Source organism: Melitaea cinxia, chromosome 13 (assembly GCF_905220565.1).
Source record: "Melitaea cinxia chromosome 13, ilMelCinx1.1, whole genome shotgun sequence".
Lineage (NCBI taxonomy): Eukaryota > Metazoa > Arthropoda > Insecta > Lepidoptera > Nymphalidae > Melitaea > Melitaea cinxia.
In genome coordinates, this window is record NC_059406.1 from 8,282,638 (window position 1) to 8,354,726 (window position 72,089).

The following is a 72,089-nucleotide window of genomic DNA, read 5'->3' on the forward strand; positions in this document are numbered from 1 at the left end:
ATGAGAGAGGGGGCCGCCGACGAGGCCTCCGTCCGCAGGCGACGAACGGGGGTGCGTAGGAGGCGCTACTTAATGCGTTTCCAGTAACGCCCCTGTGCCCGTGTCGGGCCGGGATGGGAACCCGGTCCTGCTAGACATGGCGTCGTCGGGATTGTTCAGAGGTGAGCCGGACAGTCCCATGGAGGAGAAGTCTGGTCTTTTCGCCGAGGCCAGCCTGTCGCTGGAGGGATCCTGTTGCCTGCAGATCCGGGACCCTCCAATTAAAGCGGCTGAAGGCTCCCACAGGGGTTTTGGTCGGTAGTGCACCCCCAAGTGCTAAGCCGACATACGGTCTAGGAATGCCTACCCGGGCATTCTGGATATCACCCGTAAATGGGTTACCCTGCGATATCAAAAAAAAAAAAAAAAAAAAATTCTCTTTGATTTTGAATAGTATTAAATACAAAACTTTATATCATTTTGAGATAACTAAGAGTATCGCTTGCGTTAGCTGTGGTTTACACACGTATTAGAGAGATGTTAGTGTTTTTGTTTATACATTTTTTTTTTCATTGTGAACAGTTGGTATTTAGTTATATTTGTGTATATCAATATTATTATTATGAGAAAATTGATTAATTACAGATGTTCTCAGATAGATACGCAAGCGAAGAGCTAGAACTGAATAGGATAACACGTTTTTTATTTTCTACTTTACTGTTCTTTAAAACTACTTTGTCTTAAAGTTATATACGTCCCTTTTTAATCACATCAATAATGAGAGGTTAGGTAATTTTGAGTATGTGTGTTGTTTTCCCGGACTTCAATATTGAATATGAATCTTATGCAAAGCACTTGAGAGTAGCATATTTATTTGTTAATATTTCGATTGAATTCATTTGCATCAGCAACTCGTCAAATGACATTATCATTGCTAGCACACAGTCTACATATGCCTCTTCTTTTGTTTTACTTAACAGCGATCCAGATAAGGCTATCTCTTTGAAGTTTGAGTCTGAATTCAGATTATGCTACGGTACATAATACCATTCCTGTAACATTAATTAAAGGATCTATATATTTTTTTACCCATCAATAACAACCTCGGTAAGTAATTGTTTTCGTACACGTTATTCCTAAAATACTTAAGCGATCGGTAATGGCCTCTTACTTTTGCTATAATTTGTAATTTTATTCTGCATCTCATCTGATTTCATTATCATTTTGCATCTTCATGCTAGAGTCACATCGTGTAACTGAAAAGGTTGCTTAAATTCATTCGGTTTTGTGACATCAGTTCTTAAACACACTTTGCTATTTCAATTAGATTTTCTAGTTTCTAAATCTTTTTATAATTGTCACTTGTCTTTTGTAATTAATCACTCGTTTCTATAATACCTATTTTCGAATTTTCACCTCAGAGGGCTCATACATTTCAGTTAATATTTTAAGGCACTTTTTAAATGATGTGTGTTATTGTTGTAAATCAGCTGACTTTGCTTTAACTATACAATATAATCAAATTAATCCTCAAACAGAAATAATCTTGTCATCATTTATTTACTTATTATTTCTATAATAAATATCTTTGATTATTAACTATAATGGAAATAATCAACGAAAACATAGTAATTAAGATTTCATGAACAGATAGAAATAAGGTAATGTTATATATATTCAGGTTTATAGTGAAAGAAGTACAAAAGTCAAGGGCATCAACCAAACTAAAAGTTACTATAAGGTTTAGCTTTTATCATTGAACTAGATACATACATAGATAGACTAATTGTTGTTGAATATAGATTGGGAGAGAAGACAAACGTAATGTTTGTGACCTCATCATTCAACTCAATCGATAAACTTTTACGACTGATTTAATTTTGTACAAAAAGAGTGTATTACGACTGTTTTATTACGCCATTAACATCAAAAAAAGCGAGTAAAGGAATGATAAAACTAAAATTTGTGCCCATAAATTTTTTTTTTTTTTTTTTTTATTTCTAACTGGCTGACCTACAATTCTTGTGTTAACAATTTTCTCAGAACTGTATCAAATATTTTTTGAAATTTTGATTTAAACACTTTACATAATTATTTGTGTCGAGTATATATGATCCCACCAAAAACATTTTCATGTAAAATGTTGCCAAGACGAGATCATATGGCTCGCACTGTCAAAAAGTTATCAGATCTCATGTAGAGCCAAGCTTCTAACTCTACACGTCCTAACTCTACAAGCTCTAACTTCACAAACTCTACACCTTAGTCAAAATATGTGGCTTGGCCGTTTCGCTACCGTCACGTGGGCGTAAGGTGAAAAATTTATTCACTGTTTATTACTTTTCTGTTATACAATAGTTCTATTAAAGAAAAAAATAAAAAGAAGAAGAATTATTGATATACATATAATACAAATAAAAATAAAAAGAGAAAATATATATATATATATATATATAAATGAGACAGGAAAGTCGTCATCTACAACATCGGCAGCCGGTAGTAACGAAACGGCCAAGCCACATATTTTGACTAAGGTGTAGAGTTTGTGAAGTTAGGGCTTGTAGAGTTTGGACGTGTAGAGTTAGAAGCTTGGCTCTACATGAGATCTGATAACTTTTTGACAGTGCGAGCCATATGATCTCGTCTTGGCAACATTTTACATGAAAATGTTTTTGGTGGGATTTCACTTATTTTTGTAAGTTGCTTACGAGAATATTATAGCTGCATTTTACCTCCGACACATTTTATACCATAAATATCATCCAATCTTCACCATATTCGGTTTAAGCACGCTGTTTTTGATTTTATGTTGAACTGATATGCAAACGGACCTCCGCCAAAACTTAAATACCAAAATTACACAATGTAAATTTTCGACCTAAACTAATAACCGATTTTTATTTTGTATGTATTTTATTATTATTATTTATATCAAGGAGTAACTAGGAGTCCCTATATCAATTTTCAGACCTCTAGCATCAAAATTTGCGAAAGTCTCATACAAACTTCCATCCCCTAGTTTAAGGGGTTGGGGGGTAAAAGTTCCAAGTTTTAGAATTTTTTTCTTGTTTGTGTACTAATACTAGCTTACATACCAAATTTCAGCTTTCTGGGACTTCAGCAAGTACTCTAAGAATTTTGATGATCATCAGTGAGTGACGAAATCGGGGTTTTTTAGATATCAATAAAATCTAAAGTATAAGAGCTATGTAATTGAAACTTTATATGTTTAATAAGTTCACTATTGACATTGTATTCCGAGAATTTTGTTTATCTAGTATAATCCAAACCCAAGTTATGGGGGTTCAAAAAAACGATGAAGCACTTCGAGAAAAGATAGGTAGTGCTTTTCGTTTTTTTTTTTTTTTTTTTTTTGGCTCGTCTTGGCGGGGGCACTACCGTGCCCCCAGATATGTCGTATAAAGGTAGTGTGATCCTTCTCCTACATGGGGAAAGAGGGCTATGCTCAGTAGTGGGATATTACAGGCTGAAGCGATGAAAGGTATGTGTGTATAAAGGCGACTTAAAATTTTAAAGATTTAATAAGTTAAAAGGCCGTAATAAATTAAGAAAGTTTTATAATTTACTAACTATACTAAAATTAATAAAGAACTTGTAAAGACAATTACTAAAAACCTAAATTTACACGCTAGCTATTTTTTATGAATCGTGATAATTTGTTAGTGTTTTGATCATTGTTCTTTAACAGTGATTGATTGAACAAACTCAAAAATTTTCGTATAAACTGTATATTTGTTATATAATAATTATAAACACGATGAAAGTAAGGATCGTCGTAAGATTACCGGTGTAAGCGGATAAGGCTTGCGGAAAACCAGTATGTCTTGGTGCGAACTTGGGGAGACCTATGTCCAGTAGTGGACTGCAATAGCCTGAACTGACTGACTGACTGACAATGAAAAAATAATTCAACTTTGAGCTATAGAGTTGCTTAACAACTGTTTTATTTATGGATTAAAATTAATACCAATAATCAGTTGAAATAATTTAAAATACTTTTAAAATTCCGATAACTGCCACGAATAACACATTTGACTATCATTTAAATATTTAACTGGATAACTAGCTTTATTATAGTCAATTAAAATATGTATATGAAATTTAAATAAATAAATGATGTTGATATTATTTTTTTGACTTTTTTGTATATTTTGTTTTGTGTTTCTTATGCGTATCGAGAAATTACAATAAATTATCATAATTATTGAAATGTAAGCAAATTGTTTCTAATTTATTTGTATACGCAGAATTTTTCTAATGTTCCTGATATTTACATTAGGTTAATTTAAGATTACATTTTTTTTTAACTGACTGACCACGCTGGGACCGAAGACGCTGTTGCCCGTCTTCGGCCTGTGTCTTTCAAAACCAGTAGTTGGATGGTTATCCCGCTATCGGTCGGCTTTTTAAGTTATGACACCCACGGGAAGAGAGGGGGTGGCTATATTCTTTAATGCCGTAACCACACAGCAAGTTTAAATTTGGAATAACTTATTTTTATACTGTAACGTTATTTCCCCTTAATTATGAAATACTCAAAAACACGCCAACACGCCAACACGCCAATGCGCCAACGCGCCAACATACCAACACGCCAACACGCCAACACGCCAACATTCCAACACTCCAACATACCAATGCGCCAACAATCCAACAATCCAACACTCCAACACTCCAACAAGCCAACAATCCAACACTCCAACACTCCAACACGCCAACACGCCAACACGCCAACACGCCAACACGCCAATGCGCCAAGGCGCCAATACGCCAACACACCAATAATCCAACACACCAATACACCAATGCGCCAACGCGCCAACATGCCAAAACGCCAACAATCCAACACTCCAACACGCCAACACGCCAACACGCCAACACGCCAACACGCCAACACGCCAACACGCCAATACGCCAACACGCCAACACGCCAACACGCCAACACGCCAACACGCCAACACGCCAACACACGAATACGCCAACACACCAATAATCCAACACACCAATACGCCACTGCGCCAACGCGCCAACATGCCAACACGCCAACAATCCAACAATCCAACACTCCAACACTCCAACACTCCAACACTCCAACACGCCAACACGCCAACACGCCAACACGCCAACACGCAAAACACGCCAACACGCCAATGCACCAACGCGCCAACATGCCAAAACGCCAACATTCCAACACTCCCATATACCAATACGCCAACAATCCAACAATCCAACACTCCAATACTCCAACACGCCAACACGCCAATACGCCAACACGCCCTCACGCCAACACGCCAACACGCCAACACGCCAACACGCCAACACGCCAATACGCCAACACACCAATACGCCAACACACCAATACGCCAACACACCAATAATCCAACATACCAACACGCCAATGCGCCAACGCGTCAACATGCCAACACGCCAACAATCCAACAATCCAACACTCCAATACTCCAACACCCCAACACGCCAATACGCCAAGACGCCCTCACGCCAACACGCCAACACGCCAACACGCCAACACGCCAACACGCCAACACGCCAACACGCCAACACGCCAACACGCCAACACGCCAACACGCCAACACGCCAACACGCCAACACGCCAACACGCCAACACGCCAACACGCCAACACGCCAACACGCCAACACGCCAACACGCCAACACGCCAACACGCCAACACGCCAACACGCCAACACGCCAACACGCCAACACGCCAAAACGCCAACACGCCAACACGCCAACACGCCAACACGCCAACACGCCAACACGCCAACACGCCAACACGCCAACACGCCAACACGCCAACACGCCAACACACCAACACGCCAACACGCCAGCACGCCAATACGCCAACACACCAATACACCAATACGCCAACACATCAATAATCCAACACACCAACACGCCAATGCGCCAACGCGCCGCCAACATGCCAAAACGCCAACAATCCAACACTCCAACACTCCGACTCTCCGACACAACGACACGCCAACACGCCAACGCGCCGACGCGCCAACATTTATTATTTATTAGCCGTTATTTAGAATACACGCAAAAAAAATATTTATTAGTCGGACGACAAAGGATCCATAATTCTTAGCCCTACTGTATGTGTAGGTATGTCTACATAGTAATCAATTTAAATTATAGGTAAGGTTAAAAGTCTTGTCGTATTTTCTATTAAAGAGTTGCCTTAATATTTTTTTGCTTGTATTGTTTTAACCGGAGGTCGTTGAAAAAAACATAATAAACTTTAAATATGATTATATACGTTAAATTAAATTAAGTGTGCTTCCACTATCGAGTTGGAATGGAAATTTAAAATGTATGCTCTATAGATAATGAAAAGGTGTCCAAATAATGTATCTTTAGAAATCAACTCCCTTTTGGGGTTAAAACGGGGGATGGTAGGTTGACTCACTCATCACGAAATCTCCGAAACTATAACACCAAAAACTTGAAATTTGGCAAGTAGGTTCCGTATAGGTCGTAGACATCCACTAAGAACGGATTTTACGAAATTCGACCCCTAAGGTAATAAAACGGGGGTTGGAAGTTTGTATGAAAGTCCAGTATTTTTGAAGTAAGAGACTTGAAATTTAAAATGTATGCTCTATAGATTGTGAGGAGGTGTCCAAATAATGCATCGTAATCTATATATATAAAAGAGAAAGTTCACTGACTCACTCATCACGAGAACTTAAAAACCGCTAGATGGTCTATCCATCCAGGATGGACAAAGATGAAAATTGGCAGGGAGGTAGATAGATCATAGTATACGTTCGCTAAGAACGGATTCGGTCGGTTTAAAGGAAAATAACTAAAAATTTATATTGATCACTTATAAGTAGTACAAAAAAATAAAGTTTTTACAATACCTAACCTGTACGTTACTAGAATACTTTTTTATTCACCCCTGTCGTCACGCAGTCACGGAGGAGCGTGCGTTACGCTATTCCGTTGCATATATTTACGTAGAACCATATGAAAAACTAAATTGCATGCAGTATATTTTAAACATATTTATACTACAATACATTATTACTACATTATTTCATACCACAATTCTAAGGAATTCAACGAACCACTTTGTTCGACGCGACGCGCGCCTCACGCGGACGTCGTCGCGGGCAACAGGTAGTGTATTATAAAACAAAGTCCCCCAAAAATGTATGTGATCGTTTCCCTCAAAATGTACTGAACGGATTTTCACGCGATTTCACTAATGGAAAGAGGGCTTCAAGAGGAAGGTTTACGGAACGGCAAAGCCGATTTTGATGAGAGTTTCACTGGAACACACTGGAAGTTTGCCGGGAAAACTTTGTGACATACTGACTTCAATGCGGGCGAAGCCGCGGGCACAGCTAGTATATTTATATATCTATTTAAGTATAAGTACTCTTGATTCGAGGCGCAATATCTTGATTGATTGAAATTTACCTAGTCACAAACTACTGCGGAATCACTGAGCCAAAAAACAATCTCGATAAAGATGACGTAACAAAAGGCAGTAAAACGGCGTTATCTCCTTTCCTTGGTTTCTTAACCCGCGTCAAAGTACCTGCCAGAGAAATAAACTGAAATCTTTTATTAACGTTCGCTTTAGTAACCTTTTTTATATTTAAGTAAATTATATTATTTTATATCTTTAAATACGAGTAACTTATTCAAAACAAACACGACGTAAACATTAATATTAACACTAAATATTTTTCTTTAAAAAGATTTATGTCTTATTTGCCTCTTAAGGTCGATTAATAAGACTTTTGTTTAAACAATCATATATATTGATACACAGATTTAAGATGTTTGCCTCCCTTTTTAGAAAAAGCATCACAACTATTCCATATAAATTATAATTATATCATTTTGTAGATAATAATTGCTTGCTCTACCAGTGACAACAACAAAAAAAATTGTTATTGCTTTTTTTTAGTAAATTAATTAATTTATTATAAAATTATATATATGTGTATATGACGGTTTTAATTTTGAAACAATGTCAAAATGATTGACGGTCGGTAATTTTTTGGTTCAATTTAAAATCAACTCACGTATAGATACTTTTTTAAAATTTTGTAAAGTAATAATTATTATAAAGAAATAAATAATTATATCTATTTAATGCGAATTATTTGCACGGTAGCTAGTAATTACATAGTTAGCTGGTAATTTACATAATTTGTTACTTGTGAAGTATTACAAAAAAAGTATAATTGTAATAAGGAAACACTATTGCTATGGTTTATCATCTGTATAAACCTTACATACGTAGTTATATTATACTATAAATAAGAAAAAAAAATACATTATTATGTGTTGTTTTCACCTATCTACGTTGTATTATTGGTCCATATAGTTGAAGTCATTTTTTTTTCTTTTGCAAGCAAACATAATTATTTATTTTATTGAAAGCTGGTACTTGCTATGTGGTTCCATTTAAATTTGATCGAGATCTGACAAGCGCTTTTCGATTTATACCTAATAAAGCGTATTTAATTGACGGTTTTGCCGCCTACCGACCTCGTATGACTTGTCGATGTAATTGAAGTCGGTTTTTTTTCATTTGTGAGTAACACAATTATTTATTTATTTTTATGTGTGTTACCTCAAACATTTTACTGATTGTACCGATCTTATTATATTTTTTTCGATTCGCAGGATGTTGCTTGTTATGTGGCCCCTTTAAAATTTGATAGAGATCTGGCAAGTTGTTTTTGGGTGATCTCTGATGATGCGTATTTAACTTGTTCATTTGTTTTTTTATTTTTTTAAGATCAAACACAAATATATTATTGATGGGCAACATTAGACACGGGATAGTGATAGATTTATACAAAAAATGTTGTGAATGTATATTATGATTTAGTAGTAACTGGCACCCGCAAAAAAGTCCTGTCAGAAACCCTTATTACTCGTATTACCTAATTAAGAAATATAATTATACTCTAGTGATATTTTAATAAGATTAATGATATACAGGCATCAATTAAAGAGAAATTTCGGGATTTATCCGACCACAGTAACTTGAAGGCTTAGGGATTTAATTGCGTAATATTTGCGTAATATAATATACAAGTAAGTACTCAAGAGTATTTTCTAAGATAAAGGATATTGAGTTTATTTACGTAATATTCAACCGTTAAATTTCTCTAAAATCAGATTCATTATATGTAATCGTTGAAAGTTATGAGTACGTATACATTTTTAAGTTACAAATAATAAAATTACAAATTGCGAGCGACTGACGGGGGCAGATAACTCAATGAGGATACGGAGGGGTATTTTCCAGGGTAATTGCCTAAGCCCACTACGGTTTTCCTTGTCTTGGAACCCTCTAAGCACTGCTGGAGCGTTCAGGAACAGGTTTTCAGTTTCAGAGAGGAGATACTAAAGTCTCTCACCTTTTCTACATGAATGACCTCAAATTATTGGCACCTAACACTGCACGCTTGGACGAACTGCTGAAAATCACCACGAAGTTCAGCGGTTCCAACAGGATGTAGCTTGGAAAAGTATGCAGTCACGCATGTACAAAATAAGGCTTCCGTGCAGTGCTCTTTAGGGAAACCAAACGTTTTGACTGTGCAATACAAAATTAGGTGTGCAATTAAAATATAGACATGTACAAAAGGCAGTCTTATCGCTAAAAGAGCGATCTCTTTCAGACAACCTCTAGCATGAAAAGGACATGACAAAAGAATTATGCGGGGTGGAGGTGTACATACATAATATATACATATAATACGTAAATATTACACATTACACACACACATACACATATATATATACATATATATATCAAATATATATAAACATAATACATAAATTTATTATAATTATTTATATAAGTATTTATTATATTATATCTATCTATTATTTATATATTAAACGGGCGGAGTGACATCCAGAATAATGATTAAGATTACTAATAACTTATAGATCGGATATGCTGTGCCAAGGCCAGACTGTGCCTGGTATTGGTCATGTCACGGACCGAGTATGATAAAATCTATATTATATTTTTTTACATATTTACCATAGATTGGACATTGGAATCTTGGTAGGTATTTCTTATGTAGTCCTTTCTCACCAATATAAATAGAGATGTACAAATTCCAATAACTTCAATAAACGAGTGTAAACAACTATTAGTTAAATGACAAAGAATATATAAATAACTTTGCTTTCAAGTTAGTCATGCTTATAATATACTCGTAGTTTGTAAATTGTTAGAAAAAATAATTAGTTAATAACAAATTTATCACTACATATATTAGGATATGTATTCCAGTTTAGAAATTATCTGCTTGTACCTAATAACATATTGGAGTGTAAATTCTGCTGAAAATTGTTCAGTAAATAAAATTTTATTGAAACGTATTAATAATATATAGAGTATTTGTATGTGTATTCTTATATTCATCTAACAACGTCGTTAACAACAATGGATTATAAAACAATTTTTAACAAATACCTTTAGTTTGATATACTCTTTGATATATTTATCATATCAAAAGAAGGATCAAACATGATAATAATCAATCATAAAGTAAGTTTGAAAACCTCCTCAAAAATAATCTATCACTAAACATACAATTAAATATGTGCTGTGTGGTTACGGCAGTACAGAATATAGCCACACCCTCTCTTCCCGTAGATGTCGTAAGAGGCGACGAAGGGATAACACAGTTCCACTATAATCTTGGAACTTAAAAGCCAATCGGTGGCGGGATAGCCATCCAACTGCTGGCTTTGAAATACACAGGTCGAAGACGGGCAGCAGCGTCTTCGGTGCGACAAAGCCCTGCGGTTACCAAATCGTCTGCCCAGTGTGACTATGGGCAACACATATGAGTTCACACCATTTTTGGCGCAAACTTGTGGAGGTCTTGACAGTCTAAGGTAGTGATAATAAATATGTAGAGAAAACAAAGAAAAAGATATCCTAAATTAAAAAGAGACCAATAAAGGTAAAAGAATAATGAAAGGTATTAACTACAAACAAACATAAATCTGGAATAATTCCTCGGACCAAATTTAGGAGAGTAAAACGGTCATTCCTAATCCATAACGGTCATTCGATACTCATTTGAAGACAGTTATTTTTAAATTACCTTTTTTCTATGCATACATTGATATCGTTCAATTTATACAGAATAAATTGAATTCACGTCGTCGTTTTATAATTTCTAACTAAAAAAGTTAGTGATATTGGCAGACGTCAAGATGATGAACGACGTCCCCTAGACTGGATTGGTGAATTCACCCTTGGGCTGATCAAAAACCTATTTGGAAACGGTCAATGTCAGGAATTTATAAGGGCTATTGATACGGCAAATTGCTTTTCGAAAATTAGGACGATTGTTTTTAAAATAATGGATAAATAAATTAACGTTTAATTTGAATGATTTTATTTTTGTGTTACTCACACATTAGGAAATTATAAACATTCATTTACATTTTTGATGATATTAAAAAATGTTTAGGATTTCCTAATGCGTGGGCAACACAAAAATAAAATCGTAAAAATTAAAAAATAGCATGGTGTCGTCTTCTGTCAAAGATTTTCATTGTAATATGAAACTTTGAATAGTTACGGGCTTCTGTAAAGAACTCACTATAGACGGCGTCACAGTCGCTTAGACCGAATATAAATCATCATATCATCTAAAAATTCGATCTAGTGAGTACATCGTTCCATAGCATAATTGACTAGAGCACCGACACGGTCAGTCGGAGATACAGGTTCGATCCCCGCTGGAACGGTCGATTTTGGATATGATATGTAAAAATGTTTAAATTAAATTTCTTTTATTTTAACTTGCAGGGTAGTCAAAATCAACTTTTTATAACTAAAACTTAACGGTATATAAATTTGAATAAGTGTTATTATGCTTTAAGACCAATGAAAGTTATTATTTCCTGAAATTAATTTAAAAAATTGATTTGTAAGAATAACGTTTAAATGTACTTTGTAACATATTTTTGCAGACTAATTGTAAATATTAATCCCCAAACAATGTTTTTTATAAAAACGAACTATGAACGAATTCATAGTAATAACGTTTTTAATAAAAATTTGAATATTTCTTCGTACCCTATCTACGAGAAATTATTGCTTCATTTTATTAGTATGAATAGATGAAATTAAAGTCGACAGCTATAATATTCTATAATTTAATATTATAAATTATATTATATCTGATTTTCGTCAGAACTAAGTGAACTCTTGTAAGCAAGTTTCAACTAGTAGATACAATATCTTAATGAACCTCAATTCAAACAGAAAAATAAATACTGTTTATTTTGTTGAGAAGAAATAAAAGCAAAACACAATAAACGTCTACACTGTAAAATTTTTTTGTAAAATTATCATTTTTTTACTCAACATGAGATGGCTAAATTACTAATCAGTGTGTATGAATTCAAATTATAACACATTTTGAGTAATTTTCCAAGACATATGAGAAAATTTGCTAAGATGCGCTTTAATTTTACAATCTTAGAGTATAAATCTTACTTGTATTGTAATTTCACGGAACAGTTTATTAAATTTTAATAACAAACTTTGAAGATTTACCAAAATTTTTAGTAATTTGAGATACTATATTTTTTTGTAAAATTACCAAATATTTTATAATTCGAATTACTGTGAAGTGTTTAGAAATTTACAAATTTTGTTATTATTTTTACAATTTGAACTGTAAAATTACACAATACATTGTAAAATTACTAAAAAATACTATTTGTCTGTTGCCATGTATAATTTTACTAAACAGGTTATCAATTTTCGATACCAAGCTCCTTAAATTTACTAACATTGTTTGTGTTTTGAATTACTAATTTTGTTGTAAATTTACAAAACAATATTGTAATTTAAACTACAATCAAAGTATTGAAAATTCAAAAAATTTTTTTGGTATTTTTACTATTCTTATTGTAAAATTACACAATGTATTGTAAAATTACTAAAAAATTCTACTTGTCTGTAGCCATGTGTAATTTTACTAAACAGGTTATCAATTTTCGATACCAAGCACCTTAAATTTACGAACATTATTTGTGTTTTGAATTCCTACTTTTGTTGTAAATTTACAAAACAATATTGTAATTGAAACTACAGTGGAATTATTGAAAATTCAAAAAAATTTTTTGGTATTTTTACTATTCTTATTGTAAAATTACACAATTTATTGTAAAATTACTAAAAAATACTATTTTTCTTTAGCCTTGTTTAATTTTACTAAACACGCTGTCGACTTTCGTTTCCAAGCTTCGTAAATTTACAAACATTGTGCGTATTTTAATTTAATCTGTGGTCTAGTAAGATTGTGAAACAATAGTTAAATTCGAATTCTAATGAATTCATTGGAAATTCAATAATCTTCTCATTAATTTTATTATTTTGACTGTAAAATTATACAGTGGTTTGTATAATTAACAGTATAATAGGGTAACTACTTTTTTAGATGAACCAAAATTGTTAGTATTTCGGTTTACCATAGTTTCTTGAAAGATTACAAAAAAAAATGTTTATTTACATATTATTGAAATTATTAAAAATTTATCAATATTTTTATATCATATTTATATGTAAAATTTTGATTTGAAAATTATATATAGTAAAGTTATGATTAATAAAGCATTTTTAACTTCCCTCTAAAAAAATTAAAAATTTTTTTAAAAATCGGGAAGTTATTGGTTTTACCCCGTTTTTCGAAAGTCGAGTTTTCATCATATCTCTACGTTTAAAGGCCCTAGAAAGCTTCCCTGACTATTTTTACGAGGGTGTCTGTATGTCTGTGTGGATGTGTGTGTGTACGCATGTAAACCTCTTATAACTTTTGAACGGCTTGACCGATCGAAACGAGACTCGTGGCATTCGAAAGGGTTCCACTCAACTTAGACTTCCTGAAAATTTGAAGTGAATCGATTCGGTAGATTTTGAGAAATTTAAAAAAAATACTCGAGTCTCCAATTTTATCCATAACTTGTTACTTTTTAATTAGATGATATAGGATAACTTTATTCTAAAATTAGTTTAGTTTATATTGTTCCATTACTATTATTTATAACTATATCGTTCAGCTTATTTTTGTCATTTTGGCGTAAATTGTTTATGATACTTTGTAAAGTATCAATATTATTTTATGCTGCTATTAGTATTACTATTTTATTTCCTCAATAAATGGTTTTATTAACGTAAACAATAAGTAATAATTTTTATTTATATTTTAATTTTAAATTAATCAATTAAGTCCTATATTTTTAACGTTTAAATTATTTAAATTAACGACTTCCAGGATATTAGGAAGTATCAAAAATAAAATAACAGCAACAATAATAAGTTGGTAAAATAACATCAGATGTCTCTAGTTTTAAAAATCTCAATTGAAATCAATTGTACAGTACAATAAGAAAGCTACATAGTAAATTTACTAAACATTTTTATGATCAATTATTGATTAAAATTACAAAACTGTATAGTAAAATTACCAATCAAATTTTCTGTAACTGCTTGGTAAATTTCCGAAAATATTTTGTAATTTTATCAAACCCAATTCAAATGAATTGGTTGGTATAGTTACGAAACTGCGTAGTAAATTTACTAAACATTTTTATGATCAATTATTGATTAAAATTACAAAATTGTATAGTAAAATTACTAATCAAATTTTCTGTAACTGCTTGGCAAATTTCCAAAAATATTTTGTAATTTTATCAAACCCAATTCAAATGAATTGGTTGGTGTAGTTACGAAACTGCGTAGTAAATTTACTAAACATTTTTATGATCAATTATTGAATAAAATTACAAAACTGTATAGTAAAATTACTAATCAAATTTTCTGTAACCGCTTGGTAAATCTCCAAAAATATTTTGCAATTTTATCAAACTCAATTCAAGTGAATTAAGTAGTATAGTTACAAAACAGCATAGTAAATTTACTAAGCATTTTCATGATACATTCTTGAGTAAAATTACAAAACTGTATGATAAAATTACTATTTAAATCTTCTGGAACTGCTTGGTAAATTTCCAAAAACATTTTGTAATTTTCTCAAATTGAGTTGAAGCATTCTGTTTAGTAAATTTACTAAATTGTTTTGCGTTAAAACTTCCCACACATTTTTAGTAAGTTTACCAAAGAAATTTTTAACAGTGTAAGATTGATCAAAATAGGACCAATTAATCCTGTGTTATTTTGTTTTACTCAATAATATTTTTGAATTTAATGGCTGTTTTAACTTTTTCATTTCGTTTTGATAAATCACGTGTTTATTATTTGTAATTACGATTTCATTATTTAAAGAAAATGTTTTAAATATAATTAATTCAAATAGTATTTAATACAGAAATTAATTAATTTTTTTTTTTTCAAAAAATTAATAAATAAAACTGCAAATAGTTGCAATTTCTTAACAAAAATAAATAAATATTAAAGCTATTTTAACTGTTATTTTTAAATAAACCGTTGAAGCTTTAACTAAATGCGAATTCTTCCTTCGTTTCGTTATTTCTTATTTGATTTTTTTTTTCTTTGTTATTCAATCATAAACCCTTTAACTTTTGATGTTTACTTTCCGCTTATACTTAATGAATTCCGCTACAGTATTAGCGAATTAAAATTTTGTGAGCTACATCCATATCATCATCATCATCATCTAACAAACTTGATTTGCGCTGGACTTCATTAATTTTCGAGACCTATACTATTGTAAATGTAGCCTTTAGTAAGCGAACATTATCAAAATATTCTAAGATAAACTCTAATCAGCATAAGGACCGCCGGTTATAGATTTAGTAAATGTTTGTACTTCTCATCCTAATAATGATATAGACATTATATATATATATATGAGACTGATGCTTAGTTGACAATTCCTATATTTCGTTTAAGTATAATACTAATGCTCACCATATGCACTTAAGTGCGCCGTGTATGAAGAAAATGAAACAACATCAAAACAGTAAGACAAACAGAAATTTTAAAAATACGTCTTTCAATTCTTACCGGTTCAGTGGGTACGCGAAATCTAATTGGATTAGAAAGAAGTTGATTCCACTGCCAGTTTCACCTATCAATGAAAAAATACGATATTACAGGCTGAAGCGAATATGGAGATGAGCTATTTTTATATTGCAATTACAAGACTTGCATCTATTTTAAGACATTGCGAAAATAAAATAGAATGAGAGAAAGTAAGCAACATAAAGCACTGCTTGATATAAATCTAGACTTATCTGAAATAATCTACGTCTTTTAATACATATTCCTTTTTTTGTCACAATTAAACGGCTAATTATAGCACCCTAAAGAAGAATCAATATGTACTTTTAATTTAGTATACCAATTTGTATACTGACATCAAATAAGCAGGTTGATGACGTAAACCTGATATCACAACAAAAAGGAACTTGACATCTACAAACGAATGCCCGTATAGAGGCTTGTTCCTTCTGTCGCGAATATTGTATACGCGATGAAAATCTATTGTCGTCTCTTCCACGCCGTCCTGGGCTGCAATATTTTACAAATGCAATTTAAAATTTCTTTTGTGGCGTGTTGACACTGTTTTTAAGTGTTCTATGCTTTGAATCTTTAAACGGTATTTACAGTTGTTTGTTGTTAGAAGTAGTAGTACTCGAGAGTATCATAAAAAATGAAGTTATAAATTATAAGTACGGTTAAAGTTACGTAGAATTCTCTACTTTTAGAAGTAAAAACTAAAACTCTAACTTTTGACTCATAGTTTTTTATATTCGTATATAAAACGACTCGATTACAAATTGTACTATTGTACATGACTGATATGCAAGTTATTAAATTTTTAATATATTAAAATACATTTCGCATCCTGGCCGTCTCGTGAGAACCATCATGCGTGAAAAATTTCAACAAAATGAGTTTGCAGATTTTTCATTTCATATTTCCCCTCACATAATATTATTTCTGTATAGATCAATCTTCGATAAGATCATAATAACCGATCTTATTTACAAAGTAAATTTAACAATAATGATATATGAATAATACGGTGATGAAATGATATTTCGAGGGGACTCAGAATAGAATAAACTTTATTGCACACCACTCAGAAAAAAAATCACATAAAACAGTTAGTTACATATAGAGATAGTAATGTACAAGGGCGGTCTTATCGCTTAGTAGCGATATATACGAATATACTAATGTATATTTAGGAACGTATGTATATCTTATGTTCACACTAGTTAAGAAACTATGGGAAACGTTGAATAATTAAATGAAATCACATTAGTAAGTAGTAACAGTCTCGGATAACTTATAAAATTATTTTTTTGACAGGCCTGTCCGCAGGCGGCAGCGATACTACATATCCTGATGCGATCTTTGCGGTGAACAACGGTACCGCAGCCACCGACACTATGGTGCAGCCAACCTTCGATAACACGACAAAACGAGAATATACTGCGGCGGTCGGTCAGCCTGCCTACTTACACTGCAGAGTGAAAAATCTTGGCGACAGATCGGTAAGTCTATATAGCGCTCTATTGATTGTGTTGGATGGTGATGAATAATTTATATTTTTATAAGGGACATAGCATTCGATTCTAGAACACAGTTTTTAAGATCCAATTTACATCGTACAATTAGTCCAATTTTTCTCGTTATCAATCCATTAAATATGGTTTGACAGATAAATGACCGTATATCTTATATACATATATAACATTTTTTTTATTACATCTTAATTTTTTTATGCTGACTAATAATTAACAATATTATTGCTTACTTTATGAATTTTTAAAAGCAACATGACACAAAAAACTTCCAAAACACATTTTGTCACAAGGAAAAAAATACATACAGAGATAGGCGCGAGATGACCAAAATGCCGCGTTAGTCAACCCTGCTGCATTACCACAACCCTAATACCGTGACAGTTTAACTGAGTAGCACGTTACCAAAAGCATGGTAAAGGGGAGAAATATTCAGGAAGTTACTGAGAATCTAGATAACGATATAGTCCGATTACAACAAAAATAATCGAAATCAAATTTCGTGTGAGCAAAATGCTCATAGCGCTCTGTTAAGTAAGCGCATATCTGAGATAAAAAAGCTATCAAACATCCTTAAATCTGATTTTTCTGATCAATACAAAATATATAGGTATTTTTTTGATTCTTTTAGTAAATTCTCAAAGGCCATGACCTCTTTTAATTTTTAAAGCTTTTAAAATGTAATACGTTTTACCTTTTTTTGGATAATTATCACTTTTATTTCTACTAAGAGTTTTTATTACTTTAATTTGTATAAATAAACAAGAGTTTGCTTTTAATGCTCATATTTATTTAAAGTATAAAAACTAAGCTCATATTATTTACAAATAAATAATAAAATAAAGAAACATTATTTACATATACATTATTACAATATATTTCTTTCAGTCAAAGTTATATAATCTAGATCTTGGAGATATTCAATGAATGCTTTAATATTCCTACTTCATTATTTATTCGTTTAAGGTTCGCTTAAAAATTCAATGACCTTTTCATCAGGGCTTCGAATTTTATAAGAGGCGCTCCATGAACATAATCTTAACTTTTTGTTGGAGAAATTCAGATAAGGCCGATTTAGTATCTATTATACATTATTATTGATAATCCCTGCGAATAAAATTTACACATTTAGCAGTTGAGTGCTTGATGGGACTTATAAGCGACTGAGTTCCTTTTAAGTAAAAGATAAACTGTAAAATTAAAAAACAAAAATATTTAAGATTATTCAATATTTTATCTTTTAGGTAGCTTCATCTACAAGATTTGAGGATTATTTGTGTGTGAGTTTTAGATTTAAATCCGACACAAAATTATAAACTTCCTTATTTATAATTTATTCACTGCCTACACTTTTATATCAATTAAAAAAAAAGAAACGAAATAATAGAAGAACAGAAACGTGGTCTTTTTCAAAAACATCTTCGTAAAAAGTAATTTGCGTTATTCTCATTAAGCTACCTATCGCTTAATCTAGATTTAACAGGTGTAAACCGTAAGAAAGAGTATTACATGTTCTGGTAGTATCATTTATACATCGCTCTCTATACCTGTCTGTATACCTTCTAAACTTAACGTCATTTTTCACGTTCTTGTCGTGAAAGAATTTTGATATGTATACATACAAAAATTTCATAACTTGGTAAGTCACTATTTTCATATAAACTTAGACTTGTAATTTTTTATCAAACGAAAATATTCGACCGCTTTGATCTTTAGTCAATGCTTCATCTTGTAAAACTTAGATGAAAAAAAAACAACCAATTACTCGCTTAGTGACAAAGTAAATTTTTGATAAGTTTATGTTTTAAAGGCTAACTTTCTGTATTTTAATATTTAATTTATCGCTGGCAATACGATCTCTCACACTGAATCGTTAAATTTTGGTATATTTTCAAAATATATAATGGAACTGTTCTTTGAGTGAAAAGTTCGCTGTGAAATAAGCTTAATCCACCATTTTAATGTCGAAAATGAAATGTTTTTGTCAAAAATAACTTTGTAAAATCTCACTCATCATTTTAGCCTTTTGCAATCTGCTGCCGGACATAAGCCTCCACAAGTCCGTGCCAAAAATGTCTCGAACTCATGTGTGTTGCCCATAGTCACCACGCTGGCAGGTGGGTTGGTGACCGCAGGGCTGGATTTGTCGCACCGAAGACGCTGCTGCCCGTCTTCGGCATGTGTGCATGGCATTTCAAAGCTAGCAGTTGGATGGTTATCGGTCAGCTTTATAAGTTCCAAGTTGGTAGTGGAACTGTATTATCCCTTAGTCGCCTCTTACGACACCCGGGAAGAGAGGGGTGACTATATTTTTTAATGCCGTAGCCACACAGCTTAAACCTAGCAGTAAAATCTCACTAGTATTATGCTACATTTAGATCCGTGGATATTGTTTTGGGAGTCACAATATTTTTTATTTATTCATCATTTTTCTACTTAAATATTAATGTTTTAAATATTTCATATTTTTAACTGACTGAAAATTGACGAAGTCTTATGTTCGTTTATATGTTTGTATCCTTGACATAACCTTTTAAAAAGTCCTATATCTTTCTACATTCTTCAATTATGAACGTAAGTGAAAAATTAATAATGTATACTACTAGTCTTGCGTAACCAATTTTTTTTATCTTTTTTTTTAATTCCTACTAAAACGCAAATTTGGTATAGGCAATTAAAAAAAGCATATTTATTTTTAAGACTATTTAAGGAGTTTTTTCAGATTTTTTTATCAGATTCTGAAAGAAAAAGAAAACCGTAAATCGGCCCAAAAATCGAGCTGCGAAAACATGACCTCTTTTCTTTACACAACATTAATTTTAAAAGATCCGTATCTTTGCCTAATTTTGATATACTTGTTTAATTGTTTTGTAAATCGTTATGATCGTTTGATATATGAGTTTTCATTACTAAAAAGACGTTGTAAGAATAAGCTATTTGTTTTGCCTGTGACGATTTTTATTATTTCTAAGAAACTTACCCATATTGGTAATTTTAATAATTTTAGCGTGTTTTATATTAAGTCAAATTCAGTGAAACCAAATAAATAATCAAGTAGGTGAACCGTGAAAATGGATCAAACAGATATTTAACAAGCGAATGAGTGCTGACAGCAATTAATATTATTAGTAAATATTGTTAAAGGTTTTTGAAACAGTTTTATTTGTGAACTAAAAAGGTAACGAACAAACTTTACTGAAACTAATATAATACCTTTTAAAAAAATTCCATCCGATGCAATAGCAAATGTCAGCTTGTTTACATATCAAAATATTGAATCTGTAGCAGCCAAAGCGAGGCTTAGTGTAAACAGTGTTACCACACGTATTCGTCACTTTACGCCAATGTTATAACAAATATTTAAATGGAACTGGAGTATTTGGAAAGCCTTTCAGTTTTTTTTTTCACAACGATTTTAAGTGTTGTAGAACATAATTGTGTTTGCTTGCAACCGAAAAAAAACTGACTTCAATTACATCGACAAATAATACAACGTAAGTATATCTAATATAACGTATTAATATAAGTACCTGGATGACCGAGCTTAGCTCGGTATTTTTAGTACATCGTGTTTTTTGGAAATCACATTTAAATACAAAATTATAAAATAATTTATAAAATAACAATATATAAATAATAATTGCATTTACTCGCAAACAAAAAACAACCGACTTCAATTACATCGACAAGTAATACAAAGTAGGTAGACGAAAAAATAGTCAACTAAATACCTACGCGTTTTCAAAGATTTCTTAAAAAGTTCTTATCAGGTCTCGATGAAATTTAAATGTGACCACATGATAAACAGCTTCCGATTAAATTAAAAATCATCAAAATCGGTTCACCTAGTAATAAATTATACTTTATAATACAACGTAGATCGACGAAAAAATTGTCAAGTAAAAACGCATTATCTTTTACTATTAAACGAGCAATTCTTGTATATATGTATATGTGTATATATATATATATATATATACAAGAAATAAGAACAGGGATAGAACAATAGACAGAAAAGGGGATAAAACGATATTTTCTTAAAATGAATCCTAGCTAGATCGATATATCTCCTCCAAAATCCCCTACATACTAAATTTCATGAAAATCGCCGAAAAAATTGTTAAGTAAATATCCATTATTAGATTAACTCGAAAAGTACTTGTGAGATCTTAAATTTAAATGAAACTACATGACATGCACCACCTTTCGATTAATTTTTTTTTGTCAGAATCATTCCACCTAATCAAATTTTCTGACATAACATACATTAAAAAAATACAATCGAATTTAGGACCTACTCCTTTTTTGGAAGGGGGTTAATAAGAATTATTATTATTTTTGTAATAGTTACTATAAAATTTGTACCTACTTTACAATCAAATTTGTAAAACTAGTTGATTTAATACATAATTACAGTACGACTTTTTTAAACGTGATATTGTATTTTTACATACGGGGACAAGAGTCTTTTATCATGTGGAATATATGGATTTAACGCAAAACCCCAACAACAAATACTTTAAAAGAAATTCATTCAACGCTCGAACGTTTTCCGTTATTGTTAAACAGATGAAAGCTCGTAGTCTTAATTTGTTTTAAGTGTTGAGAATGGCAAACTTCTAAAAGATATAATTAAAAAAACTCTTAAGAATCTTCAAAATATATTTTTTCTTTTAACAACTCGAAATTTTTTTAATAATAAATTATTATTGGACATATCTTTCATTGATAATTGATGGCACTTTTTGGTTTATATAGTGGTTTAATTTGGTTTAGCTATAGTAGCTAGACCAAAGTAGCTAGTTTTATTTCATGGCGAATGAAATAATTAAAAATGAATTTAATTTACTATTATTTTGTATTTTTAAGTGCTTTTGAGTTAAATTTAACAATACATCTTCGAACTAACAGGTAGTAAACAAAAGTTGAAAATAATAATCAAAAAAAGTTTTTTTTTTTTGTTAATTACAAACCCTGATTAAACTTGTGGTCCATGTTCTTTTTAACATGTAAAAAGCATTCGCTTCAGCCTGTACCCATGTAGGAGAAGGAAGTTAACGGATAATGATGATGTAACATAATAGCTCAAAGTGGTTACCGCCAGAACACTGAACTTGCTGTGCTTTGCAAGTTTTTAACATAATCGCATATAAAACGTGGTAACACACAGGTAACAAATCACAAACTCCCCCCCCCCAGACTTTGATCCCGTCTTAATTGAGTTTCGGTTTGACCTACATTTGACATTTCCGATCTCGTTGAGCTTGCGGTTGTAATGACTAGTTCATTAAATATTGCACATTCCACATCCGTTGATGTAGCATTGTCGATAATATTGATTACAAAATTCATTTACTAATTCATAAGTTGTCGTGTAACGATTTGGTGCTTTAATCTGGAAAATTAATAAAAATTTTAACATTAATAGCAAAATGTCACCATTAAATATTGTTTACACTTCGGACTTATCAATATTTATATCACGAGTTTATAATACAAGTATTTGAAGTTTAATAACGATGTCATAAACCACGGCTTAATAATAAGTCAAGCCTTCTATCCTTGTGACCGATTTCGAATTCAACTGAGAGTTGATCTCAATAGTCATACTTTCGTTTTCTGAAGAGTACGTTCTAACGTGACATACATAATGAATTTTCTTAATCAAGTTGTGAAAGCTTTTCAACATGCCAAAATTTCGCTAACGTACGAACATCGAACATGACTGCTGGTGGTAATATGGTCTTTTTAATGAGAACAAGATAATGTTCTTTTTATACTCGTTAATTAAGAACGATGAAAGGAACCACCGAGCTCATAATTAATCGCAATCTGCGACAAAAACGCTTAATCTGCTATTTATTTTATCATTTAGGTCATATTTTTACGTGATTGTCTTGCCTCTAATTTGAATTTATCAAAATAATATTTAAAAATGTCTACGTTAATACGTACGTTGTTAATAACATTTTTAGTACATATAGTCCTGACATAGAATAATCCAATTTAGCGCAGTAATTTGGAAGTTATGCTAATATATACATTTCTGAGGATTTGTTTATGTCTTGAAAATTATACATGAGTGGAGTTACGGATAGAAATTAAAAGCTATGACTAAAATTTTCTATTACCAGAAAGTTCCTTTTATAATATAACTAATTGTTGTGCGTGTGTTCCGACTCGACATCAATAGTTACGAGATATTTAATTAATTATATGCTTCTTAAAAGTAAAAGTATTTGGTTTCACTTATCAGATAATATTCTTAGATTAATAAAGTATGAATATTAAATAATTTGCTTTTTTTATTATTTACATTTTTCTTTCTTTTTCTTAACACACGCATTGCTACGCTTTTTTATTTTTTTTATTTTTAGTGGTACCAACTCAAAAACCTTTGTAGGCTCATGTACAAAACTTTTCTGAAGATCATGGCATGATCAAATGCACATTTAATGAGTCTAGAAAAGACATACAGACAAATATTTATTTTTATTATATAGATAATAAGTAAGTATTTAACAAGGTACTCTGATAATTACTTCTCCTTATACTTCAATTAAGTGAATTGAAATAAAACCTTAATTTCAATATTAAATTCAATTTCAAAATAACCATACAACTGCTGGCTTTGAAATACACAGGCCGAAGACGGGCAGCAGCGTCTTCGGTGCGAGAAAGCCAGCTCTGCGATCACCAACTCGCCTCCCCAGCGTGGTGACTAGGGGCAAAATGCATAAGTTCATGCCATTTTTGGCGCGAACTTGTAGAGGCCTATGTCCAGCAGTTGACAGCGATAGGCTGAAATGATGATGATGATGATAATGATGATGACAGCCTGACATGACTGTACTTTTTGCTTTTTTTGTATTAAATATTAAAATGATGTTAAATGATGATAAACTCTAATTAACATTTTATTTATAACCTTTAAAAATAACTAAATTAAAATGAACTATCTGTAGATAAAAACAACATTATTATTGCTCTTGAAACACAAATACTAATCTTGAAGAGAAAGAAGAAACTTAGTTAATTAGTAGTTACTTCGTGTAAAGTTATCTGGTATTCAAACAAGTAGTTTGAAACGGACACGTGCAAGCAATTTTCTTTAAGGTTAAATTCAAAAACAAAGTTTAGTCAACGTTGTTCTGTTCCATTCAATATTTTGATTACCAACGAAAGCTTTTATTTAGGCACGCCTGTATGTGTGTGTGAATGTATCAATTTATTTAAAAAAAAAAACTTATTTAACAGTAAAACTTAATCTACTGGTAGATCTGATCAAGAACCTTAATTTAACATTAAAAAATATTTATTCTATTCTTAAAATAAAATCATCAAGTCAGTATATATATACATATGTATGTTTGTGTGTATATCAACTTTCCGGCCATGTACCTGGATACGATGAGTTGCCAAAAATAAATCTAAAAAATTTATAATGCAATAACAGTAGGCCGTAGACATTGTTATATTGAATTTACTATTACAAAAATAAGATTCAATAATTTAATTTTGCTCTTTGTCTCCAGTCCAATTTTTTCAAGCCCAAAACGAAAAAATAAAATGCCATCGCACGCTAGCTCGATTACACTCACATTTTACTTTTACTTTGTTTCAACATCCATCGAAAACAAATTTGATGGACTTACGATTGTAACCTTAACCTGATATGATTATGTCATCATTAATTCATGCCAAGCAGACAACCATCGTTATCATAGATATGATAGTATCATTGTTGACAAAGATTGTAAACCTAATTTAGTTTACGTACTATGGAATTCGTAGTATTAAACTTTATATCAAGTCCGAGTGTTTTTAGGTAGGTACGTCAACTTACACAACAAGCTTACGTTTTTCTTAATTCACGTACCATCGCTTATTATAAAGTCGTGCCCGCTTAGAGCATGGTTTTATGTGTATAATAAATTATTAAAGAACTCTTTTACTGACTTATTTAACTTATATTTGTAGATGCCTTATTCAAAGTTTCTGTTTATCTTTTTCCACGTCTTCAATAACTATAAATATCTTTAAATATTAAAGGTTATATAACGGTTTTTCGTGTCTTTATTAATGGTTAAAAATAATTGTGAAAACTTCTGTTGACGATAACCAATTATTAAAATTAAAACACTCTAAGCCAGTGAAAACCACTTTTATCAATTCATAAACTGCTAATTCCTAATTTTTATGCAGTAATTGTAACTTTATTAATTTTTTATTGTACCAATAACTCCCTAGTGAGATGATAATTAAATGTTTCAAATAAAAAATGTGTAGCCAAGGTAGGTAAAAATAAATCAGTTTTCATATTATTATACATATTAAATGAACGAATGGGGTAACAGCCAAAATCACATGATATTTTTGGCAACTTAATCAAAACGAAATACAAATAAACAAACTTCGTCTGTACGACTGACTATTGTTTGAATAACGGAAATTATGAAATTAACTTAACCATTTTAAAGCTAGGGAAATAAAATTGGAATCTAAATGTTGAATGCACAGGAAATAAAAACAATGACACTAAAACAATTCGGTATGAAAGTTGGCCACAAACACAGTCGTAACTTTCATACACAGTCACCGTAATAATCGGGTAAAGGCAGCAAAGTCTCTATTTGTTTCTTATCACACGACATTAAACATTGTTGCTATAAGAACTTATTCAAAAGAATAGGTATCGTCGATATCTATTTATCATTTGATGTATACGAGTATATATCTATACAAATAAATAATATTGGAATGTCTGTTTGTAATATAAAAATAACGTGCTCCAGGGTTCGACCCTGGAACACGCCATCCGAATACAATTATAAGCGGCCCAGTACATTTTGCGAACATCCCCGGGCACTACGTTATAAAAGAAGCACCTAAATTGTAGTAGTAGTGCCGTGGATTCATGAAAATCAGAAACGGAGATTAACATTTTTGAGAAATCGGTTATTTATAATGAAATTTACAATTATTTAAAAAAAATTAAAAACTGAGGGTAGAATTGAATAATGATGAAATCTTTCAACATGACTATGTAAAAATCAGTTTTAGAGCTGATAAATATTACTATTAACCATTATTGTTGAATACATTGGGTTTTATAATGATTACTTGCACCAATAACTACTTTAATTGCCTGCAACATTAAAAATACCACTTACCCAGTTTGGGGGCGATAAACACTCACACAATTTTTTTTTTTTTCGAGGGAACGCTATGCAGGGATCACGATATAAAAGATTACGGTTAAGGATGCTTAAATATTAAATTATTCTTCTCCGTATCAAAGACCGTAATTAATAAAGTGATGTGCGTTAACTTAACTGTCTCGAGAGAAAATTCAACAATGAATGACGTGGCGACCAGAACTGCAGCTTTTACCGACTTTTACCGATGCGCGAGTATACAAAATGCCGCTTGATTATGGTGTTTTATACTTTAATATATATTTTAATGGAAGATTTAATTTAATATTGTTTTTTTAATTAATTTTAGGTATTTTAAATATTAAATTTAAGTATATTTAATGTAATAATATAAATAACGTACGTATAACGTTACAATGACAAGAAAGATATAAATAAAGATTAAAAGTTAAAGGGATAAGTAAGATAGTAAGTATAGTTTGGATTGTATTTTTTCTTTCTTTCTTGAATATGGATTTGTTGTTAGCCAGTCTCACGAAAGCTTTTATTTAATTCCTTATTGAAAATGACGGGTATCGTCTCCAGGTCCATTATAAATTTTTAATGAGGTCGTCACACTTGGCCTGCCGTACTGAATTAATAAATACCATTTACTTTACCTTTAATGTCATGTTAAATTTCACATTCGTACCTGCTTTGTTTTATTTTTCATTTTATCATTTACTTAATTTATAGCATAAACATATATTAATTAATCAAAAATATTTATAATTATAATATATTTTGGAATAAGTGACAATTTTTAGTTTTAAAATGGATAAACTTCAATAATTTTCTGAAACTCGATAAAATCCTCAGGAATATAACAAAACTATACTTTGCAAACTTCTCAGATTGTCCCTAGAATTATTTCAACAAATTCACAAATCCGTTTTTCTCGACTGACAGTTTTCACCATACTTTTTTGTCGAGATATCTTTAGTAAAATGTTGTGAAAAAGAGAAACTTTCACTAAGTTAAAGGAATAAAAAATGAATTCACCAAAATAACCTCAAGTATTTTTTTTCTTATGAAAACTGTTACTCTAGTCGATGGATTTGGGGTTCTTATGCCCATTCAATTAGGATCTCGGTATTATATTTACACGACCTTTGTACTAAATAAGATTAAGCGAAAAATCTCATGCCATATATAAAAGCCGTAATGAAAAGGGGAAATTCTATTAGCAACCTTCAATTTATAGAACGTGAGTATTTCAACGATTGTTACAGTCGGTGTATGGGATTTGATTTTCAGTAAGTGCTATAGGAAATGTCGCGTGAGCGTACGCCTAGCTGGAATAAAGTGTAGAAAATTGGGTCGAGGCTTGCAAAATAGTAAATTTGGAACAAAGCCAACCAAAGCTGTGGCGATTTGTTTATTTTTTTTTTATAAAAATATTGCATGACCATTTCTCCTACTCAATAATGTGTTGTTCCATTTATAGAAGATAAGAGTAGATATTTATTGAGAACCACGCTTTGATTTCCTTCACAATGTTTTCTTTTGATCTGTTTATTTATTTATTCTTTATTGTACACCACAACTACATTTTAAACATTGAACACATTTAAAAACATTTACAGACTGTGAAGTACAATGGGCGGACTTTTTACTATTTAGGCATTTCTTCCAGACAACCCAAATCTGTTCTTCCTAGAGATGAGATATATTTGTTTTCTGTTTTAAAATTAAATATTAAAACTCATCTTATTATATTATAGTCCGACAAAGTAACCAAATTTGAAAAAAGAAATCATCTTTGTGACAGTTCTAAAAAAAGTTTTTTTCCCTAATAATATTGTTATATTATTTAGTACGACTTTATTAATGAAAACATGGGCTCCAGTAGATACTGGTGTATTTTGTTTAAAGGGATAAAATATGTAACTAGTAATGCATTATCAAATATCTTGATGATCGAGTTGTCAGAAAATCAGAAAGCGAATGACCTGAAAAATTGCCATCCGTGAGAATACATCGACGAATTTCCCCTGAGATAAATTATAGTAAATGTTTTTCAACTAATTCTGATTAAAGTAACGTTTTATTCAATTACTTTAACCGACTTCAAAAAAGGAAGAGGTTACTCAATTCGACTGTATTTAATTTTTTTTAATGTATGTTCGTGTTACTTTTTTATATAATGAAGTCGGTTTTTGATCTTCATTGTCGTCCTCCATTTAGTAAAGGTCATACTATAAAGACACAGATTTCATGCGTAGATTTCCGAAAATCATCGTCTTAGGAAAATCATAAATTTGAAATGAAATATCTCTTTATTCAGTTTGTAAATTAATTTTTAACTGTCATGTCGATAACGAATTATTTGTTTATGAATTTCTTATAAATTAATAGCAACCCCGGGTGGCTTTGCACGGTTTTGAATCTATCAGTGTTCCTTTACTATATTGTGCATTTATTATACATATAAACCTTCCTCTGGAATCACTCTATTTACTAAACAAAACTGCATCAAAATCCATTGCGTAGTTTTAAATATCTAAGCAGACAGACAGCGGGAAGCGACTTTGTTTTATACTATGTAGTGATTATAATCGGAGTAGAATCAGCTAGGTAATTGACAGCTACGCTTTAAAGAGCCGTTAATCACAAATTCATTCATATGTATGTAACCAGTGACACTAAATTTACATGTCTGAAATAAGTAACATATTAAGAATCATTTTAGGAGTCTTGATTTAGTCAAAAATATTATTCCATTTCGATCAGTCTGTGGTCTTCTGTCTCCAGCTCCTTTTACCAGCAGTTTCCGAGACTTCTTTCGCTTTATCCAACTACCTGTTATTTAGTTTACTGCTACCCCTTTGACCGTTAACTTGATTTTCAGTAGACGTTTGGAGTTCTAGCGTTTTTACTTTATAGATCGAAGAAACTAAATAAAAAGTCGATTCGTTAAAGTCCCTGTTTTATGGGCTTGTAATAGCTCGTATAATAAACATATCCCAGATGCTAATTTATTGCTTGCTTTAATCTATTGCCGTTATAACGAAATATGCATATTCGGTTAGAATGCTAAACCCAAGCTAGATAAAATAAATATGATTCATTTACTGCTTCGAAAGAGTAATCGATAGTTAAAATATTTGATTATATATGTATTTTGTATACATAAATATTTTATGTCCCTTATACATTGCATTGATTAATTTAAAACTAACATTCACTACTTTCTTCTTTGTTATTTTTTTTTATTTGTTTCAAACTGGGGTATCCACACATATGCAAACTTTTTATATCATAACAATAATCAAACCTCAAATTTTATGTTTTTATATTTTATATAAAAATATTTTTATGGGCAAAGTTTGTCAAACTTTATATTTTAAATCCTTCTTTATAATTTATATTTACAATCTATTATTTAGATTATATATATTGCTATGTAAACATTATTTTTTTATTCATTCTTTAACAAAATGTCGGTGGAGATATCGAAGATTTTATCATTAGGTCATTCGCTAAAAAAACTATTTTCCATATAAACGCTTTAAGTCTCTTAGGTAGAGTTTTCAAGTAATAAATGTGGCACTGCATCTGTATTATATCTACTAGATAGATGAATACTACAAGACCTACTTTTAACAAAGCTTCCAGTGGCATTGTATACTATATCATCTAGTAAATTACATGTGAGCTCTAAGATAAAACCTCACGTTAATTGATTTTCGATTTCAATCGAATACAGTGCATTTATCAGTAACAGTTGATGTCATATACGAAATTATTTTTATCTATAGTTCATTTTAAGCTTATCCTTGCAAGGACTTGTAAATTCATTATTTTACTAAGAGGTAAGTTTAGTACGTAGCATGTCATATTCCTAAAACAATAAAATGTGAACTAATTATTATAAAGCTTTATTAAAATATTAAAAATAATTTTTTTATTTAAATTCGAACAATCATATATATATAATAATATGATATATATATAATATGATTGTTCGAATATATATATATATATATATATATATATAACATTTATAATAAAAATCTAATTATTTTCAGTCTTTACACTGTGAAATTTTAATTACTTCTGATATTACATTATATACAATATACGTAAAAAAAGAGAATTTCTTTACTTACAGAATATCTCGTTTCGTATGAATTCTTTTAGCGATAATTACAGTTTTAGCATTAATTAAAATAATTTTCTCTTTAATGTTTTAATTTCCGTGAAAACTTTTATTTTCTTTTAAATATATATATATATATATACGTGTTTTTTTAGACTCGTAACACGAAACTCCGCGTGTGTTGTTAACACCAATCGTTAAATCTAACATCTATTATTTCTGTTTACGCTTAGTGTTTCGATTAAAATACTTGTGAAATAGTTGCTTTATTTATAAAATTTACATTTTAAGAATACACCTATAACACCTCATTAACACCTGTATAATTTTACAGAATACCAATGCGAATTTTACATTATTTTAATTGATTATTTGTAGTATTCTAGTCATTTTATTTGTGTATCTTGGCCAAGCATCAAATCGAAAACACTAACTAGATTTAAATGAAACTTGGCATGAACACGGTTCGAACTATGATTTAGAATACTGAGTGGGTACTTTTACTCAGAAAAACTCTCATTTTCTTGTTGTAGCTTCCGGTTTTACCAAAACGACGATTCGACAAAATGGTTCGATCCTAATCCACTGGTAATTTACGACGACCTTATTTACTGTAATAAATACAGTTTAAACCAAAAAGTATAAAAGTATTCATTTAATTATATCCTTAAGTTGTCAAATGCACAGTAGATTGTAAACTATCGGTAGCTGATACCCAATATTTAACAGTGTCAGCAAAATATAATCCATGATGGATTGTCACGCTAATCTATAAGCTAAATTAATAACCTAATACCTAATACCTTGTCACTTTAAGGTGCAGATAAACCAGGGGCTGTAACGAAGTTTCTTTTATAAATAACAGCAATTTTTCTCCTAACCTTTGGTCATTATTTGTTCAGTATCTTTGAATAATGATCTCATTTGCGAAATCGCTGGGTGAATTATAATAGTCGTGGTAACCAATTTTTATCTTTATTAATTTTTCCAGTCCAAGTTTTTTTTTATATTAGTAATTTTATAATTTTACACAGTTAAGCTATAAATTATCTATACATATAATAAAATGGTAGGAAAGTCAAAACTGTACATTGAATATTTTTTTTTAAAAGAATACTTGGGGTATGGTCTACAATCGATACCGAAGCCAAAAATATAGTTTTTACTTCAAATTTGGCACGAATAATATTAAGAAGTCGGGTCAACATATAGGCTACATATTATAAAATTAATAGCAACAAGCGCTCTGGTGCGTGTGCCATATACGCGCCTAAGTACCGCCGGTTTACGGATTCGATTCCTGCTCGGGGTGGATATTTGTATTTGTACTAATATTTGGGTCTTCCCACCGTGCCTCGGAGAGCACGTTAAACTGTCGATCTCGGATATTATTATATACACGCGATAGCGATCGTTCCTCACAGTAGGAAATATATCCGCCACCTCGCAGTGGAGCAGTGTGGTGGTTTAAGCTCCGATCCTTCTTCTAGATAGAGAAAGAATCTTAAGAGCCATTTCACAATTTTACGCTCTGCAAGTTTAGGTAAATTTGGTCGCATCGCGCGAGTCCTACGAGCCGCGCGATCTTTGTGCTAGTACGTATAGTGTGACAACCAAAAGACCATCGTGATCATTTTCTGATGTATAATAAAAATTATAACTATGGTATAAAATGTTTTTTACATAATTAATTTGTTAAAAATTTCAAGTATGTTATATAACAACAGTCAATAAATTTAAAATAAAATTAAAAAAATCAATTTTATGAAACAATTTTTTTAAATTGATTTAGTTTTTTCAGTTTACGAATGAATCTAATATTTACGATATGAATAAAAAAGCATTTAATGACATCGACACCGACAAACATATTAATTAACAAATAACAAGACAAACAGATTGAAATGCCTATTTGTATTGATAGTGTGAGAAAAGAAAATTAAATTATACATTTGTTTAGAGAAATTATCATTATATTATTTTACAGTCATTTTCGTAATATGTTTATTTTATTTATATTTTATTATGAAAGTATCAAATGCGTTTTATCCGCTATAACAACAGGCGCTTGGCGCGTGTGAGCGAAAGAGACGGCTGCGCAGAATTTGGCGTGGACCTTACCTCTAAGAGCGTTAGCGCTCGACTGATTTACCGGGCTTGATGCGTGGCAATATATACTATCTTTTTATTATTTAATATAAAATGTATTAAAAATAATTAAATCTTTTAATTATTTTTTTTTTGTATTCCTTAATGATGTAAGTTTACTTTGATGAAGATAGTTCGTTAAAATTTCTTAGTTTTCTAAGAGAAATATCGCTTTTAAAATTGTACTTATTTGGAAAATATTCGTAAATTTAAATCTTTTTTATCGTTTAATAGAGATACAAATGGAATAAAAATCTATGATAGTGGACAACAAAATTATATTCCACATATTATGATATTTTTTTAAAATGGTTTCAACGTAGAGGTTATTGAAAAGTAGGACTTCAAAGTATACATTGCGACCGTTTACCCAGGGAGGAGGCTGATGAAAAGGTTGATAATTTTATACACATAATATAAATCAAAATTCTGATCTGACTATGGACTACAACAAAGGTTGCTCTATTATATTTCAAGAATATAAATTACATTATTGCATCCAACACTGAGATTAACGACGTCAAAATATTACAATTTCGCGGATTGTTACCGATTTTTGTGAAATGGCTCTTAAGTCCACCAGTGGTATCTTACAGGCTAAATTGTGATAATATATACAGTAAAAATAAAATGTTGCATTCTTTATTATTCACATTTGTACTGCAATCATGAGCATATGAGCATTTGATTATATATTTTTTGTGTTGAATAGTTTAGTATATTTACCGAGGAATGCTACAAGGCTGTTTAATCTTTTTGTATGTATTTTCCACAAACCAATACGAGTAAAACTTGGGGTACAGCTAGTTAATTAATATGATGATTAATTTTATCAACTTAGATATGCCTTAAAGCACGTGACGACGCACAGGTGACGTTTAAACGTCACGTTACATAAAAAATATAGAAAAGGCGAGGTTTTCATTCTAAAACTGAAAATTATGAAAAAATTAGTCAATATTTATAAATTTAGACAGGAAAGAAAAAAAAAAATATTTTTAACCATGCTTGAATGGTATTAGTTATGAAAGTTACTAATAAGCTTAAAACTTGAAATAGTATTTTACCTACATCTGAAAGATTACACAATACACACAACCTTAAAACAATTAATATCGTCTTCCATTAATTATGCGACGTCGACTCCAAACTGATTATAAAGATTAAAAAAAAATCTTTTCATTTTCACCTTTCAAATTCTTTTTTACGACCACATCCGACTGACGTTAAATTATTTATTCAAAAGTTTTTTTCACATTTCAACCGAACAATTTACACGTACAAAATATAAAAGTATAAATAAAAATTCACATGTTGCAAAAATACAACGACTGACAGGATATGTGTATGTAAAGCTATCCGAACTGTATTTCGTCAAAGTTACTATATTCAAATCACGTTCACTATTGTAAAACTGTTTACATTTTTACTTACTATACATTTCTATAATATAAATAAAATTGCGGTAGATAATGGTTTGAGAGGATTTGAATATTAAATTTATTACTTGTATAAGAGAAATTTACTTGCAAATTAGGGTCGGCAATGGCCTTGCGATGCTTCTGGTTTTGCAGACGTCTACAAGCTAAGATAATCACTCACCATATATATATATATATGCTGTTATATATATATATATATATATATATAACAGCTTACATTTCAAGGATTGCAGTCTGGCACTCTTGGCTAGTACTGCATTTAATTGAGGGCCCACCCCCACATTGTTTCGCTCTGACGCCTGCTCTCAAGCTCAGTGAAAGGAAACTGCAACATCGAGGAAAATTTCCCGTGTCGGAGGGCGGCAGTCTTTTATTTGGAAATTACATTTAGAACCGTCAGACTGGAAAGTGCTGTTTTAAAGTCTTGTGCAGTTTGCTGATATTAGTTATAGATATACATAGGTGTGTATTTTAGCTACTTACGTTGTAAGTGTTCGTAGGACATTGACATTGCCTACGTTTCGTAGCAGGGCTACGAAGCTAATGTTATAGGTAGCACTAGTCTGATATTAGCAGTTTAAGATTTTTAAGTAAAAGATATTATAAAGATATTCTCATTTAATATTCTCAACTTATGGGTATCTCAAAAACGTTTCATTAAATTTGTAAATTAATTTAATTAAACTCAAGAAGTATTGTTCACGATGAATATTAAGATTTATATGAAACAAGATGTTTCTCAGGATACACTTAACTTACATTGTTTATGACTACTATTTTGATAATTTGAATAGTATTAATGATATTATGCTTCTTCTAGACAATACGGATTTGTAATATTTGAAAAATAGTTGAAATTGCCTGAAAGTTTTGTAAATTTAATTCGTTCAATTTCAGTTATTAATTTTAAACAAACACACCTTCCTTTCAATGTAGAAGTGAAGGTTTTATTCAAAATTACACTTTTTATACAAAGAGTCTGCAATGTTTACTCTAAGTGCACTTAAGAGCGGAGATCACACGAAGGACGCGAGGAAATCCCAAGATCCCTGAAACATGTATAAAGTTACGTCACTTGTAGAAAAAGGAACTCAAATATACGTATTTGCCATGAGAAGATGTAAGATGGTTTGTAAGAAAAAAAAATGTTTGGATGCATTACAAAAGAATTAGTTTAACATACAATGACACTATGTGATGTAAATTTTCAAAAAAAGTCCCAATATTTTACTATAACAAGCAAGTCTTAGAAATTTTCTGAACGCTAACGTAAGAATATATATTAAATAGTAATTATTATATGTCACAGGTGAAATTAAATTCATATTCTGTAAACACTGGAGTAAATTAAGTGAACGATACGGTATAAAGTGCAACAACTTTAGTAATATAATGTTAATGTTATTTGGTTTCATAAAGCAGGATATATTTGATGCTTTGCATCTTTATTTTTGTTTTTAATCTTACACACAATATTTTAAACGTTTTGAGGATTCAGATTAATTCTAACCGAATTCTTAAAGAAATGAACTAGTGTATCACGTACGTCTAATAATTTCGTAAACACAATAAATAAACTGTTCTATTATTTTCTCGGTTTGAAAGAATAATTAATTAATACAATACATCACTTTTGTTTTTATTATTCTTAAACAACATAAACTACTTTTATTTTCTTTTTATCCACTTATAGTTACCGAAATAACACTAGAAATAAACAGTAGATTCTGAACACTAACACAACAATAAATAAGCGATAAAACAGTATAAATTACGAATGTTCGCTGTAATTGGTTAAACAATAAAATGCTACAATGTAATTAAAACCGGTTTGGCAAAACATGGTAATCCGAAATGACAATGATTTATTTTTATAATGTCCCGAGTAATTCCTTTGAATGTTTGCTTCGGTTCTCTCATTGTTCTTGTCGTAGGAGTTGTATAGAAATAACTTTTAGAATATTTATAATAAACAATAATTAAGATAAAAAACAATTACTGGGCAAAGATGTCAATGTAATTAAAACCGATTTAATTCAATGTAATTAAAACCGCTATTAAGTCATTTTCGTAGAGTATTTATTAAATCAATATTAATTCTTAATTATCAATATAATTCATACCAATAAAATTATGATTTAAAATTAAATAGGTTAATATTAAAAACAATCTTCATGTTAATTATGTACTTCTGAAAATAAAAAATTTTTGTTTATTCTCAGGTATCATGGATACGCAAACGCGACCTTCACATCCTCACTGTAGGTGTACACACATACAGCAGCGACGCGCGGTTCGCAGCTCTACACACCGATGATTCAGATGAGTGGACACTGAGAGTTGCACACGCACAGCCAAGAGACTCTGGTGCTTATGAGTGCCAAGTATCGACTGAACCCAAGATCAGTCTCTCCTTTTGGCTCACAGTTGTAGGTGGGTAACTAAAAGTAACATTAAGTAGTAATTTCAGTTTTTATAACTTTAACTGTCCACTTTAAAACAACAATTTTTATGCATAAAATCGAAAGATTTGACCGATTTGAAAAAAGTTGAACGATTGAATATAATTAATATTTCATTATATTGTCTGAAACAGAGCATATTCCATTTGCCATGCCGTATAATAAAAATGTAACATATCTCACTTTGCGCACTAAAGGTTTTTTGTACACTTCTTTTCAGATTCACTTTAGAGACTTAAATATCTTCATTTTGACTACATATAAATCATATAATGTCGTACATAGTAAAAATAAACTTTATTTCATATCTATTCTTCTTGTATTGGATGTAAGAGAAGAACTTCTATGGATAAAATTAATCAAGTGTTACAACTAAAAATAGATATTTAAAAACTATATTTTCGTATTGTAAAGTGAATATATTAATTTTATAATTATATTTAAAACGAAATATTGATGCGTGGTAAAAATATAGACCAAATGATTTTTTATTTTCTCACATCCCTTTACCTTTTAACTTAGCATGTTTTCCAGATAGCATTTTGTTGCAATCCTACGTAATATTATTTATGATTTTTATTAATGGACATTACGAAAAAATTTAAATCTTCTAATATATTCAAGCGACTTTAAAAGCTTAAGAGTAATTAAAATGCTAAATACTAATAAATATACTAAATACCAACAAGAAGCTATGTATTACTTAATAAAAAACAAGAAGGTCAAAAGTAAATGCCTTGTTCAGCTAAAATTTTTAAACTTGGAATAACTCTGAAATGAATATGTCTTTATTGAAACTGGCCCTTTTGTTACCGGATAAATACGAAGAATGTTCATCGGAATAAACGTAATGTCAACATTTTCTTTTGACCACAAAACCAAGTCTCGGTATATAATTATCTTTGTTCTCAAACAAAAGAAAAATCGACGATACACTTGATTAAGGAAAACTCAAAAAATACTTGTTAGATCTTGCTCAAATTTAAAAACCCACACGACAAGCACCAGCTTTCAAATTTAAAACTTTTAATTAAAAATCAGTGAAAAATAAATTTGAATCGAAATCTTCCTCCTTTTTTTGAAGTCCGATAAAAATACCATTTTACAGTTTCAATTCCGAATATTTATAATACGTTTATGTGTGAATTTTTAAGGAACTTCTAAGCTGACAAAAAACTAAACAGAGATAAAATCTGTAAATATATTAAGCCCAGGTAAAAATCAATAAACATCTAAATATTAATAAATCAGTAACCAAGAAATGTCATTCTGATGAGGTGTGGTAAGTCCCCAAGTTACCAAGATCTAGTGAGATACTTAGCAGTGTATTCTTTCAAATTTGATCTTCACGAACTCAATAGTTGTAATAATTAAATAAACACCTTACGTTTAACCAAAATCGCAACCGTCAGCATTGTGGCCGCTCATCAAAAAGGGTGTAATAGTTGGATCAAAATAGGTAGAGGCAAAACGAGTTTCTACAACTTCCGTTCTTACGCTTTTACTTCTGACCTCTACAAAATTTCATTAGAGCCGGTCACACAATATGTGACAAATCTGATGAACTGTCGTCGGTTCTTTACATCCGAGACGGTATTCTAAGATTCATGAAGTTTTTCGATGGAACTCCGAAATATACTTATCTCTTAAGATCTTTGATTGACATTACACAATACGTATAATAAATACTTGAACCTATACATGTTGAAATAACTAACCCTAAGATTTAGAGGAATATATTATGTTACAATACTTGTGTTAGCATGAGAATTTCTCGAGTAACCATGAAATATTTGAGGATTATTATTAGAAAAGTGTTTACCATTTAATATCACTCTCTTACGAGTACTCTATTCTAATTTTTGATTACTTACGTAAACCTCTGCGAAAGAGGTTGAATTATTTATTAATTACGTAATTTGACATAAATTTCAGAAAATCATGGCAGTGAATTGAATAATTAATCACACTTAATTCACTGAATTAATTAAAATATAGCAGTTATCAATTCTATTTAACTCTTGTATAATTTGATAAACTAATTATTAATTTATTCATTTACATTAATTAATGACTCTAACCATACAATTTCTGATTTATTAACCACAAAAATTTGAACTCAGTTATGGAATGCATACGCCTAACGTAAGCCCAGTAACTTTAAGCCCGGTAATTTGAAATTTCACTGATAACATGATATCAATACTTTATAGCATATTATATTCTAAAGGATTAGACAGTACCTTCTCAGACAATATCTGTCAGTCATATCTGATGTATTATTGTTAATTATACGTGACGTCGATTCAGCCTGTAACATCCCACTGCTGGGCATAGCCCTTTCTCCATGTAGGAGAATAACCGGAGCTTAATCCACCTTGCTGCTTTACATCGGGTTAGTGGATATATTCCCTTCTATGAATAGCGATCGCTATCAGGTGTACATGATAACAACCGGGACCGACGGCTTAGCGTGCTCTCCGAGGCATGGTGGGAAGACCCACAAGGATTGCACAAACAGCCAGACCATGGCAAAAATCTGTATGACCGATACAAATATTTGTCATGTGCGGGGATCGAACCCACAACGCCAGCGCAACAGCAACAAACCAGTGCTGTGACCGTTAAGTCAACGCGTCGTTTTTTTCGTTTGCAAGCAAACAATTATTATAAAAGTCACCCACAATTGAACTAATTTTAAAGACGTGCTTATGTTAAAAGTATTAGTAGTAATATTTACATTCAAATCAGTAGGTATTGAGTGTTTTGTATTTGAATGTATTTCGAAACGTTGTCACCACGTACCTACCTCACCTTATACCTTTGAGACATCGTTATAGTTAGCAATATTATTGAATTTGTTGTCATATTTGATGTTATTGTTGCAGTTTCAAAGGCCGAGATCCTGTCTGGTCCTGAGCTATTTGTGCGTGCTGGCTCTGATATTAATTTAACATGCATCGCCAGACACGCGCCCGACCCGCCTAGGTATTTTTTGATTAAACTAACCCTTCAATAATCTTACTGTAATGAAATTACTGAAGTCCTTTATATCTCCTTAATCTAGATAAACAACATATTTTTTGTGGTATACAATATCAAAGGAATATTATGAAAACTGATTAAAATAACCTTTCTTTCTTATTCTAGTTATTTTCAATTTACATAAGTTCAATTATTTTATATTTAATATAAAATTCAGGTAACGATCACATCATATTTTTATTACTGTAAAATGTAATTGACTTCAGTCGATCTGTCGATCTGATGGTCCCTTTAGAATTGAATACTTGTTACGATGATTGAATTAATCCCTGCCGATTTCCACCATACGTGATTTTTTTTCGATTCATTTGATATTTATTTATTAAAAGTAATAATTAAAATATCTTCGTAATTTACACTACCTAATATCACATATTTTTATAAAAATTCTTAAACTTTACATCACTATGAAGTGATGTTTGTAGTTTATGAAAAAGAAATTGGAATAAACAATAAACAGTTCTGTCTCCAGTTTCATCTACTGGTATCGAGGTGCCAATGTGGTGAACTACGCACAACGCGGTGGCATCAGCGTAGAGACAGAGCAGCGTACCCGTACCAGTCGTCTGCTGATCGCACGAGCATCGCCAAGAGACTCCGGCAACTATACCTGTGCACCTAGTAGTTCGGGTAAGAGTTTTGAAACTTTCAAATATGGACGTGTTCAACAGTTTTAGGATTATAAACAGAGCAAGGATATCAGCGGGCAAATCAATCAATGTACTTGTATCACTCGCTTGCTGATTGTCGCGCAGTACTCTGTAATTATAATTATAAGCAAGTGACTATAAATAGTGACTGTTTTTAAGATAATAGATGTATTCTGTAAATATGATGTTTTTAAATATGTTGCGCTAAAGTAACAAAGTTGGTAAAAATCCAGTAGGTAGTTGATGTGTTACAGTTGCATGTACATTATGCAAACAACGCATTACCAACTACTACCTTTTATTGGTAGTTACAATTAATAAACATTTTTCAACGATTTAACAATAATTTTAATTCAAAAAAGTATTCCAAGATATGTTTAAGAATAATAAAGCGAGATAATACTCAAGACGTACGTATTAATTAAGAATCATCATGCTATCTAAGTACTAAAAGAAATATTTAATCTCACTTAAAATTCGTCCGCAACGTTCCTCTCGCCGCGGGACAAAATACTCGTAAATTACAATTCAGCACTTAAATTTGCATCGAGATTTCGAGGTTAAGCTACTTGAAAATCACTCTTCTTAAAAGATGAGACCGTCATTTTCATTAAGTCCATATTAAGGATAACGAAGAACTTTAAATTTAATTTAATTGTAATATTTAATTATTATAATAGTATACATATGATGTGAAATGGTATGATATGATACAATATAACTTAACATAATGTTATGGTGAGATACGATACAGTGAATTAACATTACGTAGGTACATATATTATTTAAATTTATTAATCCAAAACACACAGATTTTACTTATACGACGTATATATTCATTGACGAATTCTTGGTAATTTTAGCTTTTGCTCTTGATAGCTTTTGCGACACGAAAATAAAGAAAAAACATTGTTTAAATTACCATATCTTCATAAAACTGTCAAAAACACAAACATATTTTTTATTTTGTTTGGGTAAAATAATTCCAATTTAAAGCTGTCACTAGATTTGTCGTAAGATTAATTTTTATATTAAAAATTGTGTACTTACTCATTGAAATATCTCATAAATAAAGAAATATTTGGTAAATTGATGTTTAATTAAAAATAATCGTACTGTTAGTTAAAGACATATAAATCAACAAAATAATGAAATAATTTCTTTGCCAGATTCCGCGTCTGTGGTCGTACATGTCCTCAACGGCGAGCGGCCGGCAGCTATGCAGAGTAATGCTCTCCAGAACTCTCCAACCAACACACTTATCTTAATCATACTTATACTAAGGATTCACAAACTCGACGACATCATACAAACCTTAATTTCATATTCGTCCCAAAATTTTGAAATGAAAAATTATTTCATTAATAATAAGTACATTCAATTTATACATAGATGACCTATAAATGTAGGAATTGTAAAGGCATAAGATGCATTATAAATTTAAGAATTACATTAGTTATTAAATAATAAAAACGAATTACTATAATATTTACCGTCTGATTAAATTATAACGTATTTAAAAACTAATTGGTATTGTTAGAGTACCTACTGCATCTGTTACACGTGATTTATTTATATTTATATTATTTTTATTTGAAGACAATGATATAAAGATTAGGGATTTTTTATGGATCTTGATTATCATTACGTTCTTTTTGTATTATTGTCTTATTATTAAAGATTATGAAATTAATATAACCTTGAAGGATCGTTAAGTGTAACAAATAAATAAAATTAGAGTAAATATCAACAGTAGTTATAGTAAGGTTTTATCTTAAGCGTAAAACGGTTTTACTTGTTTATAGTATTTCGTTTAACTAAATGATACTAACATATTAAATATCAAACTGGGAATTTGTAAAAACATAGCTGGATATACAATGTAAATGTACGTTAATATAGAAGTTTACGAAAAAATGTATATCCGTTCAATAAAATAGTGTTTATGAAATTAAAAAATTTACATTTTTAATTACACACTTTACTCAGTTCCATAACATTTCTTATACAGAGCTTCTAGCTGAAATATTAAACAAAAAAATTACTTCACACTAAACGATTTACATTAATTTTGTTGTCATTCTATTTAATATTAAACATACTACAAATACTAAATATTAATGTGATTATTTTAATCAGAAACGTCTTTGATTTATTACGAACAAATAAAATTTCCATATCGTGAGTGTGTGTAATGGATATACACTTGACTCTCGTCATATATTCGTAATTTTCATTATAATTTAATTAAATGTTCGACAATTTCAACATTCAATTGTATTTCTAAAGAGAATGTCAAATATTTAACAAAAAAAAAAAAAAAAAAGATCAAAAACCTCTGTTTTCCGTATCTCTTTATCGGTTATTGGCATGAAAAAAATTCTGTTTGGAATGTACTTATTAGTATTGGAAGAATGAAACTGTAAAAATAAGATAATGTTGAAATAATTTAATTAGAGAATTGTATGCGACATCATATCATATTTATTTAAACTATTATTACAGTTCAAGAATAATATCTTTACCAATTTAATAACCAATTATAATACAAATCAATCGATCTAAAACTTTCAACTTGTTTGCTTGAATATTCAATAACTTTAGTAGAAATATATTATTATCTTTGGAAATTTCTTTGTTTTACATTTTGATAGTACTAAGGGCCTGGCCCCATGTCCACGGCACGGTGCCGTGCCGCAGCACCGTGCTGTGGACGGTGCGCACTTAGTGCGCCGCGCGCAACTTGACAGTTGATACTTCGCAGTTAGGATGCTCGGGCGTGTTTGTCTGGATATGGATGGCAAAAAAAAAATTCTCCGTGTCGTGTTACGGCGACTGCGTCATGCCGTGTACAGGCCGGGCCCTAACTTTACCCCTTAGACGTCAACAACGTAAATCTCTACGACTGTTTTAATTTTAGAAACTTTGTAAAATAATAGGTCAATTATTCTAATTCTGTAAATATGGCATGTACATTTCTCAATACAAATATATTAGAAGAAAACATCAAATCTCAGCCATATTCGGTACATGATTTCTACAAAAATCCAAACAACAGACTGTCACATCTACGTCTTAACTTGTCAAAGGCTTTGTATAGTTTAAAAAGACGTATTTATAATCTAAATATGTTTGAAACTGTACTTTTCGGTATTATAGAGATACTAACAATTTGACTAATCTCAACAGAAATAGTGAAAATTCAAATATCTTTAATATAATTCAATATAAATTTGTAAGTGAAATGAATTGGCTATAAAGTTAATGTTACAGTTATTCAAGTTCATGGACTGTGACATACGAACGACAGTAAAAAAACATATTTCAGTCCAGATCTTTTTGAAACCCACATGCAAAGTCTATATATACCACTTCCGTTATTATTTCGATATGAAATATAAATTCTACGTCTCAGAGCGATCACTGTCAGTTGTTTATCGCACCATATTTCGAAGGCTCCCTATAGTGTATATGAATACAACAGTCACGTAATTGTCAACTCAGTTCTCGTACAATATTGTCGAAATATATTACGTTAACGATGTAAATATGAAACATGCATACATAATAACTGTGGGAAGTTAAATCAGAGCAGTAATTGATAACGTCATCAATATTGCATAACTCGTTCATGACGTAGCGATATTAACTATAAATGTTGACACAGTCGAACGAAATTTCTATTTACTGCTAATTTTGTATCAAATTAAACTACAAAACAAACAGTCATGTTGAATTTATACTGCGCATCATGAAGCAACATACATCACAAAACGTTAAAACGTGAAAAATCGTGTAATTTTCAACATTTCATTGAATGTTTTATTAATATTTGTTGTGTAATTTAATTCTAACTGTAAATATGCCCTTTGTAAATGTATTGCAATATCGTAGATTAAAAATTATTAATAAGGTTTTAAAAATATCTGTAATACATCAAATGCGTAAAGTTCCATTAAAACTATTATTATTAAATATTATGCATTATATAGCTCGAAACTGTGAATAAATTTTGTAAATAAAAATGTTTTACGTGTTATTTCAACGAGTTTCATTTATAACCTTTCTAAACTTTTCTGCAGATATTTACACTTAAATGATTAAATTATTTATATGGCTATTATTAGACTACTATGAAAGCCTGAAACAAATTTAAAATATTTTCTTATTCTACCCACACTCGAAGATTATGGCCATTTATCCTTACACCTTAGTCACAATTATTAACTTAACATGTTTCATAATTATATTGTCTTAATAACTATACATAATCTACTGTCTATATAATTAAAATGTTCATTCGCAATTGAAATTTTAATAAAGTAGATAATAAAAGATTGAAAAAATTTAAAACTAAGACTCATTAAAAATAATTATCGACCAAAATAACTTTGCCGATAAATGAAGTGACTCTCATTACTAAGGCTAAGGCGTATAATGATTTCATATGACCTTGTAAAAGGTTTAATCTTTTAAGAAAAAGCTTATTTGAAATAAAATATTTATTTTAAATCTACATAGAAAAATGTACCACTGGCTTACTTACAAGGCGCTGAAATCCTGAACAAATATATGCAGTCAATATCGTTTTATTTCTTAATACTATAATTGTTTAGTAATTTTTTTACCCCTAAAGTGATATTTGATTAATCTGTGTAAACTGATCACTCTTATAAATGACATAATATAATCCCATTTAAACAAAACGCAGTCCCTCGAAGCTTAAGAACTCTTTCCTAAATCAAATAGTAGTGATTAAGGATACAAATTACTTTCAGCTAAAACAATTATTTGATTTAAGCTTATCATCATATTATCTTTAGAAAAAGAAATTAATGGCTTTATATTAAAATATTACGAGATTTTACAATATATGCATATATAAAAACACAACAAAGCCGTTTAATTGTGAAAATTGTATTTAAGCGTACAACGTTAAAATTAGACATTAATTAAAATCTGCTAAGAGTATTCGTCATTACAGTGGCTTTTTGTGAATGTGACTTTTTTGGGTCATACCCGCCTCTTATCTTTACGTAAATTTGCAAATGAAAAATGTAACAGACCTTTATTTAAAGGGTTCTTTTTGATATGTCATATACAATCATTTTGATATCATTCTATAATATTAGGGTTGGAAAAAATTAAACCTGTTTTTTAGAAATAAAAAAAACTTAAAGGCATAATAATATAAGGCAATTATTCAATATATGATATTATTTTTTTATTAATAGACTTTACAGATATATTTGTGATGAGGGCACACGAGATCTGCAATATTAGAAGAATGGCGGGGGAAAAACCCTAAAAGGAAGTTCACAAGTGCACGAAAAACATGAACGTGAAGACATTACATTGAATGCAAACCAGACATCCAAGTGGCGTGGATAACACCTAGTCGTGCGGCGAAGGATGCAATTTTAGAAACGTGACAGGATCACCATTGCGGATGATCCTTCAGACGCTCCCCATTACACAGACGATAAAAAACTCAATCAGTCTTACCAGAATCTCATCTTACAAGGGACATTTTACTACACCAGGGAAACTCATCTTACTAGAGTCGCTGAGAGAAACTATACTTGATTAATTGACCTGTTTCATTGTCGGTAAGTTATATAACCTTTCTGAGCACATATACTATGGAGTTGTGTCTTCTAACAAAGAATCACAAATAAGGTTTTCACTATAATTTCCAAACAACCCTTATGGATTTTAACACATTTCGTTTAACGTTTAAAACACAAAAATCTCTAAAATAATATAAGATAATATATTAATCATACAAAATCAAATCAATGTCAATTTTCTTAAAACGAAATTTCTAAGTGAAAGAATAGTCGTAGAGGAACCACATAATAATTGATATATTGTTTCAACTATAAAATACCACTATGCGGTTTACGCTTCAGATACTGCGGTTTTAAATATAATGTGATTGCAGTTTACAATAATTTTAGTGGGTATAGCTATGACGAGTATGCTATTATATTTATACCATTATTGTATTGAAATAAGAGGCGCAACTTAACAATCTGACAAAAACAGATGTATGTCACGATTGTAAACTTTTTTTAATTTTTTTATGGCAATATACTTTTCCAGAAATAATTTTCTTTAATTATTTACCTATTACTTTGCTGCCTTACCAACGGGTAGTTTACTTAGAACCCTTACATCTGATATTTATTCAGAATATTTTATATTATTTAAGATCTCTTTCTCCATGTAGCAGAAAGATCAGAGCTTAATCCACCACGCTGCTCCAATGCGGGTTGGCAGATATTCTATTTCCTAAAAATTATTTATTTATTTTATTCTTTATTGTACACCACAAATATATTACAAACAAAGCATAAAGATAGTTACAGACAGAGTAAAGTATAATAGGCGGACTTATGGCTTATTAACCATTTCTTTCAGACAACCCAGAATTATCCTAAATGTAGATTTGAATAAAGAAAATTCACTGCTTTAAGTTTGAACAGTATATAAATTTTGTTTTAAGCTATTCTCATAAGCGCATCTAATGTCAAAATATATGATAAATTGCCTTTCGTTAGTCGACTTGTTACTAAGCTAACATTATACGTTTCACGACGGCAAACATCTTGTTATATCCTTTAAAATTCAAACTTCCCTTCCTGACATGGTTAAGAAGAGAAACAAGATATTACACTGGTGCTAATATTTACATTAAAACATTCTTGCGCCAAAGTTTGTTTTATAAATGTCGTTGTTTTCTTTTCATCAACTCTTAGAATAAAACTGTTACAGCTAAACACTTTACATATATTTTGGAATTGTTGCGTAGGACACTAAATAATCGATACGTAATGGTGGGCGGTTTTTTTAAATCATCATCATTTCAGCCTATTGCAGTTCACTGCTGGATATAGGCCTCCACAAGTTCGCGCCAAAAATGGCTTGGCTTGTATGTTGCCCATAGTCACCACGCTAGGCAGGCGGGTTGGTGACCGCAGGGCTGGCTTTGCCGAACCTATACTGAAATATCTGTCAGTATCTTGACCGAGTCCCACAACTAAACTACTGAATAAATTGAAAACGAAAGTCACAATAATTTTTTGTTGGAAAAAAGTTACTTAAAAATGATCCCATAAATATTATAGATTAATTATGTCCCAAATAACACAGTTCACGACCCTCACTATCAGATCTAAATAACTTTACACCCAGCATTGATTTATTTAATTTTAAAATATGTTTTAGCATATAATAATTCAGATTATTTTAATTATTTGTATTATTATTAACGTGCTCTCCTAGGCAGGTCCTACACCTGTGGGGACTGCACGATCACCCGGACCACGGCAAGAATCTGTATGTCTATGCAAGTGTTTGTCGTGTGCGGGGGTCGGGCCCGTGGCTGACAGTCAAAATGTATTTTAATTTAATCTGTATAATTATTTTATCATTTTGTTGTTTTATTACGTTTATTTCTGTTTTTCTTTTTCTATGCTGACTATTTTGTATACTGTTTTTTCATTGCATGGATCTTGTCTGAAATGAAGTTATTATTATTATTATTTAATTGCAAAATAGTAATGGTAAAAACTTTCCAAAACATTAAAAATCGTATTCATATTTCTAGACACAATTGCATGGAAAAAAGTCAATGATAATTTATTTGTGTTGTTTTTTTTTTTTATAGCTTGAGATGAAGTGAGTTACGGAACCACGATCCCACGAATATGCTGACGTACCAAACAGATGGAAAGTTCCCAGGCAATCGCCTCATGAGTTTCCCATATTGGCCGAGTTCTCCATATTAGCCTTTCAATCCCCATTGTTCTAATTTTTAGCTTTATTAACCGACTTCCAAAAAAGGAGGAGGTTCTCAATTCGACTGTATTTTTTTTTTTTTTTAATGTATGTTACATCAGAACTTTTGACCGGGTAGACCGATTTCGACAAATTTTGTTTTAATCGAAAGGCGGTGTGTGCCAATTGGTCCCATTTAAATTTATTTGAGATCTAACAACTACTTTTCGAGTTATATCTAATAATGCGTTTTTACTTGACGCTTGTTTCGTCGACCTACTTTGTATTATACCGCATAACTTTCTACTGGATTTACCGATTTTGATAATTCTTTTTTTGTTGGAAAGAAGATTTCCCTAGCTTAGTACCATGATAAGGAAACCAGGATCTGATGATGGGATCCCAGAGAAATCGAGGGAAACTCTTGAAAATCCGCAATAACTTTTTACTGGGTGTACCGATTTTAATAATTTTTAATTTAATCGAAAGCTGATGTTTGTCATGTGGACACATATAAATTTTATTGAGATCTCATAACTACTTTTTGAGTAATCTTTGATAACGCGTAGTTACTTGACTATTTTGTCGTCGATCTACGTTGTATTACTCGCCGATGTAATTGAAGTCGGTTTTTTTTTCGTTTGCGAGCAAACCCAATTATTAATTGTATAATTATTTCAAACACTTTTTATTCCCACTTCGAATAAAGTAGTCGTTAGTCTTAAGAATAATTGTATTAATTTAGTATTAATAAATAATAATAAACTTTTTTCGACCTCCTGACTGCTGCAAACGTAATTAGTGCAATAACAAATAAATTTTAAAACCCAAACTCCGAGGGTCGCGGATTCGATTCCCGCTTGGAGTGGATATTTGTGTTTATACAAATATTTATCTCTGGTCTGGTTTTTAGTCCTTGTAGGTCTCCCTGCCGTGCGCCGGAGAGCGCGTCAAGCTGTCGGTCCCGGTTTTTTTACCGACTTCTAAAAAAGGAGGAGGTTCTCAATTCGACTGTATTTTTTTTTTTAATGTATGTTACATCAGAACTTTTGACCGGGTGGACCGATTTCGACAAATTTTGTTTTAATCGAAAGGTGGTGTGTGTCAATTGGTCCCATTTAAATTTATTTGAGATCTAACAACTATTTTTCGAATTATATCTAATAATGCGTTTTTACTTGACGCTTTTTTCGTCGACCGACGTTGTATTATACCGCATAACTTTCTACTAGAAGTACCGATTTTTATAATTCTTTTTTTTTGGGAAGAGGATATCCTTAGTTTGGTACCATAATAAGGAAACTAGGATCTGATGATGGAATCCCAGAGAAATCGAGGGAAACTCGAAAATCCGTAATAACTTTTTACTGGGTGTACCGATTTTGATAATTTTTGATTTAATCAAAAGCTGATGTTTATCATGTGGTCACATATAAATTTTATCGAGATCTGATAACCACTATTTGAGTAATCTTTGATAACGCGTAGTTACTTGACTATTTTTTCGTCGATCTATGTTGTATTACTCGGCGATGTAATTGAAGTCGGTTTTTTTTTCGTTTGCGAGCAAACACAATTATATCATGTACACCTGATAGCGATCGTTACTCATACTAGGCAATATATCCACCAACCCGCAGTGGAGCAGTGCCAGGTGGATTAAGCTCTGATTCATCTCTTATATGGAGAAAGATGCCTATGCCTAGCAGTGGCATATTAGGCTGAAGTGAAGCGAAGTATAAAAAACGAAAAATGTAAAATAATGGTTGTTTTTTAATTTAGTATCAAAAATTCAAATTAATTGTGTTCCGTTTGTTTTAGTTAAGTAATGAAAAAAGTTATATTATTAATATATTAAACTCATTTCTTTATATTTTTTATTATTCTGAAGTCATCGTGTCATTAACCCCTGTCGAATGTACCAGGATCCTGACAATGCTTACAGTTGGGCACAGTCATCGAAAACAGCGAGAACTCTTCTATTTTCTCTGACTCTTTCTTACAGTTCACCGAGTACTCTATCGTTTCCATAAAATCCAAATGGATCCAATCTCGGAAAACCAGGAACAGGCCGAATAACAATATTTAAAACTAATTTAAAATCAAACAAGTAAACCAGGAAGACGGCACGGTAACACAATTTAGAAATATTTTCGTTTAGAAAATTCAATTGATAGCCTTAACTTTTTTTAATATTTAATTTTATCATAATATAGTTTGTACCTGATAGCAACATAATCTGGCAATCCTAGTGCTTTAATTTCTTTTGAATAGTGTAATTGGTTTTTAAGCAATGAAAGAGACATAATTTCATAGTTATAAAAACTTCTTTTAGATGTTTCAATTTGCATACATTTCATGCAGAAAAATTGGTTAACATTCAATAATAACATTAAGGATGTTTACCTTTTAAAGGGATTTATGCTTGTTAATGGTACAATTATCAACCCTTTTTGTCCACTGAGCTGTAGGCCTCTTCAACAGATTACATGGATACTCTAATGGCACCAATGTACTGATATCAATTTATTGAAATCACGAATATAAAAAAATAATGATGTTAGAAATGAACTAAATAGTAAACAATGTTTAAAATTGCTCCATTTTTGTTTATACTTACTTGTACGGTGCACTTTCCTGTGCAAAAAATATTGTTTTCTTTGTTTTCATAATTATTATGATCGATAATTTAAAACATTGTTTTTAATAAAAATAAACTTTTAATAACATTCTGATAACAAATCATCAGTAATAAAATACAAGCTAAGAACTTTCGAAAAGATGATCTTTCAAACAACAACCACTCGAACGTTGTGAAATTCGTACATAAAGTTAAAGGTAACCTTATCTGGTAACTTTAGTGAAAGTGGAAAATGTAATGAACTTATCAAATAAACAGAGTGAATACAAATTAATGTCGATGTGGACGTCTTTGTGAAATGTAAAATCACCACATGGATTTTCTTATGAAACTCCGCATAGTGATAGCTTTTTACTCTCAAAAATATTGCCTCTAGTATTTTTGTTACAGTAAAAGTGAAAGGAATCCCAAAGGACAACCGAGCAGTTTTTGTAAGAAGTAGTACGAATTAAATGACGATCGCTTTTTTTTGTAATTTTTCTGTTTTATAAAATATTTTACATTAATGACTTTTATAAAATTATAAATGAGTATTTAAATCAATTGGCCTATAAATGCTCAACTGCTGGACAAAGGCATCACCTCGCTATATGGAAAAGAGATATATAAAAATAGCAATAGTGCTTTTGTATTTGATCATAAAGATATTAAATGTAAGATAATAACATATAAAATTATTAAAATAAAAACATAATATCCACTTACACAATGTTTAAATAATTAAAAATTATGATTTATTAATATTTAACATTGATTTGAAGTCGACCAACTAAGATGTCAAATTATCTTCAGTTTTTAAATGTATTTCAAAAACCAAAATATTATACGCGGTCACCAACCCGCCTGCCCAGCGTGGTGATTATGGGCAAAACACATGAGTTCACGCCGTTTTTTGGCGCAAACTTCAGCTATGTGCAGCAGTGGACTGCGATAGGTTGAAGCGAAATATAATTCATCGCTCATCATTATCATCACTTCAGTCTAATACAGTCCACTGCTGGACACAGGCCTCCATAAGGTCGCGCCAAAAATGGCGTGAACTCGTGTGTTTTGCCCATAGTCACCACAGTGCTGTGTGGTTACGGCAGTAAGAATATAGCCACCAGAGCATTTAGGACTTCGTAATATTTTCCTAGAAGTATTCGCTTTTTATACGTTATTCGATACTTCCTAAACAACATTGTTTATTTACCCTATGAAAACCTTAGTATCCTCATTTTATAACCTTCTTGGGATGTAAATGGGATAGTCTCTCAGTAGATATTATATAGTATATTCTACTAACCTTTTTTTTTTTTTTTTTAACGTGGGGAAAATCCACTAAAAACCACCACGTGTTAGCAGTCATCCGCCTGGGTGGGGCGAGAGGGGTCGCGCTAGCATTCGCCACCTCGCCTCAGCGGATATTCTACTAACCTAACCTAACCTAATACAATCTTCAATTATTATTTAATATTTAATATCAATGTATTAATATTTATCACATATTCGTCAACAGTTCTAAAAATAAATAGATCTTGTTAAAATTAAGTTTCAGTGTACCTACAATTTTTTATTTGGTTTCTAATTAATTTTGCTTCGCATTAATTATCAAATAATATGCAACACTAAAATTTTTGTTAGTTTCCAGATTCTTGATTTTTCAATAAACTTATAGATCATAATATAATCCGTAGCACGTGATAATTTATCTATGATGATTATTTTCTCCTAATAGCTTTTGGACTATCTATATTTTCTAGATGCGACAATGATTATAATTAGAATAACATAGTAGAGCCTAAAATAAAAGAGAGAATAATTTTTGGAACGAAGTTCCTTACGGCAGGCTTGAGGCAGGGATACTAAAACCGTAAGAAAAATATATAACAGAAGTGACGTAATATCAGTCACACGACTATATAATCATAGATCAAGTAAAAAAAGTAGATAACGCACCTAGAACAGAAAACTGAAGCCACTTTTTTAAAGATGTGTGAGTGAGTGAAGTGTTGACACTTTTTAAAAAAAGTCCCTAAAATTTTTATTAAACAATTAATTTAATATAGGTAAAATGGGTATGTGAAAATAAAAACCTGTTTATAGTTTTAAATTTATTTACTCCTTTTTTCGATTCAAATTGTTACATAAATCTATTGTAGCCGTGTTTTGATTTATTTAATTATATAAATCTGTGTCAATGAAAACTTGCGTTTTTAAGTAATTGATGATTCCTCTGAGGGGCAAGTTTCTGCTTTAAAGACGTCTAACTCTTTGCTGTAATAAATTGATTTTATTTTTACATTTTTTTTTTAATTAAGTTCCTGTTTTTTTTAACTTTTCTCTTAGTTTATGTTTTCTAGGTGTATCAAAGATTGAATCTTGGTTAACGACTGATTTAGACTCACCCGGTAGGTTCTAGAACAAAAAATATAACATTAAAATACGTAGTAGTAAGTAGCATTATGTACTTGATGGTACTCTGCGAAGTCCACGTTTTGTACCGTACATGTCAGCTTTATCAAAATGGTTTGAACAAACCAACTAGATGAGGATGGCTGTCGTTGTAGTTCATTTCGGCTCAGTTGTAAAGCAGCTACCCATTCATCTTCTATTAAAATATTCGTTGGAAACCTAAAACCATGATATTTAGTAGTAAAATATGAGTAGTTAATTCACAAATTTAAACAGAAACAAACGATTTAAAAATTCATATTTAACTTGACTTCAATTTAAGAAAAACATAAAAATCAAACGATAAAAAAACAACAATAATGTTGTCCACTTTCTATTTAATTATTTTTCTATGATTGCCTACAATTTACTTACCCGCATTTTGGGCTAATGGAAATAAAAATTACTGGTAACACTCCCTCGGTACGTCATTTCGGGACATCGAAATTATAAGTTCCGAATAACCTCAATATTATTTTGGAATAACAAGAAATATAAAGTTTTGTATGTACTTACGTGTGAAATGATGTTTCTTCAGACTTTTTATTCACTTTGGTATTGTTTTTGCACCATTTAATTACATAAGAACGACATTTTGAAGGCAAAGTTACTGTACGAGGCCCCGTGAGATACTAACGAAAATGAGCGTAGTTTGATGCATATGTGTGCGTGAGCGCGTGTATTTACTTGAAGGAGCCGAGTTTTGTGGCTTCACTAACAACAAAGGCCGCGCATTATCTACTTTTTTTTACTAGATCTATGTGTATAATATGACGTTTGTAAAACTAAAATATTACTAGTAAACTTTTTTTAAATTATTTATGTAGTTTTATACGGTCGACAAAAATAAATAAAGACATATGTTTTTTTTATTTCACTTAGTAGTTTGAATTATTATTATTATTTTCTTTGATTTATTTTATTTTACAGTATTAGTTATTTTCTAAAATACTAAATTTCCTTAATACTTTTATGTACTTGATTAAAAACCAATCAACAAAATTAAAAAAAAAAATCAAGAACTAGAAAATATATATACAATTCAACATTTTTTTTTTCCAAATTGAATCCGAAAACGAAACGAATCTGAAAAATCCGAAGGAACTTCGTTCCTACCTGGTGTCATGACACCACATAATTTTTCAATTTAATTTTATTTTAAAATGCGTGGTATATTTTTAACAAGATTCCACCTAAACATACTTGTTTACTTAGAAACATTGGAGATTAAATAAAAGCTTTAAAAACAGACAGTAGCAAGGCAGTTTAAATTGTTTAAGTTCACGTGCATGCCACGTTAAATTAATAATGGTAGCTTTTCTCCAAACGTCCAATATATTTAGATGTGTTTGTGCATCTGTAATGGTTGAATCGATCTTATGTTCAAACCAATACAATCTAGTGTCAATACCGTACAGTTCAAATTCCAACTTGATTTTAATTTATATTGTTTATATTATATCTACGTTTCAGGTAAGTTAGATTAACATTGAGAGAGAACTTTTTAAAATACCAAAGAATTTGTAATCTAACTACAGCTAACATTGTCAAATGCATTTTTAAGTTTACAAAAAAAAACCAATGATTTTATTCATCTCTATGTAATTTTAAGTAAACTTACTTATATATTTAAATTTTAGACCAAGTTATATATAGTGTCGATCTTCTTACTTTGAGGCTTGCTTTGCTTTATATTGAACTATAGCTAGCTATTTACATTTTAGCCTGCACTCATAATATCACCATATTGTACTTTACCATCTTGATAACAGCAAAAATTAATTTCCTCTCTGGCTTTTTCATAAATAATAAAATTACAAAAATTTGATTTATTACGAACTACATTCAAAGCCCTCTTTGACAATCTTCATGTGAAGTGATCATTAGTTGATTTTTGATCAAGCCCAATCACCAAGAAAATGTAACGATAATTTACTTTAACGAAATCAAAAATTCGAGTACAATTAATTTTTTATCTCATGATTGATATAGCAAAATTCATTTTTCATATAATTATTTACTTTTTTAAAATCCGCTAACTCGCATTGGAGCAGTATGGTGGATCTTACTCTGATCCTCCTCCTACGTGGATAAAGACGCCTTTGCACAGCAGTAGGATATTACAAGCTTAAGCGAAAATAATTATAAAATTATAAAAAATGGTATTTTATAATGTTTTTTACTTTTACTTAATAAATATGCCGTTCCTTGGTAGTGAACGTTTATTAAAATATTAATTATGTTTGACGAGTCTTCATCAAACATGAAATACAATATTAATTATTACGATGAAAAGATAAATTAAACAAATAAATAAACAAAAAAGATACAAAATAATTAGGAAAATTGTACTCTGATTCGAATTATGTTGACATATTGAATATTCATTTTCAAGGAAGTCAATTTTCTTTTGTTTTTTTTTTATGATAAGCTTTTATAATTAATTTGATTTAATTAATCCAAAAGCATGCTGTATTTATACATATAATAGTAGTTCTCGATATCGCTTCAGCCTGTAATATCCCACTACTGAGCATAGGCCTCTTTCCCCATGTAGGAGAAGGATCAAAACTTAATCCACCACGGTGCTCCAATGCGAGTTGGCGGATATATTCTCTACTATCAGTAACGATCGCTATCAGATGTACATGATATCAACCGGGACCGACGGCTTAACGTTCTCTCTGAGGCACGGTGGGGAGACCCAAAAGGACTGCACAAACACCCAGACCACGGCAAACACCTGTATGCCCAATACAAATGTTTGTCATGTGCGGGGCGCGAACCCGCAACCGCCAGCGCAACAGGTACAATGGCTACAGGTACAATACTATGGCTGTACCGTTGCGCCAACGCGGCGTCAGTTCTCGATATCTCAGTCTCTTAGTATACAGATGATGTACCTATATACTACACAGTCTACACTTATGTGATCAAATCAAAATTAAAGAAAATCGTATAAGGATGGTCGACATACTCGTACCATGATAATGAATGGGTATATATATATATTATATTATATATATAGTATATATATTATTATATATAGTATTGCTCAAAGATCTTAATAAATGAACAGTGCTGACAGGTCAAACCTGAAAAAAAGAAGAGGTTAAGAGAAGAGGGTAATTACTGACTTTTACTTATGCAAGACTTCGAAACTTAGGAATCCATGTAAGCGAATTACATTTAAAAAGAGGTCAATCAATAGCTGAAAACGAAATATATTAATTTAACCTTAGTAAGATAACTTTATTTTTATTACGGAAATTTATGCGAATTAAAGGCAATTTATAATAAATCACTATTTACTTACAAATTAAAATAAGTAATATAATTTTTTTTTTAACTTCAGTTCAATCTTACACTATAAATAAATAAAATACAAATATGTACTTGTCGGCCGTCGTAGGCAATTAGCAAGAGATTTATAAACAACAGATGCACCGATCACGACACTTAGTACATCGTTCAATATTCACCTACCCTCACTCATTCTATTACTCGAGTTATTCTGACGTGTATAAAACGAAAGGTGCAGCCGCGGCTAAGGCAGTCTTGGCTCTGGCTTGACACGATGCTCTTGATGTATCCTGCTAGTAGCTTAACCTAGACTATTTCAATAATTAATTTGTGCAAGTGAATTAATTATTACATATTATCTTACGATCTATAATTTGGCTAGGCAGGGCAGACAAGTCGAACAGTGAAGGTGAGCGTTGATGCACATTTCAAAGGGGGCCTCCTTAAACCTACACCTAGGTCGCAAGTACTGGGAACTGCCCTAAGTTTCTCCCTCTGCCACACGATAGACTCGGCACCCGCACGGTATTTCCATCAAATGTTAAGAAGTTCGTATCCCCCCCCTCCCGTTGACTAATATCTATCTTGTGTTGCTTCATAACATATTTTATTTAACCAGTGTTGGCCTCGACCTGCTACTTCCTACATACTATTATTTGTTTATTGTTAGTATTTATGTTAGATTTTGCAAAAAGTAACAAAATTAGAGATATTTATAGTAGGAGCCACATTTAAGATTTTTTATTATGATTGACGTTTGTAGTATTTGGTCTTAGTGACTAATAAATTATAATAGAATCACTCTCCTTATAAAAAATACTAGACGAGTCAATTAATATTAACATTTTTGGGACCATATTTTTTATGTTTACCACACGCGGTCTTTTTACACTCTATACACGTCATCTGAAACATTATTTTATCGTTTACTGTACAGCTACAGTGATACTGAACTTTAGCTACAGTTTCTTTATCATGTAATCCTCATACATGGTGTACACATTTCAGGCTTCACATTTTTAGGGTTCCGTACCCAAAGTGTAAAATCAGGACCCTGTTTACTAAGACTTTGCTGTCTGTCCGTCCGTTTGTCCGTCTGTCTATCACCAGGCTGTATATCAAGAACCGCGATAGCTAGACAGTTAAAATTTTCACAAATTATGTATTTCTGTTGCCACTATAATAACAAATACCTACGAAAAACAAAATAAAATAGAATAGATTAGAGAATATTTATGGGGGGGGGGGGGGCTAAATGCAATTTTTTTGCCTTTTTTTGCTCGATATCAATAATGGCAACAGGTCCTTTTGTCCGATAAATAATGGCAACCTGTCCTTTTTGTCCGATATTAAAACCAGCACCAGGTAAACGCATTAATATTCACAAAATATTCAGTTTTTTTTTTACAATTATGCATTTTACACAAAATTTACTTATATTTAGTTTACAAATTACAATATGAAATTTTTTTACCTACTGTTGTTAACCTAGTCAATGGTACGCAACGCTTCATGCGCGAGTCCGACTCGTACTTGGCCGGTTTTTAATGTAATCTCGAAGCTGTAATGATTTCTTATTTTGACAAAACACTGAGTATAAATTACTTAATAATTGATAAACACTGTATTTAAAATACCCTAAACATTAAAATTGACAATCTATACGTACGTATAAGTTATTTTTCTAAGGTTTAATATATGTATATAGATAGGTATGTATAATTGTGGATGAATTTCATAGTCCGAATTCGGAATCTAAATATAAATTTAAAAGTTTCTTACATATAAATTAACAATAATTGTTGCGTAATAAGTTGAAGTTATAAATATTCGACGAACAACAAAGTTGATATAACAAAAAGATTTTGTATCTTGTTTATTCCTGGTGTGAAATAACCTTAAGATTTATTGCGTTGTTTACTTATACCGTTTCGTCTTTAACGTCATATTTATGAAGTTTTATTGTAAACAAAACACCGACTCCAATTTCATCGACCAGTAACACAACATGGATAGACGAAAAAATAATCAAGTAAATACGCGTTGTCAAAGATTACTCAAAAAGTACTCATCAGACCTGAGTGCCTCCTCCTTTTCTGTTAAAATCGATTAAAAGCATAACAACCGTTATGGTGCGGCGTGTGTGGTGGACGTACAAATATGTAAACGCGGTCGTGAATTCGATTCCTACTCAAGGCATATATTATTTTGTATTTGTACAAATGTTCTCTATTGGTCTAGGTAAGGCTCTCAAGCGTGACTCAGGATGTGGATTCTGGTTGTTACCATAGTCACCCGATAGCGTTTGTTACTTATATTTGGAAACTATCCAGCACTTTGCAATGGAACAGCTTTGTGGATTAACTTCGACCCATCTCCTACTACTTGGTAAAGATCCTTTGCTCAGCAGTAGAACATTACAGGCTGATTCCATCAATCGATAAAAAAATATCAGAACACTATCATATAATTATGTTCTCAAACTAATCTACAAACAACAAAATCGATCTACAAACAAATCTTCTGTCATGTACTCAAAATCTTTCGAAATTTTTTGCAAACTTTTTAGATTAAAGTTTTGAAAGAAACAAAGAAAACTTTCCTAAAAAACCATATAATGTTATTACTGCTCGATATCGAATACAGACTTTTATCAAAATGAAATGAAAAGTATTGGAAATTGAAATGAAAGTCGACGAGTAGTATAATGATTGATTTCATATTTTCACGCATAAAATTGAATTTTTCTTTATTTTGCTTCAACAAAGTAAAGTAATATCGAAACTTATGTTATTGTTGTCAATTGTGTTCAGAATACAAATTACTAGACAAGAACCTTTGATATTTTACATTCAATTCCATAGATGTGAAACTAATTGCTGCCCTTAGCCATTTGCTAGTAGAAACACTGCTAAAGTTATAAAAAACTGTACAGAATAAGACAGAAAAATTGAATTAAAGTACATTTTGTATTTTTTGTTTTATCAATAAATTACTTATAACCAGGACGTATGTGTTCTCAAGCATAAATGTGTATTCATTTAGAGTTTAAACAAAGTCAAACCCAAACGAAGAAGCCGCGGATGAGTAAGGAAGTCATTTTAAATAATTTTAAAGTCAACGCCGGATCTAAATTTTCATATCTTGAATAAAATTATGCTACTAAATAAAATAATACTTCGTTGATTTAGTTTTATATAAGAGTTGCTTATAATTTCCAATTTAGTATAAGGAGCTGTAAATACTATATTCTTGTTAAGTGTGACCAACTTATTGCCGCTTTGCGTCGCGGTAACTCGTAACTCGTTGTGATTGTAAGTCAGCAACGGTTCTACGAAGGAGTCCTTTATTTATAAAAATAAAATTTAAATATTTATAACTAAAGTCAAAATTAAAAAAGAACAAAACCTAACATTTTACTAAATGCTCATACATTAGTTTATTATTTTGAAGTAGAACACATGAACTTTTTGATATATAGTACATACTTTTATTTTAGCAATTAACAAAAATGTACCTATGTATGAAATAGTATGTAAAGTACTCACCGGATATCCATGACAAATAATTTACTTAACGTATAGTTTCGATTATCGCATAATTGATTTTTATTTTTAACTAGCTGCCCGTACAGACTTCGTTCTTTCATATGTTAACAGTAAAAATATTGTTTTTTTTATTTATTATTTTGTACTAAAACCCTCAGTTAAGGAACATACAAAAAAATAAATTAGCCGAATTGGTCGAGCCATTCTCGAGTTATGAGCTTAGCAAAATTAATTTTTATTTACATAGATGACTAGCGGACCCGGCAGACGTTGTCCTGTCCGGAAAACAGCTACCAAATTTGATTTCTTACATACCGATAGCCGCTGCGAACCTACCAAGTCCATATAAAATAAAAACTACCCTATCTGCCAAGTTGGACTATATTACAGACGCTTACAAAATTTAATAAAAATTGGTTCAGTAGTTTCGGAGTTTATCTGGAACATACATCGTGACACGAAATATTTATATATAGAGATTATTTTAATAATAAGTCCATTACTATCATCTTAGTTCTGCAAATAATCATTGGTTTACTCGTTTAAGCGAGTAGTAACATAACCCGGCAGGAGGCGCTACCGGGTAAAATTTACCATGTAGTGCTTAAATTTGTAAAGACACCACACGATTTCTTTAAATATTTTTTTATGCTTAGAATTAAATTGATGTTTATTTATAACATACGTGTGGAAAGTATGAAATATTATGCTAATTCATTAAAAAATAAAACATTACGTTAGCATAAAAATACTCTGTCCAAACACATTTTCATTAAAAATATAATTAAATTAAATTAAAAATATTTTCGACATAATACCTATTTCACCAAATCCCCGTTCTTACAATAAATCGACTTTGGTATTTTTGACCCAATCGTGACAGTCCGTGTTGCATTATGGGGCGCGGCTCCCACCGAGTTAAGCAAAAATAAATAAATAAATATGGAGTTTATCGATTCTCTCTTACATCGTTTCACCGAGCACTTTGTTGATGGAGCACCAATGACAGTAATAATACTTATTTTGAACTAAAAATAGCTATCAGCTGAACGATCGTCTCGTTTATGTGTCGAAAAGCAATTTACGCAACGCCGTCGAATAAAAGTCACCGTGCAGAGGGATAGAATTCAGAATAGTAGTTTTTCTACAAATAACTTGATGTAATAAAAAATATCAAGCTTGTATCTATGACTTTAGGCATTTAGAAGTTAGAATAGTTGTTTTATTTAACTTGTTTTATTATTTTTAAATCTAAATAATACTTCTTTCGCTTTGGTACCGCCCATTTGTTTTCATTATAATTTTGTCTACATCATAAATATTAATAAACATTTTCCAATTATGAACTTAAATGAAATTCTATCAACACGTCTTTTCACTTTCTTGCAACACTTATTTTACTTTACAAACTTTATTGTAGATCGCATTCACCATTTCATGCTTTACATTTTTTTTTTAATTATTGAAAACCTACCGTATCTACCGTACCGTGATCTTCATGAAACACACTACGGTCTAGCTATATTTTTACTGCTTATGCCGTCCTCTTATAGCTTAATTTTGTAAAAGCATTGGAAAAATAATACCAGTGTTACTCAAAGATAGCAAGAATTAATATTGACTTTTTATTTATCAAGTTTAATCAATAAAAATAATTATATATTAAAAATTTTATATATATAAAATTATATTTTTTTTATATTAATTATAAATATTCAATTTATAAAAATTACACTTTTAACTTATACTCATTACTTGTTATTTGGTGGTTCTGATTTGTGATATAACTTATAAGTGTGAAATTAGTAGATATAAAATTTTATATTGACTTCCTCAGTTATAATTTAGTTCAGAATTGAAATAAAATGAAATAAAAATATATGTTTCGCAATAAGGTTATTATATACACTAAACGAACGATCAGTTCCCCTGTAATTCTTCTTTGGTCTTTGTCTTCTTATGCGAATATATTGTCTTTTTGAAGTAAAGCTTGTTTACGCCCGCTTGACTCGGCTAGTAATCTGGTGAATGCATGACGAGAGCATTACGAAAAGTGTGATCAGGTGAGGCGGACGAAAGTTGAGAGGGAGATACAAGTTAGTGGAAAAAAAAGAGAGAGAGAGTTACATTTCGTAAGTTTTAATTCAGTCGCGTGGTCTAAAGCACACTCTTTTACACTTATAACTATCACAATTTAATTTTGATTGAGGTAAAAAAAAGTAACTAAAAGGTTATATAAATTAGAGAAGGAATATTTTTTTTTTCTTTTTTATATCACTATTTCGGCAAACAAGCGTACGGCTCACCTGATGGTAAGAGATTACCGTAGCGTATAGACGCTTGCAACACCAGAAGCATCGCCAGCGCGTTGCCGACCCTATACCCAATCCCCCCAGGAGCTCTGGTCACCTTACTCACCAACAGGAACACAATACTGCTTGAAAACAGTATTATTTAGCTGTGGTCTTCTGTAAGGTCGAGGTACTACCCCAGTCGGGCTGCTCCATATTTTGAGCAGGAAATTCCTGCTGTGCTCTACCTCTGTTAATTAATACATTTTAATTAGTAAGAAAATATGTTTACAGTTAAGTTTTACGAAAGTAGTAGAGCGTTATAAGCTTAAAATTAACGTAGGTATCAATGTGCATCTATCTATTTAGTGTCATTTACTATAAACGCCTATGGCGTTGTAAATGCAAATCTTCACGCATATTGCACAATTATTACGCATTTGCTACGATTTTACCAGAGCGGCTGTAAATCATGCACAATTTTGCTAATTAGCGGTAACATTTTGGTCCCAACTTTTGTGTTAAAAATTTTATAAATTGATACGATAAACCTTCAGTTTTAAAATTACAATTTCTTAACATTAAAACAAACCACATTCATACTGTTAGTTTTTTCTAATAATAATCATAATAAATTAAAATAAATAAGTACATGATACCCAGACTCGTGATGGAAATCGAACCCATATCCCCCGAAGCAGAAAACAAGGCCGCTACGAACTGCTCCAATGAACTAGTATAATTAAAATAAAAACTGCTTGAATACTAGACGTTATTATAATTTCGAACTAGTTTATATCTTTTGTCTGTATTATATGCTGTAGTTACTCTCTATAGTTATATAAATATTCCAGTAAAATATATCTCGATGATTACGGTTCCGAAAGCGACGCTGATGTTTTTCCAATACTAGTAAGTAAGGATTTCCAGTTCTTAAGACAATAGAATTGAATCAGAATGAGTATTAAATGAGTTTTATACGCTGGCTAAACCTACGTTGAACCTCTAAAGAAGTGTACGAGCTTCCTTAAATACAATTCTTATAATTATGAGGACATTTACTTTTCAACGTTATTTAATTTTTATGACTTGACTCAGTGTCTTGAGTAAAACGTATTTGAACTGTCGACCTGTTACGGATCAAAAGACGAGAATGATGGCTTGGTAATAAGCTTTCGTTGCCACCCTTTAGCTACGAATCTCTATAATAAGCTTAAAGATTTGTTGACGTAAAAGATATAATATTTTGGTACAATTTAAGAGACGTGTAGTTTTAACTGGTTCTTGTTTTGTCGGTGATTTTATTTGTGCCTATTCAAAGGATTTAAAATAGGTATAACCTATATGGTATTACATATATGGTACGAGTATATGTAGCGTATAGTGTATATGGTATGTGTATAGTAGCTGTGACTCCGCGTTGGCGCAACGGTTACAGCCATGGATTGTACCTGTTGCGGTGGCGGTTGCGGGTTCGATCACCGCACATGACAAACATTTGTATTGGCCATACAGATGTTTGCCTTGGTCTGGGTGTTTGTGCAGTCCTTGTGGCCTCGCCGTGTCTCGGAGAGCACGTTAAGCGGTCGGTCCCGGTTGTTATCATGTACACCTGATAGCGATCGTTTCTCATAGTAGGGAATATATCCGCCAACCCGCATTGGAGCAGCGTGGTGGATTAAGCTCTGATCCTTCTCCTACATAAGGAAAAAGGCCTATGCTGAGTAGTGGGATATTACAGGCTGAAGCGTAACGAGTATATAATATAATATAAGTATTAGCGAATTAAAATATATAAACATAAACCAATTATTTCATTTTACGATGCTAGCATATATAGGTGTTTTACAGAAGTATAGTATTTTTAAGTGACAATTGAGTGATGAACTTTTTACGGAGTAGACAGATTTGTCCGAATATACTTACTATCCATTTTTATTAACAACTAAACCGTAAACTTATGCACTAAAGGTTAATAAAAATGTACAAGTTTGCTTTTTTACCACGTATTTAACTGCATTTTATTGGTTACTGATTGATAGTGCTGTGTGGCTACGGCACTAAAGAATTTAGCCACCCCCTCTCTTCCCGTGGGTGTCGTAAGAGGCGACTAAGGGATAACAAGGTTCCACAACCACCTTGGAACTTAAGAAGCCGACCGATGGCGGGATAACCATCCAACTGCTGGCTTTGAAATACACAGGCTGAAGACGGGCAGCAGCGTCTTCGGTGCGACAAAGCCAGTACTGCGGTCACCAACCCGCCTGCCCAGCGTGGTGACTATGGGCAAAACACATGAGTTCACGTTATTTTTGGCGTAAACTTGTGGAGGCCTATGTCCAGCAGTGGACTGTATAGGCTGTAATGATCATAGTGTATGTATGTAGCTAATACTTTTTTTGCAATATAATGTTTTGGAAAATATAAATTTAAAAATTACGTGTGAATTAGAATTTATTTAATAATAAGACGATAATATTCAATTTTCTATACGGGCAATTAAGAGTAGACTCTATGTATGCAAAACATCTCTCGAAGAACGTAATGGCATAACACTTAATTACACTGGAGTAAAGTTTTGTTTGGATTCTTGTCAGACTGATAGGTTGAGTAATTTATGTTATTTCATTTATGAATATGCTTATATGATTTATTAAATTTATTCTAAACGAAATATTTGTTTAACAAAACATAAACTTTCTCTTTATAAAAAAAAAGAAAAAAGAACTACGTAACGTGCTATTTTATAAGATTCGTAAATTTCTAAACCGACTCGTTATAAAATTAATAAAAAAAACTCATTTACGACTTTATTTACTTCATTACAAAAATGTATTCATAACTATAAAAATAAACAGTATTTTTCAGCACTTGGCTGAATCGGATGTAATTAGTATTCATACACTATTACGCTATGTTTCAAAGGAACAAATTACAAAATTGGAATAGCATTTAAATGAACATAATTATACAAATACTAGTAATATTCTCTTAGATTTATAAATATTGATAACAACATCAACTCATAAATGGATCATATAGTACTTATTACAAATATTAGTTTATGTAAATAATAATATATAGTTAACCATTTTAGTTATGTGGTTACGGCAATGAAGAATATAGTATATATAACATAATATAATATAATCTCTTCCCGTGGGTGTCGTAAGAAGCGACTAAGGGATAACACAGTTTCACTACCACCTTGGAACTCAAAAAGCCGATGAATGGTGAGATAACCATCCAACTCCTTCCTGGCTTTGAAATATACAGGCCGAAGACGGGCAGCAGCGTCTTCGGTGCGACAAAGCCAGCCCTGCGGTCACCAACCCGCCTGCCCAGCGTAGTGACTATGGGCAATAAATATGAGTTCGCGCCATTTTTGGCGCGAGCTTGTGCAAGCCTATGTCCAGTAGTGGACTGCGATAGGCTGAAGTAATGATGTGAGCCATTTTAGTACATTTATTGTATGTTGGGATGCGTCGTCGGAATTTTTAATACAAGCAAAATCTGTATGACTACCTTTTAGCGCCAAATACTAACAAATAAATAATAGTAGAATACCATACACCAGCCGATGTACAGTTGTGGATTTCAATAATCCCCCCAACAAACTAAATATATGCCGTATAATTATATATATATTTGCCAACATCAAACAATTTACAGTAAACAAGTTTACTGAAGTAACAAAATATTGTGAAAATGATAATAAATAAATCATAAACAAGTATAATATAACGTTGCTATTTTCAATTGACTGTGCGTGCGTTTAATCGAATGAAGGTTATACTGCCGTTTGAATAATAATTTACTTAAAGTACTTTATAATTTATACCACGTTTAATACATAATATTTGTATATTAAACTGTATGCTTTTTTTATCATAGTGTCAAATAATACATTTCAGTGTCTACATTTTTACTAGCTGTACCCGCGACTTTGTTCACGTAGGTGATTGTATCTGGGCACTCGTTATTTTTTAACAGCGAGATCCAGATCCCGTGGTCCGACGGGACAAAAAGTATATTTTGCAATGAGACCTTATTTGTCTTGTTTTGGGGTTTTAGTTTTTTGCAGTTTTCCCGCGTTAATTTTGATTTCGCGGAAATATCGGAATAAAAATAGCGTATATTTTGCTCTATAACCTCCTCTATACTTCAATGAAAATTCCATAAGAATCAGTTCAGCCATTTCATCAGTTTATTTATTTATTTATACCTACTTTATTGTACACCACAACTACATTTCAAACAATAAACTCATTTAAAAAAACATTTACAGGCTGTGAAGTACAATGGGCGGACTTATGGCTATTTAGCCATTTCTTCCAGACAACCCAAGCTTAGCCCAGACAAGGAGAAAGATTGACAGACAGACAAACTTTTTAAATTATGTTTGTGTTTTAGTATCGTGTAAATAGCTACTGTACTTGGAAAAAGCACCGTTATTTCGAAATTATAGACAGATACTTAAATTTTATTAATGGTAGTTTATTTCATATTTATTTGGGCGACAGGCACTCACGGGCGGCAAATGCGGGTTTTCCCTCGTAACCGATTGATAGGAACTCCCGGATGAAAAGTAGCCTATATGTTGCTCCATAACCTGCCCAAATCTCTATCCACTCTAATACCTATCCTTCGGCAAAAGTCACATAACAATCGGTCTAGCCGTTCTGGAGATTGACCCAGACAAACAGAAAGGTAGACAGACACAGACAAAAATTTGAAAATCGTTTGTTTGTCTTATTTTAAATACATTTATTTTGAAATCATAGTCAGACACTTCAATTTTACTTATATGTATAGGATATAAATACTAATTTCGATAGACTTAAAGAAATTATTTGATAGAATTAAGTCGTATATTTTATACCGGATTAGACCCAATATCAAACTCTGCTCGTAGCCAGGCCAAATCACTAGCGTATACTGAAATACTCACCCATTTCTTATACTTCGCAATCGATAAAAGCCAGCGCCTGTATTTGATCAGACCCTTGTAATCGAATACAATTTACGCCTACAAATGTATTGGTCCGTTCTATTTTTCTTTAATCAAATTTCAATTTATACTGAAACGTTTCATCTACGCAATGAATAATTTATTTTCTTCTATATATAAATGTTAAAAGAAAATACTAATATCAAAATAAGATTAAAACATTAAAAACATATTAAAATAGTTTTTACAAGATTTTCGTAACTATGTCATGACTTGGTGTGAAAATATCAAGTATGCATTGTGTTGATGTTACTGTTATTTATAATCAAATTAAAAGTGAAGTAAAACGAAACCACTCCTTTTGTGTTTTTCGTTTTGCGTTGCTACTATAGGAAAGCGAATATAGTTTTTCATCGAGGACTTTGTCTTATTTAAAATGAAAATAAAAAAATCAATTTGAAAAAAATAACCCCAAAATTTTGTCAAAAAGTGATTTAGAACTTTGATAAAAGAACGGTATCTGCAACCGTGGTCATAATGGACACTTATCAGATATTATTGTTTATTAATAGATAATTACCAAAGCGTACTTTTTTTAATACAATAAAATTTTATTCATTGTCATCTGAATTTATTGTTTTATTTTAATTTACAAAACGAACTTTTTATTAATAAAACTATTTATTTTAGAATTCGAGTTGTCGTTACGAGTTCAAAGTAAAGATAAATAATTGTTCGAGATTTTATTATATAAGCTGTATTCATAATTAACCTAATACTCTTAATTGTGTCTTGTTTATTATCCCTTTACTACCGTCTTCTTCATTTGAAAAGAAATCGTATTAAAATATTATATAACCTATAGCCTTCCTCAATAAATGGACTATCCAACACGAAAAAGATTTTTCAATTCGAACCAATAGTTCCTAAGATTAGCGCGTTCAAACAAGCAAACAAACTTAATTAGTATAGTTTTGACAAAAACTATTATTATAAAAACTAAATATATATTGATTTGAAAAATTGATGCGGGATGTAGTATGATCAAAATTAATAAAATCTGGAGCATCGTGACTCGCAAAAGACCACAGCCAAATAATTACTGCTCAAACAAATCAGCACACAGCATCAAATTAAAATTTTTGTTATGTTGATAAAAAAATCTTTTAAAAGTTTAATATCAAAGCTTTTAATGTTTTTAGTCTTCATTGTAATACAAAAGTCTTTTACGTAGAAAAGATTTTTTTAATTCAGTATTTTCGTTATTTTATTATTTTCCCTTTTACGAAAATGTACCTACCTGAGTGTTTTTTTACCAGGCTGCTTTATTATTTTTATTTATTTATTTATTTATGCATTAAAAAAAAACTTAGAACTAACATTACAGTAACCCAATGCGTTGGTTAAGTTTATCACAACAAGTAACATTAAATTTAACAAACAATTTAAACAATTCAATAAAAACAAAACAATCAATAAATATAAAATAATCAATAAATAATCACACTTAAAACTTATGTGTATAATAAAATGTATAAAAATATTATAGTTGTAGTTCGTCGTAATTACTTAAATTCCCTTTCACATTGCATTTTCACGACTAATAAAAAAGTATAACTAAGCTATTATCTGACAACAACAACGACATTTTGCTAAGTTAAATATAAAGTAGTTTCTGTTCCTGAAGAGACAATGGTGGTCTAAACAATTCTACAAATACTACGAATATATACGTACATTTACGTACTCACAGGCAAAATTAAACGCCTGCCTTTTTTAGCTCGTTACTATTTATAATTTATTTGTTTTTACAATTTCTACATTAGTAGTAGTACTAATAGTATAAAAATACTTAAAACACCTGTATTTTTAGTAATAAATATGAACAAAACTTTTAACGAATTTCCCTCTGAATGTGAAATCTGTTAACATTATTGATAACATGAGCATTAGTGATCGGGTATGCAAGGCTTGAACAAGGTAATCGGCACACATTTATATTTGCGTGTCATATAACTATATAGATTATATAGATAATTAGTGAAAATAAAGAAAAATTAATAATTATCTATTACGTGCAACAATCGGAAACGAACGTTTTGGATGAAATGTACTGGAATACTTTGTTTACTATCGTTAGTGACAATTTAACTTTTTCTTTTTATATGACTAGAGTAGCAAACAAACGTACGCCCATCAATGGTAGGCGATTACCGTAGGTTATGGAAGGCAGCAACACCAGAAGTATCCCATGCGCGTTGACGATCCTATATTTGACCCCCTTACTCACCGCAGGAACATAACTCTACTTTAGAGTAATATTATTTGTTTCATATCTTCGATGAGGTTGGGGTTCTAAGACGGGTTGCTCTAGAATTAGAGTTGCATATTTCCAACTGTATACTTACTCAATGAAAGTCTTGTTAAAAGAAGTGAACAAAGAACCCGTAAAATAAATTAAAAAAAAAAACTCAATTGGTAAAAGATATCTTAAATTAAGCGCACAGAAGGGGGATTACTATATGTGTATACTCATATAATTAACAGTATTATTCTCACCTATGAAAATTCAATGGTGAGCCGGTGTGTAGTTATATAAGCTAAAGATAGATTACTGCATCGAATATCGTAACAATCTGTCAAAAAGTTTATCATAATGTCTATCTCGAACACAACGCACTAGCATTATAACCATATAAGTTCCTCTTAGTAAAACCTATACGTTAGAAAGTTGTGTTACAACACAACATTCAACATACTTCACGGATGAATTAAGTAACAGAAAAACTATAGTTTTTTAAATAAATAAGTTTTTTCACACTTACTCATTCAGTAAACATTTTTCTTTATAAATCTATAGAAATAAATGAAATTGGAGTGTCTGTAATATAAAAATAACCGCTTTTTACTAAATGCATCTGTGCACGGTACATATATAAAAATAACATGTTTTACAATTTTTGTGCGTCTGTCTGTCTGTTTGTCTGTCTGTCCGTTTGTTCCGGGTAATCTCTGAAACTGCTGGACCGGTTTTGACGGGACTTTCACTGGCAGTATAAAATAAAATTCATTCACTCGACGTCATGCAAAGAATGTAACTTACAATGTGAATGTTTTCATTACAATGTTTTAAATTATTTACAAATTAAACTATTTCAAACGTGCTCAAAACGCTTACTAAAAATTTAAAATAAAATTATTTGGCTTAAAGTTTTTAGCAACAAAAAAGTAAAATAAACAAATATATTTGAAAAACAAATCGGAAAAATATTTAATTTTTACATTACATTGCGTACTAACATTAGCATATTGAATACTAATTTTTAAATATCGCCAGATGGTCTTTTGATGCAAAGTAAGAAAAAAAATTCAAATTGCTACAAACAAAAAAAAACAGAATATCCGCAAATCGCAATTTTGCGGTGTCCCCAAACACAAAATTTTCTTCAACGATGCCATTTTAGCATGAAAATACAAACAGTAAAATGGTTATCGGACTTTTAGTACCCTGTCTACTTGCATGTAAAAGGTGAAATATTACATTTTTGTTTCGAAGTGAATATTTAAAGCGATGTGATGAATTTATTAAAATTAACTTTTCATCGTTGACAAAAATGTGTGTGTTACATCGTAAAGTTCTCTTCATAAGGTATTAGTAGTATTATATCATCATATCAACCAAACTGAAATCAAATATTAATTTTTTTTTACCAATAAAATGACAGATTACAATTACAACAGAAAATCAACTACAGACAAAAATTAATTAACAAAACGGACTCGTTAAAAATGCAGTAAAACAATAACATAACCACGTTTCAATGTTTTCTTATCACTAATGCATATCGTGCAATCGAAAAGCGATTTGATATCAACCATCAAATGCAACGCCAGAGTAATGCGAAAATAATACGCAGTCATATGTCGTTTTACTGAACATAATTGGAAAATCAATCCGTTAACAATTTTGCGGCTTGCCAAAAAGAACTTAATTTGCAACCGAGTTATGTGCTTTTATTGGGGTATTTTAATTAAAAATATATAAATGTATTTGGCCAATTTACAATTTAGCTATAATTTAATCACTGTTTTTATACAGTTAATTTTTCATTGTTCCAAAGTTCATTTAAAAATATGTACAAAATGCTAATTGTACTACAAGTTTCTAGCAATATACTATGATAATATAATAACTTTACTTATTATAATAACCTTTGAACATTTTTGAAGTGAAACTTCTTTAGGCGTATGAGGGGTAAAATTTTTACAGATCAAATGCGTCACGCGTCACGATTTTTAAACGTCCACATCACGTTGACTACACCGGTTCTCGTTTAGTTTTTATTAGTTTTCTAATTTCTTACATTTCACATACGGTAAAAAAAGGGAGCACCAACCCGCCTGCCCAGCGTGGTGACTACGGGCAACACACAGCTATTTTTGGCGCGAACTTGTTGGGGCCTATGTCCAGTAGTGGACTGCAATAGGCTGAAGTGATGATATGGATGTATAAACGGTACATATAACAAAATATCAT

The 72,089-nt window shown here is 31.0% G+C and overlaps 1 protein-coding gene across 1 annotated transcript; it reads left to right on the forward strand.

The window, feature by feature from the left end:
• Positions 1–15,965: 15,965 nt before the first annotated feature.
• LOC123659300 (limbic system-associated membrane protein-like) lies at positions 15,966–43,357 on the forward strand. The gene is made up of 7 exons (XM_045594547.1): positions 15,966–15,984; positions 17,343–17,527; positions 36,669–36,879; positions 39,797–39,896; positions 40,426–40,583; positions 41,773–41,974; positions 43,258–43,357. The coding sequence occupies exons 1-7, from the start codon at positions 15,966–15,968 to the stop codon at positions 43,355–43,357; spliced, it is 975 nt and encodes a 324-aa protein (XP_045450503.1).
• The last annotated feature ends 28,732 nt before the right edge of the window (positions 43,358–72,089 follow it).

Coding starts and splice junctions, on each gene's coding strand:
- LOC123659300 (XM_045594547.1), top strand. Junction 17,528..36,668: donor AAAATCTTGGCGACAGATCG/GTAAGTCTATAT, acceptor GTTTATTCTCAG/GTATCATGGATACGCAAACG. Junction 40,584..41,772: donor CTGTGCACCTAGTAGTTCGG/GTAAGAGTTTTG, acceptor TTTCTTTGCCAG/ATTCCGCGTCTGTGGTCGTA.